Consider the following 71,551-nt stretch of genomic DNA (forward strand, 5'->3'; position numbering starts at 1 on the left):
GCTTAATAAATGCCATTATTAACACACCCACACCCCAGACCTCACGCAGTCCAGAATATAAACCTCAACACTTGAAGTTCTCTAGCGCTATTGCTGCAGCTGAAATGTCTTCCTGGGAAAGGTGGTCTTATCATCATCAATCGTATTTATTGAGCGCTTACTATGTGCAGAGCACTGTACTAAGCGCTTGGGAAGTACAAATTGGCAACATATAGAGACGGTCCCTACCCAACAGTGGGCTCACAGTCTAAAAGGGGGAGACAGAGAACAAAACCAAACATACTAACAAAATAAAATAGAATAGATATGTACAAATAAATTAAATAAATAAATAAATAGAGTAAAAAAAATATGTACAAACATATATACATATATACAGGTGCTGTGGGGAAGGGAGGGAGGTAAGATGGGGGATGGAGAGGGGGACGAGGGGGAGAGGAAGGAAGGGGCTCAGTCTGGGAAGGCCTCCTGGAGGAGGTGAGCTCTCAGCAGGGCCTTATGCCATTATTATTATTATTACTATTACTGACAAATTCAGATTTTTCAATGAGCGTGGGAAAATACTAAAACCCTTGAAAAAATGTGTGAGTTTAACTAGAACTCCCATTCCTGGCCACTCCCTGGGAATGATCAGGAGTTCACACTAGGCTGACTGACCTGTGGACACAGAGAACATAATCAGAATGCGTGAACTTGCCCATCATGGTTCTGTGCTCTCCTTATGTAAGGCGAGTCTTACCCTCTGAACTAGATCTCTGCTTCGACATGGCCAACGACATTCATCTGGAGCTGATCCTGGCCTCCCTGGAGGCGATGGGGGACATTGTCAGGAGGCTGGAAGAGGTTGGTTTCCTGTTGTGTCTCGAGGATCTAGAACAAATGGAGAAGGACATGGAAGAGATGGTCGATGCCCTCCATGAAAACGACCAGCTAGTGCGAGGCCTGGGCCAGCTTGGGCAGAGCGTTGCTATGTACATCCTGGCCCATGCCTGGACCGCTCTGTGCGAGCTAGGCCCCAGGAGAATCCAACTGACTCTGCGACGCGCGATGGACGGGCAGCGTTGTGAACTTGATTGCACCTCAACACTGCTGACGGCCAGACAAATTCAGCGCCGTCTCCGGACGATGGACTCGGACCACATGCTTAGCAAGCTCCGGGGCCTGCAGGGACTCTTTCGTAAGACTAGGCCTCCCGAAGGCTTTGGGAGTGTGGCTACCGACCCCGTTGTGGTGACCGTGCTTGGGAGGACCAATATATTCGGCCTCCTGGCCCGGGCAGAGAGGTTGGTGGAGCGCACCTTGGGGACGGGCAGTTTTGGCGACCTGGCGATGCTGAAGAGCATTTCGGAATTGCTGATTCTCCGGATCTTCTGACTGGTGGGAAACCTTCCCCACGAGGATAGCATAACACGCTCACTCAGGATGGTCTGCATTGTGTCCAGACAGAGCTCTCGGCTGCCAATGCACAGTCCTTACTACCCCCTTCCTAAATATAAGAATGATGGCATTTATTAAGCACTTACTATGTACAAAGCACTGTTCTAAGCGCTGGGATCACTAGCTGTCAGGCAGGGCCTGCTGAATGCAACTCTCTGGGGGTTTTAAGTCTGGGGTCTAAGCTTGGGAGTCAGAACTCATGGGTTCTAATCCTGCCACCGCCTCTTGTCGGCTTGGGCAAGTCACTTCACTTCTCTGTGCCTCAGTTTCCTTATCTATAAAATGGGGATGAAGACTGTGAGACCAACGTGGGACAACCTGATCACCTTGTAACCTCCCCAGCGCTTAGAACAGTGCTTGACACATAGTAAGCGCTTAACAACATTATTATTATTACTATTCAGGAAGGAGCAGGAAGAGGGAAGAGCTTTTGGAATAAGAGAAACCTTCCTCCAGGAGACAACATGGGATACTTGATTTCAAGTAGATCACGTCTTGGAAACCTTCTGCTAGATCAGTGCATTTTCTCTTCCCCTCCTCCCGCCAACTTCGGTGTGACTGCTCTAGGACCAGTTCTGTTGGGATTTATCACTGGCCGGGAAGATTTTAGTCCATCGATTTAGGGAGTGCCTTCCGGACTTTTAATCCATTCACAATAAAACACGTTCCCTCCAAAATCTGGATCTTCCTGGCTTGGTTTCTGTCTTCCAGGATTCACGGTCTTAGGTGGGGAATCATTTGTAGGCCGGGCAGGGCTACATGGGGCAAGAAGAACTCCCATTCCCACACCCAGCTTTACCCTTGAATGTGGGGGGTGGCAGAGGGAGGGTGCGGAGTGGATAGTTGGGACTCTTCTCTCCCTTGAATGATTCTGGGGGAATGTTTCTGCTTCCAAAAGCCTCCATCCCACACCCTCATCCCTCATGCAGTCCAGAATATAAACCTCAACACTTGAAGTTCTCTAACGGTATTGCTGCAACTGAGACGTCTTCCTGGGAAAGGTGGTCTTATGAAGTGTGAAACCCCTTAAAGGCAAGCATGGAAAGAAAGATATCCCTTAAGGAGGGATCCTTATCTCCCTCTGGACCCCCAGAGAGTTGCATTCAGCAGGCCCTGCCTGACAGCTAGTGATTCCAGCGCTTAGAACAGTGCTTTGCACATAGTAAGCGCTTAATAAATGCCATCATTCTTATATTTAGGAAGGGGGTAGTAAGGACTGTGCATTGGCCAGCAGATACCCTTAAGGAGGAGGGGCGAAACGGTTTCTGAGCCAAGTCCCGGAGCGGGATGGGAAGGAACCCCTTCTGGACTGTGAGCCCGTTGTTGGGTAGGAACCGTCTCTATATGTTGCCAACTTGTACTTCCCAAGCGCTTAGTACAGTGCTCTGCACACGGTAAGCGCTCAATAAATACGATTGAATGAATGAATGAACGTGGGACAACTTGATTACCTTATATCTACTCCACCCTCTCTCCCCCTGGAAAAGAGAAAGAGTGAGTGAGGGGAGAGAGGAGAGAGGAGAGAGGAGAGAGGAGAGAGGAGAGAGAGAGAGAGAGAGAGAGAGAGAGAGAGAGAGAGAGAGAGAGAGAGAGAGAGAGAGAGAGAGAGAGAGAGAGAGAGAGAGAGAGAGAGAGAGAGAGAGAGAGAGAGAGAGAGAGAGAGAGAGAGAGAGAGAGAGAGAGAGAGAGAGAGAGAGAGAGAGAGAGAGAGAGAGAGAGAGAGAGAGAGAGAGAGAGAGAGAGAGAGAATATGTAGGGGATGAGAGGGAGCAGATGGAGGTAGGGATAGCTTCGTTTAAAGGTGAAGGCCATCAATGGTTTCAGCTGTGTGACTTTGGGCAAGTCACTTACCCTCTCCATGCCTCAGTTACCTCATCTGTAAAATGAAGGGGTTCGCTTCCTCCCTTCAAGGCCCTGCTGAGAGCTCACCTCCTCCAGGAGGCCTTCCCAGACTGAGCCCCTTCCCTCCTCTCCCCCTCGTCCCCCTCTCCATCCCCCCCCTTACCTCCTTCCCTTCCCCACAGCACCTGTATATATGTATATATGTTTGTACATATTTTTTACTCTATTTATTTATTTATTTATTTTATTTGTACATATCTATTCTATTTATTTTATTTCGTTAGTATGTTTGGTTTTGTTCTCTGTCTCCCCCTTTTAGACTGTGAGCCCACTGTTGGGTAGGGACTGTCTCTATATGTTGCCAATTTGTACTTCCCAAGCGCTTAGTACAGTGCTCTGCACATAGTAAGCGCTCAATAAATACGATTGATGATGATGATGATCTGTAAAATGGAGGTTAAGATTGTGAGCCTCACGTGGTACAACCACGATTGATTGATTGATTACAACCTGATCACCCTGTATCCCCCCCAGCGCTTGGAACAGTGCTTCGCACATAGTAAGCGCTTAACAAATACCATCATCATTATTATTATTACCCCAGGGCTCGGCACATTCATTCAATCGTATTTATTGAGCCCTTACTGGGTGCAGAACACTGTACTAATCAATCAATCAATCGTATTTATTGAGCGCTTACTGTGTGCAGAGTAAGTACTAAATGCTTGGGAAGTCCAAGTTGGCAACATATAGAGACGGTCCCTACCCAACAGCGGGCTCACAGTCTAGAAGGGGGAGACAGACAACAAAACAAAACATATTAACAAAATAAAATAAATAGAATAGTAAGCACTTACTATTATTATTATTGGGCTTACAATAGTATTTCAATAATATTAGAAGGAACAGCCAATCCCTCACCACCCTCACCTCTCTTCACAGCGGGAGGAGTGAAAGAAGAAGCAGGACAGGGCCCACTGAGGTGATAACAACGTGAATTAATTACCCATCAACATTTAACGACTTGATAGCGTTCTCCCAGACGCTTTAACGAGTCGCTAATCGCGGCTCAGAACGTGTGGATTGCTCTCAGCTAGGAGCTGCCGAGTCGCAGCAATAATAATAACAATAATGGCATTTATTAAGCGCTTATTGTGGGCAAAGCACTGCTCTAAGCGCTGGGGAGGTTACAAGGTGATCAGGTTGCCCCAAAGGGGCCTCACAGTCTTAATCCCCATTTTACAGATGAGCTCACTGAGGCAGAGAAGTGAACTGACTCGCCCAACGTCACACAGCTGACAATTGGCAGAGCTGGGATTTGAAACCATGACCTCTGACTGCAAAACCCGGGCTCTTTCCACCGGGCCACACTGCTTCCTTTAATAATAATGTTGGTATTTGTTAAGCGCTTACTATGTGCCAAGCACTGTTCTAAGCGCTGGGGGAGATACAAGATCATCAGGTTGTCCCACGTGGGGCTCACAGTCTGAATCCCCATTTTCCAGAAGAGGTCACTAAGGCACAGAGAAGTGAAGTGACTCGCCCAAAGTCACAGAGCAGGCAATTGGCAGAGCCAGGATTAGAACCCAGGACCTCTGACTCCAAAGCCCTGGCTCTTTCCACTGAGCCACGCTGCTTCCTTTAATAATAATGTTGGTATTTGTTAAGCGCTTACTACGTGGCAGGCACTGTTCTAAGCGCTGGGGTAGATACAAGATCATCAGGTTGTCCCCCGTGGGGCTCACAGTCTGAATCCCCATTTTCCAGATGAGGTCACTAAGGCACAGAGAAGTGAAGTGACTCGCCCAAAGTCACACAGCAGGCAATTGGCAGAGCCAGGATTAGAACCCATGACCTCTGACTCCAAAGCCCGGGCTCTTTCCACTGAGCCACGCTGCTTCCCTTAATAATAATGTTGGTGTTTGTTAAGTGCTTACTGTGTGCCAAGCACTGTTCTAAGCGCTGGGGTAGATAAAGGATCATCAGGTTGTCCCACGTGGGGCTCACAGTCTGAATCTCCATTTTCCAGATGAGGTCACTGAGGCACAGAGAAGTGAAGTGACTTGTTCAAAGTCACACCGCAGGCAATTGGCAGAGCCGGGATTAGAACCCATGACCTCTGACTCCCAAGCCCGGGCTCTTTCCACTGAGCCACGCTGATTCTCTGTTCCAGTGGATTAAACAAGGATAAAGCAAGGGCCTGAGAGTCCGTCCTTCCTTCCTTTTCCTTCCTTCCTTCCTTTTCCTTCCTTCCTTCCTTCCTTCCTTTTCCTTCCTTCCTTCCTTCCTTCCTTTTCCTTCCTTCCTTCCTTCCTTTTCCTTCCTTCCTTCCTTCCTTCCTTTCCTTCCTTCCTTCCTTTTCCTTCCTTCCTTCCTTCCTTCCTTCCTTCCTTTTCCTTCCTTTTCCTTCCTTCCTTCCTTCTTTCCTTCCTTCCTTCCTCCCTTCCTTCCTTCCTTCCTTCCTTCCTTTTCCTTCCTTTTCCTTCCTTCCTTCCTTCCTTCCTTCCCTGCACTAAGCGCTTGGGAAACTACAATACAGCAATAAAGAGACACCATCCCTGCCCACAACGAGCTCACAGTCTAGAGAAGCAGTGTGGCTTAGTGGATAGAGCACGGCCTTGGGAGTCAGAGGTCATGGGTTCAAATCTCGGCTCTGCCACTGATTCATTCCAATTGCATTTATTGAGCGCTTACTGTGTGCAGAGCACTGTATTAAGCGCTTGGGAAGTACAAATCGGCAACATATAGAGACGGCCCCTACCCAACAACGGGCTCACTGATCAGCTGTGTGACTTTGGGCCAGTCACTTGGCTTCTCTGTGCCTCAGTTACCTCATCTGCAAGATGGGGATTAAGACTGGGAGTCCCACGTGGGACAACCTGATTACCTTGTATCTACCCCGGCACTTAGAGCAGTGCTCGGCACATAGTAAGTACTTAATGCCATCATTATTATCATTATTAGAGACAGACATCAATACAAGTAGACATCAATATAAATAAATAAAATTACAGATATAGACATAAATATAGACTGTGAGCCCACTGTCTTTTAGACTGTGAGCCCACTGTTGGGTAGGGACTGTCTCTATATGTTGCCAACTTGTACTTTCCAAGCGCTTAGTACAGTGCTCTACACACAGTAAGGGCTCAATAAATACGATTGATGATGATAAATGCAGTGGGGCGGAGGGGGGGGAAGAGCAAATCAGGGTGAGGCGGAAGGGAGTGGGAGATGAGGAAAAGTGAGGCTTAGTCTGGGAAGGCTTCTTGGAGGAGGTGTGCCTTCAATAAGGCTTTGAAGGTGGGAGGAGAGACAGTGTCTGGCGGATTTGAGGAGGGAGAGCGCTCCAGGCCAGAGGTAGGACGCGGGTCGGCGGCGAGACAGGAGAGATGGAGACACAGTGAGAAGGTTAGTACCAGAGGAGCAAAGAGGGCGGGCTGGGTTGTAGTAAGCAATAATGATGGCATTTATAAAGCGCTCACTATGTGCAAAGCACTGTTCTAAGCGCTGGGGAGGTTACAAGGTGATCAGGTTGTCCCACGAGGGGCTCACAGTCTTCATCCCCGTTTTGCAGATGAGAGAACTGAGGCCCAGAGAAGTGAAGTGACTTGCCCAAAGTCCCACAGCTGACAATTGGAGGAGCTGGGATTTGAACCCATGACCTCTGACTCCAAAGCCCGGGCTCTTTCCACTGAGCCACGCTGCTTCTCATGAGTAGGTGAGTAGCAACATGAGGTAGGTGGGGGCAAGGTGGTGGATTGCTTTAAAGCCAATGGTGAGGAGTTTTTGGGTGGACAACCACTGGAGGTTCTTGAGGAGCAGAGTGACATGTACTGAACGTTTTCGGTAGAAAAATGATCCTGGCAGCAGAGTGAAGTATGGACTGGAGTGGGGAGAGACGGGAGATTGGGCGATCAGCAAGGAGGCCGATGCAGTAATCAAGTCGGGATAGGACGACTGATTGGACTAACGCGGTAGCAGTTGGGATGGAGAGGAAAGGGCGGATTTTGGCGATGATGTGAAGTGGCTCAGTGGAAAGAGCCCAGGCTTTGGAGTCAGAGGTCATGAGTTCAAATCTCGGCTCTGCCACTTGTCAGCTGTGTGACTTTGGGCAAGTCACTTCACTTCTCTGGGCCTCAGTTCCCTCATCTGTAAAATGGGAATGAAGACTGTGAGCCCCCCATGGGACAACCTGATCACCTTGTAACTCCCCCAGTGCTTAGAACAGTGCTTTGCACATAGTTAGTGCTTAATAAATGCCATTATTATTATTATTATTATTATTATTAAGTGATGGGGTTGAATGAGAGGGAAGAGTCAAAGATAACGCTTAGGTTACGGGGCTTGTGAGACAGGAAGGAGGGTGGTGTCGTCTACAGTGATGGGAAAGTCAGGGGGAGGACAGGGTTTGGGTCGGAAGATGTCTGGGGAGGGTCTGAGAATGAGGCTGGGCCTGGGGCTGAGACTGAAACTGGAAATTGATGGGACTGAGGCTGGGATTTAGGCTGGAATGTCATTATTATTATAAGACACAAGAGTATCGGGTCGGACACGGGCTCTGTTCCACATGGAGCTCACAGTCTAACGGATAGCTCGTTGTGGGCAGGGAATGTGTTTGATGTTATAGTGTGGTCTCCCAAGCGTTTAGTACAGCACACAATAAGTGCTCAAGAAATACGATTGAATGAATGAAAGAATGAATACAGTGCTTTGCACACAGTGTTCCAGAAATACGATTGAATGAATGAAAGAATGAATATGAATGAAAGAATGAATACAGTGCTTTGCACACAGTAAGCATTCAATAAATACCATAATAATAATAATAATAATAATAATAATGGCATTAGAGAAGCAGCATGGCTCAGTGGAAAGAGTCAGTGGAGTGGAGTCAGTGGTCATGGGTTCAAATCCCGGCTTCACCAATTGTCAGCTGTGTGACTTTGGGCAAGTCACTTCACTTCTCTGTGCCTCAGTTACCTCATCTGTAAAATGGGGATTGACTGTGAGCCCCCTGTGGGACAACCTGATCACCTTGTAACCTCCTCAGCGCTTAGAACAGTGCTTTGCACATAGTAAGTGCTTAATAAATGCTATTATTATTATTATTATTATTATTATGTGCAAAGCACTATTCTAAGCGCTGGGGAGGTTACAAGGTGATCAGGTGGTCCCACGGGGGGGGCTCACAATCTTAATCCCCATTTTACAGATGAGGTAACTGAGGCCCAGAGAAGTGAAGTGACTTGCCCAAAGTCACACAGATGACAAGTGGTGGAGCCGGGATTCAAACCCATGAACTCTGACTCTAAAGCCCGGGATCTTTCCACTGAGCAACGTTGCTTCGCCATTATTATTAGTAACAATATTTACGGATATTTAATCCCCAATTACAGATTTGCAGAGAAATTAAGTCATTTACTCAAAGTCACAGAGCAGGCAGTTGGTGGATTTGGGACACCCATCTCCATGTTTTGTTTTGTTGTCCGTCTCCCCCTTCTAGACTGTGAGCCCGTTATTGGGTAGGGACCGTCTCCGTATGTTGCCGACTTGGACTGCCCAAGCCCTTAGTCCAGTGCTCTGCACACAGTAAGCGCTCAATAAATACGATTGAATGAATGAATGAGGGGGAACTGGTTGTAGGAACTGGAATAGGAGCTGGAGATGAAGCTGGAAATTGAGCCGGGGCTGGGGGTGGCCTGGAATTGGGGCTCCAAATGGGCTGAGGCTAATGCTGGGACTGAGGCTGGAAAAGGATTAAGGTTGGAGTAGACTCAGCCCCCCTTTTCCTCAGCTCCCCGATCCCCCCGACTCGCTCCCTTCACTCTACCCTCATCCCCATCCCACAGCTCTTCTGTATATATGTGCGTAGCTATAATTCTATTTAGTTCTATCAATGCCAACTTGTACTTCCCAAGTGCTTAGTACAGTGCTCTGCACACAGTAAGCGCTCAACAAATACGATTGAATGAATGAATGAATGCCTGTTTACTCGTTTACCCAGAGAAGCAGCGTGGCTCAGTGGAAAGAGCACGGCCTTGGGAGTCAGAGGTTGTGGGTTCCAATCCCCGCTCCGCCACTTGGCAGCTGTGTGACTTTGAGCTCTGGGCCTCAGTTCCCTCATCTGTAAAATGGGGATTAAGATTGTGAGCCCCATGTGGGACAACCTGATCACCTTGTATCCCCCCAGTGCTTAGAGCAGTGCTTTGCAGATAGGAAGTGCTTAACAAATACCATCACTATTATTATTGTTTTGATGTGTATACATATTTATAATTCTATTTATTTATGTTGATGCTATTAATGCCTCTTTACTTGTTTTGATGTCTGTCTCCCTCTTCTAGACGGTGAGCCCGTTGTGAGCAGGGATTGTCTCTGTTGCTGAATTGTACTCTCCAAGTGCTTAGTACAGTGCTCTGCCCACAGTAAGTGCTCAATAAATACGATTGAATGAATGAATGGAGCTGGGGTGGGGGCTAGCTCTGAGCCTGGAGGTGGAACTAATACTGGAGCAGGGAATGGGGCTGCACTGAGGATGGACCTGGGACTGGATTTGGGGCTATATCTCCCATCCTATCCCGACTGGATTATCATCATCATCATCATCAATCGTATTTATTGAGCACTTACTGTGTGCAGAGCACTGTACTAAGCGCTTGGTAAGTACAAGTTGGCAACATATAGAGACAGTCCCTACCCAATAGTGGGCTCACAGTCTGAAAGGGGGAGACAGAGAACAAAACCAAACATACTAACAAAATAAAATAGAATAGATATGTACAAGTAAAATAGAGTAACAAATATGTACAAACATATATACATATATACAGGTGCTGTGGGGAAGGGAAGGAGGTAAAATGGGTGGGGATGGAGAGGGGGACGAGGGGGAGAGGAAGGAAGGGGCTCAGTCTGGGAAGGTCTCCTGGAGGAGGTGAGCTCTCAGTAGGGCCTCAGCATCCTTTCTGATCTCTCCCCACTTCAGTCTATACTTCACTCTGCTGCCCGGATTATCTTTCTACCGAAACGGTCTGGGCATGACATCCCCCTCCTCAAAAATCTCCAGTAGTTTCCTATCAACCTTCGCATGAAGCAAAAACTCCTATTGGCTTCAAAGCTCTCCATCACCTCACCCCCTCCGACCTCACTTCCCTTCTCTCCTTCTCCAGCCCAGCCGCACCCTCAGCTCCTCTGCCGCTAATCTCCTCACCAGGCCTCGTTCTCGCCTGTCCCGCCATCGACCCCTGGCCCACGTCATCCCCTGGGCCTGGAATGCCCTCCCTCCTCATATCTGCCAAACTAGCTCTCTCCCCCCCTTCAAAACCCTACTGAGAGCTCACGTGTCTTCCCTTTCTAGACTGTGAGCCCATTGTTGAGCAGGGATCGTCTCTATTTGTTGCTAAATTGTACTTTCCAAGCGCTTAGTACAGTGCTCTGCACACAGTAAGCATTCAATAAATACGACTGAATGAATACAACGTAATCAGGTTGGGCACAGTCCATGTCCCACACTGGGGGCTCACAGTCTCAATCCCCATTTTACAAATGAGGTAACCGAGGCTTAGAGAAGTTACGTGACTTGCCCAAGGTCGCAAAAAGCAGACAGGTGGCAGAATCGTGATTAGAACCCACATCCACTGTCTGAGCCCTCCTTTCCTGTGCTCCCTCTTCCCTCCCCATCACTCCAACTCCTTCCCTCTGCTCCACCCCCTTCCCCGCCCCACAGCACTTGTGCTTATTTGTACGTTTATTACTCTATATTGATGTGTATATATCTATAATTCTATTTTGATGCTCCTTATGCCCACTTGTTTTGTTGCCCGTCTCCCGCTTCTAGACGGTGAGCCCGTTGTTGGGTAGGGCTTGTCTCCAACTGTTGCCGAATTGTACTTTCCAAGCACTTAGTACAGTGCTCTGCACACAGCAAGCGCTCAATAAATGATCGAATGAATGGGATTGGGGGTAAGGCTGGACTGAGGCTTTGGCTGGACTGGAACCAGAGCTGGAACTGAGGCTGGACAACAGGATGGGGGAATGGCTGGAACTGGGGGTGAGGCCAGAGTTAGGACGGGGACTGAGGCTGGAAGTGGGATTTGAGCTGGGGCTCTTCGCCCCAACCCTGCCTTTCCGCCCAGGCTCCGTGATACCCAACATGACATCTCCCTCCTAACCCAGCCTGAAGAGGAAGCAGTTTGGGCGATTCTCCAATAAGGACTTAGTCGACCACCAGCCTTCTCCTCGGTTTCCCACGGGAGTAGCTGTCAGGCAAAGCGTGTTCAGCAGGAAGTGGAAATTGTTGTCCTCTTGCGGAAAGGCATCGAGCGGCGATGAAGGTGGAACAGTTGTGTCCTGGGGAGGCTCAGGAAAGCTCTCGCTCAGCTTCTTCAATAGTTTCAGGGTGGCTGGCGGCAGTGGCAGACAGGTGGGCAAGTTAAAAAATATTTCCCTTTCTTGGGAAGCAGTGAGTCCCGGTGGAAAGAACATTGGCCCCGAAGGAAGACAGCTCTGCCACTTGTCCGCTATACGACCGCGGGCAAGCCACTTAACTTCTCTGCGCCCCACTTTCCTCAGTTACCTAGCCTCCCTCCTAATTAGACTGTGAGTACCATAAAGGACAGGGATTATATCTGACCTCGTTAACTTGCCAGCATTAGAATAGTGCTTGGCACACAGTAAGAGCTTAACAAATACCATAATTATCAGTCGCTGGTATTTACTGAGCCTCCACTTTGTGCAGAGCACCGTCTGAAGAGCTTGGGAAAGTACAGTACAACAGAGTTGATAGATGTGATCTCTGGCTACAGAGAGCTTACTCTCTACGGGGGAGGCAGACATTAAAATAGATGACGGACAGGGGAAGTAGACGATCTTATTTATGTAAGTTCTGTGGGGCGCTTACGTCAACGCGGAGGGGAGGTGGAGAGAGGAAATAAAGGGCTTAGTCAGGGAAGATCTCATGGAGGAGATGTGCTTTTAGAGGGTTTGGAAGGTGGGAAGATTGGTGGACTGTCAGATATGAAAGAGGAGGGAGTTTCCGGACAGAGGGTGGATATGGGAAAGGGGTCTGCAGTGGGATAGATGAAATTGCGGTAAAGAGAAAAGGCTGATTACGTTGCTGTCAGAGGAGTGTGCGGGCTGGGTTGTAACAGGAGACCAGCAAGGTTAGGGAATAATAATAATAATAGTGCTACCATTAAGCAGAGTAGGAGGCTGGCAACATGCCACACTCTGCCCGGTTGATTTAATGTCTTCCCGACGAGAATCGCAACAAAATAAGCTTTGGCATCCATTCCACAGTCTTTCTAAAGAGAAATTCTACATTTTATTAGGTCTAATTTTAAGGCCTAACTTCTCCATATATTATTATCCACATTATTACATTTTAAATCCACAGAGGTAATCTATCAGCTCATTAGCTCTGAAATGTACTGAACCATATACCCGGCTATGACGCCAGATGAAAACAACCAAACCGTTACATCCTTTAAGAACTAAAACGCTTCGGACACTGTAACTGCTGCTTTGTCACAAAACACAGTAGCCCTTGATGTCCACTGCCGCTGACGGGCCGGTTAGCGACAGCGTCTTGGAGTCCTTCCTCCTACTAAGGAGGAATCCCAAGATGCTGCTGGGATTTGGTCCTGCGATCCTAGACTTGGCTTTTTTCTGAACTGCAGCACATCAGGTTTGGCACGTGATATTTTATTTTCCTGTATTTTCAGTTCCACAATGCAAGCTACCTTTCAGCCACCCTCAAGGCCAGTGACACTGCCTGTAGGAGACGACAGACCGCTCCGGCGGCTTCCGGGTTAATTTGCCGGGTAGCTCGTCTAATACCACGGTACTCGGGGTACGCCTACCTTGAGGGGGTCTCCCTTCGGCCAGGACAGGTCCTAAAACGGTCTCTTCTGGCCCACTTATCTGGGGCAAGACCGGTCAGCTCGGGGTAGCCGTCTGCACCACTGACAGTCGCGGGGTTTTATTGCTGGTGAAACCAAACTCACACACCTTAAGCCATCGGAACGGGAGTTCCCGCTCTCTGCCTGTCACTGAGCTGAAGACAGGGGAATTCCTCAGGGCTGGGATCCCACCTTTAACCCAAGAGTGAGTCCCTAGGGCCAGGCTGGGGCTTTATATACAAATGGGGTTCAGGCAATTCTCTTGATACTGAATTGGAAGGAAGAAAAGCTGCCCTTCTGGCCGGAGCCAAGTACGAAGAAGGGCATCTGTGAAAATGAAGATCCTGTCTTTCTTCCCCTCAGGAGCACTGCCGCCCCACATTCTCATGGTCCCAGCCAAAGCTCTGTCTCCCCGGGGAGAGGTGCTACTCCAAATGGAAAAGCGCTCTGCCCTGACGGGAAAAGTGCTCTGCGCTGGGATAACAATTCCACCCCCGGCAGGAGTCAGTTATAATGCTCCAGGGTTGATTACTGCTGTCACTGACAGTAACCCAAACTTTTCTCGAGGCTTCAAACACCACTCCTTCTCTCCATTTGGAAGGCATGCCCTCATTGCAACATAGAATACTGGCCAATTTGGAAAAACCGAAGAAAACCGGACCTTGGAGTTTCAGGGTTCAGAACGGTGTTGTGGCAGGAGGATCGTGTCTACCAAATCTACTGTACTTTCCCTAGGGGTTAGTTCAGTGCTCGGCACACGGTAAGCACTCAATAAATACCCTCGACTGAATGACGGAAGCGGTGAGTGCCACTCCGCAGACACGCTTGCTAGGAAAGGAACTTCCCGAAAATGCCCTTGTGATGGATTCGACGTCTGGGGTGAATCAGATCCTCTCTTACCCAGCCACAGCATGCCCACCCTACCCCCCGGCCCCCACTCTGGGGATGACTGCCACAGAGGTATAATTTGATCTCTGAGTTTTGGTCCCACTTTATCCTCCGGTTTTCACATCCTCTTATACCTCTCCGATCCTCCTGCAGCCACTAGCCTCCCTGACTGATGATTCCCAAGCGACAAAGCCCACCTACAGTTCATTCAATTAGGTGGGGGAATAAAGCCACTCCTGCCAAGGGGCCGCTTTTACTTCGTGTGACTTTTCTTCACCATCTGGACAGTGTGCTCGTCCTCTTCTTTCCTGAGGTAAGCAGAAGGCATGGGCCCTTAGTCGCTCTTGCCTGGAGGTCTCCCCCATCCACGGTACGGTCTGTAACGAATACACTCGGCTGGGAAAAGAGCCATCTGGCCGCGGGAACAGTCCGGAACCTGCGGAAAAAAGGTGCAGTCCCGGCTATGTCAGTTCTGGCTTCCGTGTTGCACGATAAAGATATTCCAGTCCCCGGATCCCAGGCATCAGTTGAGCAAAAAATCTGGCTTCCGGTATCCAAAAAGTTTAAAGTCTCCTTCGAAACGGGCGTACAGGCGGCGGATATCCCTTTTGCTCACTCCCAGGAAGTAGCGCTCCACCTTGGTCCGGTTGTACACTGTAATGCCAGGCGGAATGGTGGGATAGGACACGAGATGGCCTATCCCGGCTTCCTTCAGGATATACGGAGCATCCTCCTCCAGGGTCTCGTGGTGCCCGATTACACTGTACTCGATCTCACACGGGGCGCAGAGCTCTACGTAGGTGACCCAGTGAATGATGTGGTCTCCGAACTGGAGGTCCAGCCGCCGGTGGTTCGGGTCCCCTAGGTACCGCACGAAGTCCTCAAACTGAAGCCCTCTCGTCTCCGTCCGGTTCCTCCTGTATTTCCTGATAATGTCCGGAGCGATTTCATGCCGGTACCACGGCTCAAATCGGGGGTTCTGGACGAACTTGTCCTTGAACGCGGAGATGAGTCTTTCAAAGGGGTCTCTCACAATAAGAAACTTGAAGTATGATTTCAACCTGGGGTGGGGGGAAGCCAGAGGTCACATGGGCTGGAGGAGTCAAGGGGAGAAACATTTGTAATTTAGGGCAAAATTTCTGCCTAGCAGTTAATAATATTAATAATAGCATTTCACTTCACTTCTCTGTGCCTCAGTTCCCTCATCTGGAAAAAGGGGATTAAGACTGTGAGCCCCCCGAGGGACAACCTGATCACCTTGTAACCTCCCCAGCACTTAGAACAGTGCTTTGCACATAGTAAGCGCTTAATAAATACCATTATTATTATTATTATAGCATTTATTAAGCACTTTACTATGTGCAAAGCACTGTTCGAAGCGCTGGGGAGGTTACAAGGTGATCAGGTTGCCCCTCGTGGGGCTCACAGTCTTCACCCCCATTTTACAGACAAGGTAACTGAGGCAAAGAGAAGTGACTTGCCCAAAGTCACACAGCCGACAAGTGGCAGAGCTGGGATTTGAACCCATGACCTCAGACTCCAAGGCCCGGGCTCTTTCCACAGAGCCACGCTGCTTCCCCTAAGAAGTTAAGAAATCTGGACGTTGACCAATTCAGAGGAACAGCGAGGCCTAATGGAAAAAGCACGGGCTTGGGCGTCCGAGGACCTGGGTTCTAATCTTGCCCCGCCACTTGTCTGCTGGGTGACCTCCGACAGGTAATTTACCTTCTCGGTGCCTCAGTTTCCTCGGCTCTAAAATGGGGATTCAATATTGGTTTTTCCTCCTACTTAGTGAGGAAAGTGAGGCCCAAGTAAGACAGGGATTATGTCTGCCCCGATTACCTTTCATCACTTAGAACAATGCCTGACATAAACGGACACAAGAATGATGAGTATGATAATCACTTGCCACTTGTCTGCTCTGTGACCTTGGGCAAGTCACTTCAATTCTTGCCCAATTCTTGCCAGGAGATTCTGACACCTGTCTACATGTTTTGTTTTGTTGTCTGTCTCCCCCTTCTAGACCGTGAGCCCGTTGTTCGGTAAGGACCATCTCTATATAATAATAATAATAATGGCATTTGTTAAGCGCTTACTATGTTCAGAGCACTGTTCTAAGCGCTGGGGGGATACATGGTGATCAAGTTGCCCCATGTGGGGCTCACAATCTTAATCCCCATTTTACAGATGCAGTAACAGGCTCAGAGAAGTTAAGTGACTTGCCCAAGGTCACACAGCAGTCATGTGGTGGAGTCGGGATTCGAACCCATGACCTCTGACTCCAAAGCCCGTGCTCTTTCCACTAAGCCACGCTGTTTCTCATATGCTTCTCTATATGTTGCTGACTTGTACTTCCCAAGAGCTTAGTACAGTGCTCTGCACCCAGTAAGTGCTCAATAAATACGATTGAATGAATGAACGAATTCTCTGTGCTTCAGTTACCTCATCTGTAACATGGGGATTGAGACTGTGAACCCTCCGTGGGACAAGGGACTGTTTCCAACCCGATTTGCTTGTATCCACCCCTGCGCTTAGAACAGTGCCTGGCACGTAGTAAGTGCTTAACAAATACCAACATTATTATAATTATTATAACCATAACAATAATTTTCCTCCTGCCGACTTCAGAATGGAGAAGCTCTGAGCAGGGATTTTTCTGAGTTTGTCCATCACTCTGCTTGGAATTCCTTCCCACCCTTCCCTACCTTGATCCCAAAGCCCACACCTAGCCAAGCCCCCAAGCCCTATATCCACTTCCTTAGTTCTTGAGAGCTGCTAACCTCTATTATTTCAAAATTCACCCTCACCAGCTACAACTCTATCCTCTCTTCTACTCCCCCGGAGGGCAGGGACCATGTCCAATTCTCAACTCTGTATTCTTTCCCAGTGCTTAGTGCAGTGCTTTGCACGCAGTAAGTGCTTACCTGCTCTCCCTCCTACTTAGATGGTGAACCCTGATTATCTTGTATCTACTCCAGTGCTCTGCACAGTGCTTGGCACATAAGTAAATGTTTAACAAATACCATTGTTAGTATTATTATTATTAACTATTATTATTAGAGAAGCAGCGTGGCTCAGTGGACAGAGCAGGGGCTTTGGAGTCAGAAGTCACGGGTTCAAATCCCGGCTCAGCCAACTGTCAGCTGTGTGACTTTGGGCAAGTCACTCAGTTCCCTCATCTGTAAAATGGGGGTTAAGACTGTGAGCCCCCTGTGGGACAACCTGATCGCCTTGTAACCGCCCCAGTGCTTAGAACAGTGCTTTGCACATAGTAAGTGCTTAATAAATGTCATTATTATTATGATTTTTAAGACATACTGCTCCGGCGCAGCTGCTACTACTACTCAGCAACAAATATTCTACCTCCTTCCCGAACTCCCCGCCAACTATTCTACACCTCCCACTTCCTCCTCCATGCCCTTGTTGGAAGAACATGGGGCTGGAGTCAGGAGACCCGGGTCTGCCACTAGCCTGCTGTGAGACCTTGGGCCAGTCACTTAACTTCCCTGGGCTTCAGATTCCTCACCTGCGAAATGGCGATAAGATACCTGCTTTCCCTAGCTCTTAGACTGTACACCCCACGTCGGGCAGGGCCTGTGTCCAGTTTATTTTGTATCCCCCACAGCGTTTAGCCCAGAGTAAGCACCGAATGAATACCATTTAAAAAGGTCCTACATCCTTACCTCCCCCACTACTTTGCTGGTAAAATTATACATCAATAATTTAATTAATTAAAATTATTAAACACTTTCATATATTAAACGACAAATTATTTATATTAATGTCCACCTCCCTTTCTGGACTGTAAGCTCATTGTAGGCAGGGAAGGTATCTAGTAATTCTGTTGTGCCAGACTCTCCCAAGCGATTAGGACAGTTTTTGCACACAGAATGCGCTCAACAAAACCACTGATAAAATAAATACCATCCTGGGTGAACTTCTCCAAGTCTTTCCTTGGCCTCATCAGTCCTCTCATTCATTCATTCAGTTGTATTTACTGAGCGCTTACTGTGCGCAGAACACCGTACTAAGCGCTTCGAAAGGACAAGTTGTACTCTTCTAGTCTTAGTCCCTCTTCCTCCACCTTCCCCCAACTGCCTCGAGAGATTTCCCACTCCTTTTAAATACTGCGTTTGACTGTCTCTCCCGGGGACTGTAATAATAATGATGATGATGGCATTTGTTAAGCGCCTACCATGTGCAAAGCATTGTTCTAAGCGCTGGTACGCTCCTTAAAGGAAGGAATGGTGTCTTTTACCTCCACTGCACTCCCTCAAGTGCTTATTTCAGTCTAAGCACACGGCAGGTGCTCACTAAATACAATTCATTCATTCATTCCATCGTATTTATTGAGTGCTTACTGTGTGCAGAGCACTGTACTAAGCGCTTGGGAAGTACAGGTTGGCAACATATAGAGGCAGTCCTCACCCAACAGTGGGCTCACAGTCTAGATTGACTATACAATTGACTATACTACGGAAAGAAATATCCTGCCCGTTCTTCCGACTCCCTCACTCTCCTCCCAGCCTCTGTCCCCTCTGTAGCCTGAGGGCTCCTGTCTTCCCAGAATCATGCTTCTCTTCCCCATCCCTTGGGATCAGTGGTATTTGTTGAGCACCGACTGTGCGCAAAGCATTGTACTAAGCATTTGGGAAAGTAGGATATAGTAGATGGGATAGACGTGACCTCTGCCCTGAAGGAGTTGACACTACCGGGGGAGATGAACACTAAAATACACTGCAGGCAAGGGAAATGGCATAACCTCTGGATATGTAATGTACACAAGTGCTGTGGGGCTGAGGGTGGGGTGAATATCAAATAATAATAATAATGATGGTATTTATTAAGCGCTTACTATGTGCAAAGCACTGTTCTAAGCGCTGGGGAGATTACAAGGTGATCAGGTTGTCCCACGCGAGGGCTCACAGTCTTCATCCCCATTTTCCAGATGAGGTAACTGAGGCCCAGCGAAGTGAAGTGACTTGCCCCAAGTCCCACAGCTGACAAGTGGCGGAGCCGGGATTAGAATCCATGACTCCTGACTCCAAAGCCCGCGCTCTCTCCACTGAGCCATGCTGCTTCTCAAATGCTTAAGGAATATCCATGCGAGAGCAAGGGGGACTGGAGGAAATTAAAACTCTCAGCTCCTCCCTTCTTCCCCCTCCAACAGCCATCTTCAACCGCTCACTCTCCAATGGCTTCCTCCCCACTGCTTCCAAACGTGGCCATGTCTCCCCTATCGTAGAAACCCTCCCCACGGTTCCCTCCAGTTATCGCTCCATCTCCCTACTACCACTCCTCTCCAAAATCTTTGAGTTGTCTACACCCGCTCAAATTCCTCCCCTCCAATTCTCCCCTGACCCTCTCCAATCCAGCTTCTGTCTCTTTCACTCCACAGAAACTGCCCTCTCAAAGGTCACCAACGATCTCCTTAACAAATCCAATGGCCTCCACTCTCTCTTAATCCTCCTTGACCTCTCAACTGCCTTCGACACTGTAGACCACCCCCTTCTCCAGGAAACGTTATCCAGCCTTGGCTTCACTGACTCTGTCCTCTCCTGGTTCTCCTCTTCTCTCTCTGGCCGTTCATTCTCCGTCTCCTTCCAGGGCTCCTCCACTGCCTCCCACCTCTCCTAACAGTGGGGGTCCCTCAAAGTTCAGTTCTGGGCCCCCTTCTATTCTCCATCTACCTCCACGATCCTGGAGAACTCATTCGCTCCCACGGCTTCAACTACCACTTCTATGCAGATGACACCCAAATCTACATCTCCACCCCCTCTGCAGTCTCACACTGCCTCCTGCCTTTAAGATATCTCTACTCAGCTGTCTCCCGTCACCTCAAACTTAACATGTCCAAAACAGATCTTCCCACCCAAACCCTGATCTCCCCGAGACTTTCCCATCACTGTAGACTGTGAGCCCGCTGTTGGGTAGGGACCGTCTCTATATGTTGCCAACTTGTACTTCCCAAGCGCTTAGTACAGTGCTCTGCACACAGTTACCACTCAATAAATACGATTGAATGAATGAATTTAGGTGGCACCACCATCCTTCCTGTCTCACAAGCCCGTACCCTTGGGGTTATCCTTGACTCCTCTCTCTCATTCCACCCACATAGTCAATCCATCACCAAATCCCGCCGGTCCTCCCTTCACAACATCGCTAAAATCTGCCCTTTTCTCTCCATCCACATTGCTATCACGTTACTACAAACACTCATCCTATCCCTCCTGGATTACTGCATCAGCCTCCTTGCTGACTTCCCAGCCGCCTCACTCTAGTCCAAACTTCACTCTCCCGCCCGGATCATTTTTCAACAAAAACATTCCGGACACGTCACCCCGCTCCTCAAAACACTCCAGTGGTTGCCCTACCTCTGTATCAAACAAAAACTCCTCTCCACTGGCTTTAATGCATTCCATCACCTTGCCCCCTCCTACCTTCACCTTGCTTCTCTCCTCCTACAACCCAGCCCTCACACTTCTCACCGAGCTTTGATCTCGCCTGTCTCGCCACTGACCCCTCGCTCACGTCCTCCTCTAATCTGACAACCACTCTCCCCTACTTTAAAGCCTTATTGAAGGCACATCTCCACCAAAGAGGCCTTCCTAGACTTCCTAGCCCCACTTTTCCTCATCTCCATCGCCCTGACTCGCTCCCTTTGCTCTCCGCTCCTCCCAGCTCCAAAGCACTTATGTACATAGCTGTAATTTTACTTGTACTGATGTCTGTCTCCCTGACTCTAGACTGGGAGCTCACTGTGGGCAGGGAATGTCACTGTTTTTTGTTGTACTGTACATTCCCAAGCGTTTAGTACAGTGCTCTGCACCCAGAAAGCGCTCACTAAATACAAATGAATGAATGACTGAATGAAATGAGGGCCCTCTCCCTTGCTCTGGCAAAGCACCAGAGACGTTGGGGGTAACCAGCTGGAAACAATTTCTACTTAAAAGAGCACTTCTACTGCCTTAACTGCATCAAGGTCCTCACTGACCTCCCTGCTTCCTGTCTCTACCCTCTCCAATCCATACTTCACTCTGCTGCCCACATCGCTTTTCTAAAAAAGAGTTCAGTTCCCGTCTCCCCGCTCCTCAAGAACCTCCAACGGCTGCCCGTCCCCCTCCACGTCAAACAGACACTCCTTACTATCGGCTTTAAAACCTTCAATCCGCTCAGCCCCTCTTACCTTATTTCTCCGCACACTTCACTCCTCTCCCGCCAACTTACTCACCGTATCTTGACCTTGTCTGTCTCGCCACTGACCCCTTCTCCCCATCCTCCCTCTGGCCTGGAACTCCCTCCCCCCTTCATATCCACAGACCACCACCCTCCCCACCTTCAAAGCCTTATTAAACTCACAATTCCGCGCTCAGAACAGTCCTTTGCACATAGTAAGCGCTTAATAAATACCATCATCATTATTATCTCCTTCAAAAGGCCTTTTGGTTTTGTTCTGTTTGGCTTCTAATGGTATTTGTTATTTGTTCATGGTATTTCGGAGAAGCAGCGTGGTCGGTGGAAAGAGCACGGGCTTTGGAGTCAGAGGTCATGGGTTCAAATCCCGGCTCCGCCAAATGTCAGCTGTGTGACTCTGGGCAAGTCGCAACTTCTCTGTGCCTCAGTTACCTCATCTGCAAAATGGGGGTGAAGACTGTGAGCCCCCCGTGGGACAACCTGATCTCCTTGTAACCTCCCCAGCACTTAGAACAGTGCTGTGCACATAGTAAGCGCTTAATAAATGCCATCATTATTATTATTGTTATTATTATTATTTGTTAAGTGCTTACTATGCGCCAGGCACTGTACTAAGCACTGGAGTAGACAAAATAACCAGGTCGGACACCGTCCATGTCCCACATCATAGTGGATAGGAAGGTGATGGGTTCTAATCGTGGTTCTGCCACTTGTCCGCTGTGTGACCTTGGGCAAGTCACTTCACTGTGCCTCAGTTAACTCATCTGCAAAATGGGGATTGAGACTGTGAGCCCCACGTGGGACAAGGACTGTGACCAACCCGAGTGACTTGTATCCACCCCAGCATTTAGTACGTTGCCTGGTACATAGTAAGTGCTTAACAAATGCCACATTATTATTCTGGGAAGCAGCATGGCCTAGTGGATGGAACACGGGCCTGGGAGTAAGAGGGTCATGGGTTCTAATCCCGACTCCACCACTTGTCAGCTGTGTGACTTTGGGCAAGTCACTTCACTTCTCTGTGCCTCAGTCCCCTCATCCGGAAAATGGGGATGAAGACTGTGAGCCCCACGTGGGACAACCTTGCTTACCTTGTAAACCCCCCAGCGCTTAGAACAGTGCTTGGCACATAGTAAGCGCTTAACAAATACCAACATTATTATTATTATTATGGCAAGTGCTTAAATATCATTATTACTATTGTTGTTATTCCCCATTTTACAGAAGAGGTAACAGACACAGAGAAGCCAGGTAATAATAATAGTACTTGCTAAGCACTTACTACGTGCCAGACACTGTACTGAGCACTGAGGTGGATACAAGCAAATCAGGTTGGACACATGCTGGGGGGCGGTCTCACAGTCTCAACCCCCATTTTCCAGATGAGGTAACTGCGGCACAGAGAAGTGAAGTGACTTGTCCAAGGTCACACAGCAGGAAAGTGGTGAAAGTGAAACCTTCTGACTTCTGAGCCTCTGCTCCATCCACTAGGCCAATTTGCTTCTCTGCCTTCCTCAACCAAGTTCTCATTTCCACTTCTCCCTCTCCCTTCCGCACCACCCTTTTGTTTGGATTTCTGTCCCTTAAGTACTGGACGGCCACCCCATCCTCAGCCCTACAACCCTTCCGCCCACATCCGTAATTTCTTTTAATGTCCATCTCCTCAGGTAGACTGTAAATTCCTTGCGGGCGGGAAACCTGTCTACCGACTCTGTTGTAAGAGAAGCAGCGTGGCTCAGTGGAGAGAGCGCGGGCTTGGGGGTCAGAGGTCATGGGTTCGAATCCCGGCTCCATGACCGTCAGCTGTGCGACCTTGGGCAAGCCACTTAACTTCTCTGTGCCTCAGTTCCCTCATCTGTAAAATGGGGGTTAAGACGGTGAGCCCCACGTGGGACAACCTGATCGCCTTGTATCCCCCCCAGTGCTTCGCACATAGTAAGCGCTTAACAGATACCATTATTATTATTACTGTACTCTCCCAAGCGCTGAGTACGTGCTCTACCCACAGTAAGTGCTAATAAATACCACTGATTGATTAACGAGAGAAATATGCTTGGGTTTAGCAGAGACAGAAAACTCTTATGGTTGCTTTCCACACTTGTCCCCCTCCCAGGATTCCCAGCGATAGTAAAAGGAGTTCAAAGTGAGCCACAAGTGAGTGGTTTTTTGGGTCCAACAACTCTACCGGCTCCATTTCGGGGAACGTACACCGTTCGTTCCCCACTGGTGGTGCGTCCGCCCCTTCCAAGGGGAAAGCTCCTCTTACCGCTTCTGGACTTCAGAGTCACTGAAGGAAGACAGACGTGGCAGGCCGTTCTTCTCGTGGTCATGGACGAGGCTCTCCGGGATCTCTCCGATGGACGGGAAAGCTCCTGGAGGGGGGGAGATACAGGCCCACCATCACCACCGACACCGGAACAGCTTTCAACTTGGTCTGGAGGGAGGGTTGTCATGGGGCGGTTGGTTTCCTTCCAGTTTTTCTGGAGAAAAGTACTTCAGCCTCTCCCTGATCCCTGCCCTCCATCTCCAATCCAATCCAAATCCAATGACAGTGATCTCCTAGGCACTGGGAGGAGCCACTGACAAAAGGAGGAAAACCCTTGGCCCACACAAAATTAACTAGAGTCAGTTCTGGGTGCGATAATCAGATCCTGCCACCCTCAAGCTATGGCTTTTGAAAAGTCAATTTAAGGTTTTTACTGAGCACTTTCTCTGAGCAGGGCACCGTACTAAGTGCTTGGGAGAGAACAACAGAGAAAGAAGACACAATTCCAGTACACTGTAAGCTCCTGGAGTGTAGGGATCGTGCCTACCAACTCTATTATTTAGTAATAATAATAATAATAATAATAATAATGGCATTTATTAAGCGCTTACTATGTGCAAAGCACTCTTCTAAGCGCTGGGGAGGTTACAAGGTGATCAGGTTGACCCACGTGGGGCTCACAGTCTTAATCCCCATTTTACAGATGAGGTAACTGAGGCACAGAGAAGTTAAGTGATCTTGCCCAAAGTCACACAGCTGACAATTGGGGAGCCGGGATTCAAACCCATGACCTCTGACTCCAAAGCCCGGGCTCTTTCCACTGAGCCACGCCGCTTCTCTACTTGCCTAGGTGCTTAGTTCGGCACTCTGCTCACAGGAAGCACTTAATAAATACCATTGACCGATTTGGGGAGAGGGCCTGCGGCCATTCCGGCCACCTGAGCGGAGAGACAGAAGGGAGGAATTTCAGGCTCAGTCCCATCGGGTAGGGACACAAGTTATCAGACCTGAGCTAAATCCACGCAAACCAAACAGCTCCCACTGGGCTCTTCCAGCCAAAGCAACACGCTAGTTTGAAGAGATTGGCACCTGGATTACACAACTCAGATCCTCAATCCCGAATTATGTACCATGACTGTGTCTGCGCAAAAATCTCCACACACCCCCTAACCCTAGAGGGACATATCACCTGTGTCATGAAATGTTACTGGCCACTGTTTCTGGAGCCACAGATAATCTAGCTTTTCTCCTCTTCTAACATTATTCTGAGTAAATCAACCAATAACCTCCTCACCAACTAAGAAATCCATCCTCACTAAGTGGGTTTTTATCTTGCCGCCTCAGCATGCTACTGTGAGCATGGAATACATCCTAGCTGGGAACCCACCCCCTGAAAGGAATTCCTTTTTAAAAAATAAAAAAAGTGGTAGTTGTCAAGCGCTTACTACGTACAAGGAACTGTACTAAGCACTAGGGTAGATAGCAGATCAATCGTATTTATTGAGCGCTTACTGTGTGCAGAGCACTGTACTAAGGACTTGGGAAGTCCAAGTTGGCAACATATAGAGACGGTCCCTACCCAACAGTGGGCTCACAGTCTAATCTAGACTAGATAATAGTCTAGCAGATAATCAGGTTGGACACAATTCATGTTCCACATGAGGGATACGGTCCCCACTTTCCAGATGAGGTAACTGAGGCACAGAGAAATTATGGGACTTAACCAAGTTCACACAGCAGACAAGTGGCAAAGCCAGGATGAGAGCCGAAGACCACGCTCTTTCCACTATGCTACATTGCTCCTAATTCACTTCCTATCACTGGGGCAGAATGTAGGACAAAAAAAATTCCTAAAAACATCACCAGCCCATGGGTTAGAAACGAGATTATCAGGTTGGATACAGTCCACGGTCCACGTGTGGCTCTTGAGGATACGTTACATTAATTCGTGGGCCACCTCCTTTCTAAATCTTCCCACCTCCAATAACAATATCACCATCTGCTGAGACACAAATCCTCCTAACCTCCCCAAAAAGGGTTTAAGGACTGTCAAGGACAAGCAATTTCAAAGATGACCTCCACCGGCGAGGCTGCCAGCACTGGGTCGAACAATCATATTTATTGAGCGCTTACTGTGTGCAGAGCACTGTGCTAAGCGCTTGGGAAGTACAAGTTGGCAACATATAGAGACGGTCCCTACCCAACAGTGGGCTCACAGGTTCATCATCATCATCAATCGTATTTATTGAGTGCTTACTATGTGCAGAGCACTGTACTAAGCGCTTGGGAAGTACAAATTGGCAACATATTCAGGTTCGGTGGATGAGAATTACCCTGGAGATCTGTTTGGGGGCACAGAGGGGTAGAACGTGCCACGGGCAAACGACAAATCGCCCCGCCAAAAATCTTGGGAAGAATGCAGCGTGTGGAGGCATTCGGCATCGACGATCACCCCTTTAAGGGATGAGGGTACTGGCTTTTACTAGGGCTGAGGGAGAGAAGCAGTGTGGCTCAGTGGAAAGAGCATGGACTTTGGAGTCGGAGGTCGTGGGTTCAAACCCCAGCTCCGCCGACTGTCAGCTGTGGGACTTTGGGCGAGTCACTTAGCTTCTCTGTGCCTCAGTTCCCTCGTCTGTAAAATGGGGATTAAGACTGTGAGCCCCCCATGGGACTGTCTCCCCCTTTTAGACTGTGAGCCCACTGTTGGGTAGGGACTGTCTCTATACGTTGCCAATCCCAAGCGCTTAGTACAGTGCTCTGCACATAGTAAGCGCTCAATAAATACGATTGATGATGATGATGATGATGACAGCCTGATCACCCTGTAACCTCCGCAGTGCTTAGAACAGTGCTTTGCACATAGTAAGCGCTTAATAAGTGCCATTATTATTATTATTATCGGAGGGAAATAACTTCCAACCCTTCCTACAGTGCCGGCTTATGGGGATTGAAGCACCAGTGGCTTAAATTTTATCTGCTCCCCCAAGTTTTAGCTTTGGACATGATGACTCTCGCTGATCTGGGTGGTAGTGCCCTGAGACCCACCGCACGTAGAGACTCTGAACTTAGTCTTTTATGTAATTTCATTGTTTTACTACTTCATCTTCCTTACTGTGCCTGTGGCTAAACCCTTCTCAACTTTATTCTTAGATTGTGAGCCCCTGGAGGGCCAGGGTAATAATAATAATAACAATAATAATAAAGATGATGATGGAATTTATTACATTTATTTATTTAGTACATGGCTAGCTCTCCCCTGTGTATTTTTTCCCAGCATTTACTACAGTGTTCTGTACCCAGTAAGCTCTTAATAAATACTACATATTAGTCCCTGTAGACTGGAAGCTCTCTGTGGACAGGGAACATATCTACCAACTCTGTTGTACTGTATTCTCCCAAGCGCTTAGTATAGTGCCCTGCATATGGTAAGTGCTCAATATATACCACTGACTGACTGAGAAGCAGCGTGGCTCAGTGGAAAGAGCCCGGGCTTTGGAGTCAGAGGGCATGGGTTCAAATCCCGGCTCCGCCAGTTGTCAGCTGTGTGACTTTGGGCAAGTCACTGCTCTGGGCCTCAGTGACCTCATCTGTAAAATGGGGATTAAGACTGTGAGCCCCCCGTGGGACAACCTGATCACTCTGTAACCTCCCCAGCGCTTAGAACAGTGCTTTGCACATAGTAAGTGCTTAACAAATACCATCATCATCATTATATGTTTGTACATATTTTTTACTCTATTTATTTATTTATTTTATTTGTACATATCTATTCTATTTATATTATTTTGTTAGTATGTTTGGTTTTGTTCTCTGTCTCCCCCTTTTAGACTGTGAGCCCACTGTTGGGTAGGGACTGTCTCTATATGTTGCCAATTTGTACTTCCCAAGCGCTTAGTACAGTGCTCTGCACATAGTAAGCGCTCAATAAATACGATCGATGATGATGATGATTATTGTTATTATTATTACTGCTACATTTACCACCGCCACCAATGCTAATTAAAAACCCAAAACTGGGGGACAGCCAAAGAGGAGAAAACAGAGGTTCTCTGGGACTTGAGACCGCTCTCAATTCCTCCAGGCTGCTGCCACCTGAAAGGAGAATCACAAGGATTTGGCATCTTGAATGAAACCCCACTAAGAAATAATAATAATGATGGTATTTGTTAAGCGCTTACAATGTGCCAAGTACTGTTTAAAGCGCTGGAGATAAGCATCGAGGGGAAAAGGGGATTTCTTGGAGATTCCTTCTCCAACCTCAAGGACCCCCTCCCTCCATTTCCTTTGATTCCTCTTTCCATCCTCCCTCCATCTCCACGTCCCCCCTCGATAAGACGGCTCATTTCCAGTCACGAACACGTGTCCGGGTACCATTTAGGACAATCAGCACTTTTTTCCACTGGGTGTTGCCCACTTTGGGAGTCTGGCAGAAAAGGATCTTGTGCTTGTCACAGACAAAGATTCGGTCTAGGACAAACTTGGAGACGGCGGTGTGGGAGAGGTTCTTCAACGCTGAGTCTCTGCAGACATTGCTGAGCAGCTGCAGGCGTTCCATGTGGACTACGGGCTGGTCGGGCTGGTTTTCAGGAAGCCCCTTCCCAGTAGGCTGAAAAATAAAATAATGATAAGGACAACTGTGGTATTTGTAAAGCGCTTACTATGGGCCAAACACTGTGCTAAGCGCTGGAGAGCATGTAATTCCATCATGTCGGCTACAGTCTCCGTCCCATGCAGGGCTCCGAGCCTACAGCAGCCTAGAGAAGCAGCGTGGCTCAGTGGAAAGCGCCCGGGCTTTGGAGTCAGAGTTCACGGGTTCAAATCCCAGCTTCGCCAATTGTCAGCTGTGTGACCTTGGGCAAGTCCTGTGCCTCCGTTACCTCATCTGTATAATGGGGATTAAGACCGTGAGCCCCCCGCGGGACAACCTGATCACCCTGTAATCTCCCCAGCTCTTAGAACAGTGCTTTGCACAGAGTAAGCGCTTAATAAATGCCATTATTATTATAATTATTATTAGAGCAGGAACCGAGTCTCCTTTTTTTTACAGATGAGGAAACTGAGGCACAGAGAAGGTGAGCGGCTGGCCCAAAGTCACAGATCACGCACGTGGCAAGGCCAGCATTACAACCCACGATCTCTGGCTCCCAGTCCTGCCCTCAGTCCCCCTCGGCCACGCTGTTTCTCAAGGAAGTAATAATAATAATAATGATGGTATTTGTTAAGCGCTTACTATTCATTCAAGCGTATTTATTGAGCGCTTACTGTGTGCAGAGCACTGTACTAAGCGCTTGGGAAGTCCAAGTTGGCAACATCTAGAGACGGTCCCTACCCAACAGCGGGCTCACAGACTAGAAGGGGGAGACAGACAACAGTACAAAACATATTAACAAAATAAATAGAATAGCAAATATGTACAATGTGCAAAATATTACTATGTGCAAAGCACTGTTCTAAGCGCTGAAGTAACCTTCTCCCGCTGCGTGCCCGTTGAAGGCAGAGCCCGGAACCAATGGCCGATGAAGCCTGTCGCTGCGATTACTCTCTATTGATTTCCTCGTACAATCCAGCCCATTCCTCTGACGATAACCGACTCACCGGACCCTCAGCTCATCGCCGCTGACCCTTCAGTCCCACCTTCGGCCTCTGGCCCGGAACTCCCTCCCCCTTCACGGCCGACAGATAAATCGGCGCGGCTCAGTGGAAAGAGCCCGGGCTTTGGGGTCAGAGATCGTGGGTTCGATTCCCGGCTCCGCCAATTGTCAGCTGTGGGACTTTGGGCAAGTCACTTCGCTTCTCTGGGCCTCAGTTGCCTCATCTGTAAAATGGGGGTGAAGACTGTGAACCCCCACGTGGGACAACTTGATCACCTTGTAACCTCCCCAGCGCTTAGAACGGTGCTTTGCACATAGTAAGTGCTTAATATTTATTACTCTATTTATTTATTTATTTATTTTACTTGTACATTTCTATCCTATTTATTTTATTTTGTTGGTATGTTTGGTTCTGTTCTCTGTCTCCCCCTTTTAGACTGTGAGCCCACTGTCGGGTAGGGACTGTCTCTATGTGTTGCCAATTTGTACTTCCCAAGCGCTTAGTACAGTGCTTTGCACATAGTAAGCGCTCAATAAATACGATTGATTGATTGATTAATAAATGCCATCATTATTACTATTATTAAATCACTGCCCCCACCTTCAAAGCCTTATTAAAATCACATCTCCTCCAGGAAGCCTTCTCCATTTGAGCCCTCATTTCTTCCTCCGCTCCCTTCTGCGTCGCCCTTGCAATTGGATTTGTATCCTCTATCTACGGCCATCCCCCAGTCCCACAGCAATTATGAGCATATCCGTAATTTATTTATATTCATAATATATGAATATATTGAATATATATGAATATGGATATATTTATATTCATAATAATAATGATGGTATTCGTTAAGCGCTTACTATGTGCAAAGCACTGTTCTAAGCGCTGGGGGGATACAAGGTGATCAGGTTGTCCCATGGGGGGCTCACAGTCTTCATCCCCATTTTACAGATGAGGGAACTGAGGCACGGAGAAGTGAAGTGACTTGCCCAAATAATCATAATAATGATGGCATTTATTAAGCGCTTACTATGTGCAAAGCACCGTTCTAAGCGCTGGGGAGGTTACAAGGTGATCGGGTTGTCCCACGGGGGGCTCACAGTCTTAATCCCCATTTTACAGATGAGGGAACTGAGGCACAGAGAAGTGAAGTGACTTGCCCAAATAATAATAATAATAATGATGGCACTTATTAAGCGCTTACTATGTGCAAAGCACTGTTCTAAGCGCTGGGGAGGTTCCAAGGTGATCGGGTTGTCGCATGGGGGGCTCACAGTCTTAATCCCCATTTTACAGATGAGGGAACCGAGGCCCAGAGAAGTGACGTGACTTGCCCAAAGTCACCCAGCTGACAAGTGGTGGAGCCGGGATTTGAACCCACGACCTCTGACTCCAAAGCCCGGGCTCCTTCCACTGAGCCACGCTGATTCATGCCTGTCTTCCCCTCTAGACGGTAAGTTCCTTGTGGGCAGGAAACATGTCACGCACGCAAGGCACACAAGCAAACAATGGTTTGCATACAGTATCGTGGGTGAAGATGCACTGTGTGTGCCGGACCTTCCAAAGAGCTAATGTTTGTTATTTCAGTTCTGTGTGTAAAATAAATATGCTGAAGTGAAATAAAGTGCAAAATAACACTTCGCTTAGCATCTAAATGAAGTCTTTTATGGGCTCTTCTGTGGTAGTAGTATTTGGAAACTATATGTACATCCAAATGATTATTTCTGGCACGGCTCGGTGGAAAGATCATGGGCTTGGGAGTCGGAGGTCACGGGTTCTAATCTCTGCTCTGCCATTTAACAATAATAATCACAATAATGATGGCATTTGATAAGCGCTTACGATGTGCAAAGCACCGTTCTAAGCGCTGGGGGGATACAAGACAAGGTGATCAGGTTGTCCCACGGGGGGCTCACAGTCTTAATCCCCATTTGACAGATGAGGGAACTGAGGCTCAGAGGAGTGAAGTGACTTGCCCAAGGTCACATAGCAGATATGTGGGGGAGCTGGGATAAGAATATACCTATATATATGTATATTCAATCGTATTTCATTCAATCGTATTTATTGAGCGCTTACTGTGTGCAGAGCACTATATATATGTATATATGTATATATGTTTGTACATATTTATTACTGTATTTATTTATTTTACTTGTACATATCTATTCTATTTATTTTATTTTGTTATTACGTTTGGTTTTGTTCTCTGTCTCCCCCTTTTAGACTGTGCGCCCACTGTTGGGTAGGGACTGTCTCTATATGCTGCCAACTTGGACTTCCCAAGCGCTTAGTACAGTGCTCTGCACACAGTGAGCGCTCAATAAATACGATTGATTGATTGATTGATACAGTAAGTGCTCAGAGAATATGATTGATTGATACCGGCAAATGGAATAATGAAGGCAAATCGGCAAACTCAAAAGCTACCCAGATTAGGATAAGGACAGGAACAGTCACACAAAAGACACAAGGATACCCAGAGCAGAAAGACACAAATTTTCTGAAAAAAAAAACCCCGAAGGATTGAGGATTACTGCAGTGACTGGAAATTAATTGCAGTCGATGCAATTAGCCTATTTAGATGCAATTAGCCCAGAGTGCCTAAACAGGCTAGTTGTATCGACTATCTCTCCGCCCTGCCCTTTCCTGGGGTGTGAGGGAAACCCCCCCGTCCCACCACCCAGGAAGCGCTCTGCCCCTAAGCAGCGGGGGCCTGTATCCTGGGATTCTGTTCGCTGCCCGGATAAACACTTGGGAAAAATGACCGACAACAACCTGTCACCTACGTGAACTGTCACTGAATTCAAGAGGGAGCCGAGAAGCCCTTTTCTTTACCAGCCAAGATTTGTCTTCTTCCAATTCCACCTGGAAAATGGATGACCCAGGAGGGCTGTTTACCGACTGCTATGCTGATGGCACTACGGTTTATCATTTCCTGAAAACAGCAGGGATGGTTTTTCATCATCAGTCGTATTTATCGAGCGCTTACTGTGCGCAGAGCACTGTACTAAGCGCTTGGGAAGTACAAGTTGGTAACGTATAACATTTTCGTTCAAGAATCAAAGGAACCTGCTGCTTCCAATTCATCTACTCTCCCCAGTTCACACGGCGTTTCATTTCAGATCATTCTGAGTTCCCGTGACCTGTTCTGACTTAGAAAGTGAGCTCCTCTCTATGTCCCAGGAATGGACGCAGAGCCTGGATTTGATTGATTTCCCGCCTCTCAGAGGGCCCCCAGCAAGGCTCGGAATCCTGTTTTCCACACACACCCCCAGAGCTAGTTCTGGGCCTCCACTTCCCTGATGTTACCAGATTTTCTTAAGAGTACAACAGAGTAGGTTAATATGGATCTACTTTCCTACACCCCCTCACCCACTTACCATCTAACACGGGACTCAAGGCTGAGGCAAAAGATTTTATTAGTGAAATCATTCCCAAATGGCTTATGAAAAATAACATGATTTACCAAATACATTTAAACTGAGTAAACAGCAAAAGCCAATGAACTGTCCAAAGAACCGTAAGATAGTTTTTATGTAGAGAGCGTTATTTGGGTTTAGGAATGCCCTAACTTCACTAAATAAGAATTTAAAATCCAGGCATTGTCTTTAGGAACTGCTGCATTTTGTTAACTACGAAACTTAAGTTCCATAATTACGCAATGCAAAGCGTGTGACTGTCTTGACTGATATCACCAAAAGTTGTCTAGGCTCATGTCATATGCGCATGTAGCTTCAATTCGATTTATTCTGATGATTTTGGCACCTGTCTACATGTTTTGTTTTGTTGTCTGTCTCCCCCTTCTAGACTGTGAGCCCGTTGTTGGGTAGGGACCGTCTCTATATGTTGTCGACGTGTATTTCCCAAGCGCTTGGTACAGTGCTCTGCACACAGTAAGCGCTCAATAAATACTATTGAATGAATGAATGAATGAATTTTCTTCTCCCAATTAGATTCCAATTTGAAAAGTGGCTCAGTTGTTAAATACGCGCCTCAGCACCGTACCTGGAAAGGTTCCAGTCCTCTACCAGTCTTGGCTAGGGGAGGGAGAGTCAAGCAGAGGCCTACTCAGTCCATTCCTAGCTTGGGCAGTGGCTAGCGAGCGGAAGACCATCTGCTACACATCAAAACTCACCTGTGCTGGGCGGCAACACCATGACAGAGAGTTGAGGGCGGAGACTCAAATTTACTGCGCGGAAGAAGGCAATGATAAACCACTTCTGAATTTCTACCATGAAAACTCTATGGATACACTAAAAGAACGACTGCAGACGGATCCCAGCTCCGCCACATGTCAGCATGTGTGACCTTGGGCAAGTCGCTTAACTTCTCTGAGCCTCAGTTCCCTCATCTGTAAAATGGGGATTAAGACTGTGAGCCCCCACCTTGCATCCCCCCCCAGTGCTTAGAACAGTGCTTTGCACAAAGTAAGCGCTTAACAAATGCCATCATTAATTAATTAACTAATGTGGGGCGTTTTGGGAGAGACGTGTCCATGGAGTCGCTACAGGTCGAAAACCATTCGACAGCATACGACATTTGGTAAACGCTTACTGTGTTCATCCAGTCGTATTTATTGAGTGCTTACCATGTGCAGAGCACTGTGCAAAGCACTTGGGAAAGTACAGTATAACAGTAAACAGACACTCCCTGCCCACCATGAGCTTACAGTCTAGAGGGGGAAACAGACATTCATAGAAATACATTATAGATATGGACATAAGTGCTACGGGGTGGGGAGCGGGAATGAATAAAGGGAGCAAGTCGGGGCCACGCAGAAGGGAGTGGGAGAAAAGGGTTTAGTCAGGGAAGGCCTCTTGGAGGAGATAAGGCTTTGAAGAAGGGGGTAGAGTAATTATCTGCTGGATTTGAGGAGGGAGGGCGTTCCAGGCCAGAGACGGGAAGCGGGAGAGCCGTCGGCAGCAATATAGACAAGATTGAGGTACAGTGAGAAGATTTAGAATTAGAGGAGCCAAGTGTGCAGGTTGTAGTAGGAGAGGCAAGGTGATCGAATGCTGAAGCCAATGGTGAGGAGCTTTGGTCTGAGGCGGAGGTGGATGGGCAACTATTGGAGTTCCTTGAGGAGCGGGGAAACACGTCCTGAACATTTCCGTAGAAAAATGACCTGGGCGGCAGAGTGAAGTATGGACTGGAGTGTCAGTTCGAAGCGCTGGGGTAGATAAAGTGTGGAAATTGACCCAAGACCTGGCCACTCCATTTTAAAATTTGGAATCCATTTTACGTGTAGTAACAACCTTGATTTATGCGCCGTAGCTTAACCTAAGCCCCTCTGCCCAAGCCTTCCACTAGTAAAGACGAGACCGCCTCTGTATGTCACCAACTTGTACTTCCCAAGCGCTTAGTACAGTGCTCTGCATACAGTAAGCACTCAATAAATACGATTGAATGAATGAATGACTGAATAAAGCAAAAAGAAACAAATCATCACTAATAGTAATAACAATAATAAAAAATAATAATAATGATGGCATTTATTAAGCGCTTACTATGTGCAAGGCACTGTTCTAAGCGCTGGGGAGGTTACAAGGTGATGAGGTTGTCCCACGGGAGGCTCACAGCTTAATCCCTATTTTACAGATGAGGTAACTGAGGCCTCAACTATTCTATTGATTTTATTTTGTTAATATGCTTTGTTTTGTTCTCTGTCTCCCACTTCTAGACTGTGAGTCCACTGTTGGGTAGGGACTGTCTCTATATGTTGCCAACTTGTACTTCCCAAGCGCTTAGTACAGTGCTCTGTGCACAGTAAGCGCTCAATAAATACGACTGATTGATTGATTGAGGCACAGAGAAGTAAAGTGACTTGCCCGAAGTCACACAGCTAACAACTGGAGGAGCTGGGATTTGAACCCATGACCTCTGACTCCAAAGCCCAGGCTCTTTCCAATGAGCCACGCTGTTTCTCTGCTAGATAAGCAGAATCATAATAATAATTAAGGTATTTGTTAAGCACTTACTATGTGCCAAGCACCGTTCTATGCACTCTGGTAGTAATCAGGTTGTCCCACGTGGGGCTCACAGTCTTAATTCCCATTTTACAGATGAGGTAACTGAGGCACAGAGAAGTTGCCCAAGGTGACACAGCAGACAAGAGGCGGAGCCGGGATTAGAACCCGTGTCCTCCGACTCCCAAGCCTGGGCCCTTTCCACTAAGCCACGCTGCTTCTCTGCTAGATGAGCAGAATACCAAGATCAGAGACTCATCCACTGGTCCTTGTCGGAAACTACTGGAAAAACGTCAGCGACGAGGGCTCGGGGCTGATTTGCTCCCCTGCCATTACCACCTGAATCATCATCAATCGTATTTATTGAGCGCTTACTATGTGCAGAGCACTGTACTAAGCGCTTGGGAAGTACAAATTGGCAACAGCCTGAATGACAACAGCCTGCTCTTTCCACTTCTATGGCAGGGAGGCCGACCTTGCCATGAGAGCAGCCGCCTTCGTCTGTCCCCACCCTCGCAGATCTGAATTACTACTGCAGTGATCAACCTCTGGTGCTGTGCTGCTGACACTTTCCCAGGTGAGGAAACTGAGGCTCAGAGTTCAGTGACTTGCCCAAGGTCACACAGCAGGCAAGTGCTGGAGGTGGGATTAGAACTCGGGTCCTTTGACCACGAGAGAGCCACTAGCTCTCACTCTTCCCCAGTTAACAATCATCAACAGGGGCTCAGTGGAAAGAGCCTGGGCTTTGGAATCAAAGAAGTCACGAGTTCAAATCCTGCCTCAGCCAACTGTCAGCTGTGTGACTTTGAGCAAGTCACTTCACTTCTCTGGGCTTCGGTTCCCTCATCTGTAAAATGGGGATTAAGACTGTGAGCCCCCCACGTGGGACAACTTGATCACCTTGTTACCTCCCCAGCGCTTAGAACAGTGCTTCGCACATAGGAAGCGCTTAATTAATGCCATTATTATTATTATTATTATCAACGCCAAATCCTCCTCTACTGGGAAGGACTCTAGTGGACAGCAGACGGCCCAGTTTGAGAGTAAGAGGGGGGCTAATAGGGGGCAACTTCCTGGAGTTTGTGGTCTCCTAGCAGGCAGAGTTGAGTATTGGGTTTAGACTGTGAGCCCACTGTTGGGTAGGGACTGCTTCTACATGTTGCCAATTTGTACTTCCCAAGCGCTTAGTACAGTGCTCTGCACACAGTAAGCGCTCAATAAGTACGATTGATGATGATGACTGGGTTGGAGCCTCAACTTCCCCGACGATTGGCTGCATCATCTATTATCCCTAACTTGTCGCCTCTCCATCCCTTTTATTATCATTCGTTAATCTATAACAATAATAAGAATGATAACAATAATAATAATTGTATTTGTTAAGCGCTTTCTACGTGCCAGGCACTGAACTAAGCACTGGGGTAGATACAAGATTCATTCATTCATTCAATCGTATTTATTGAGCGCTCACTGTGTGCAGAGCACTGTACCAAGCGCTTGGGAAGTCCAAGTTGGCAACATATAGAGACGGTCCCTACCCAACAGCGGGCTCAAAGTCTAGATGGGGGAGACAGACAACAATATAAAACATATTAACAAGATAAAGCGCTTAGTACAGTGCTCTGCACACAGTAAGCGCTCAATAAATATGATTGAATGAATGAATGAATAAAATAAATAGAATAGTAAATACGTACAAGTAAAATAGAGTAAACATATATACAGGTGCTGTTAGGCACAGTCCCTGCCCTACACATATGTTGCCAACTTGTACTTCCCAAGCGCTTAGTACAATGCTCTGCACACAGTAAGCGCTCAATAAATACGATTGATTGATTACACTGAGCTCACAGCCTTAATTCCCATTTTACTTCTCTGTTCCTCAGTTACCTCAGCTGTACAATGGAGATTAAGACGGTGACGTGGGTTGGGTCCAACCTACCCTGCTGTGCTTAGAGCAGGGCTTGACGCAGAGTAAGTGCTTAAACACCATAACAAAAATTCAAACTACACTAGTAGTTGTAGCAGTAGTTACCGCCCTTGCCTTCCTCAGGCTTCAGGGAGCCCCGGGACGTTTCGACAACAGAGACCCACGCAGAGAGGCTCTGCCACTGCAGGGCGGTCCTGGGCCGTGGCAGCGATTCCCCCATCTCCCCAGCTCCAAACCACAGTTTGGGATACAAGTACAACCATCATCATCATCATCAATCGTATTTATTGAGTGCTTACTATGTGCAGAGCACTGTACTAAGCACTTGGGAAGTACAAATTGGCAACATATAGAGACAGTCCCTACCCAACAGTGGGCTCACAGTCTAAAAGGGGGAGACTGAGAACAAAACCAAACATACTAACAAAATAAAATAAATAGAATAGATATGTACAAATAAAATAACTAGAGTAATAAATATGTACAAACATATATTCATATATACAGGTACTGTGGGGAAGGGAAGCAGGTAAGATGGGGGGGATGGAGAGGGGGACGAGGGGGAGAGGAAGGAAGGGGCTCAGTCTGGGAAGGCCTCCTGGAGGAGGTGAGCTCTCAGCAGGGCCTTGAAGGGAGGAAGAGAGCTAGCTTGGCGGATGGGCAGAGGGAGGGCATTCCAGGCTCGGGGGATGACGTGGGCCGGGGGTCGATGGCGGGACAGGTGAGAGCGAGGTACGGGTACAAGTCAACTTGTACTTCCCAAGCACTTAGTACAGTGTTCTGCACACAGTAAGCGCTCAATAAACACGAGTGAATGAGCTCCGTGGTGCAGGGAGGGAGATTCAAGCCGCGTTTTGGTCCCCCGCGGCCTGAGGTGAACGCCACTGGTCCAGAGCACCTCCGGGGTGTTGAGCAGCTGTCTCCATGCCCGCACGCAGCAATTCCCTGCCAGTCCCAGGGCCTGGCTCTGCCGTCTGACCGCAGCAGCTCCTGAAGTTGCTGCAGGATACCTCCACCTTTGCCCTGCCACACTTCGGAATTCCCCCCGGCACCCCATGTTTCCCTAATGCCTTGGTATTTTGGGGGTGCCCCCTGCCCTCCACCTCCCCCAGCCCAGGCCACAAGACTCCAAGACGGCAGATTGGACCACAAGATGGAAATCAGCAGGCTGTTGGAGGAGAGACTAAGAGCAATGAATGGGAACCACTGGAGACCAAAGGATGCCAACCTCTTTTTCCAACTTCCTGTTGTTGGGTGGGGATTGTCTCTATCTGTTGCCAAATTGTACTTTCCAAGCACTTGGTACAGTGCTCTGAACACAGTAAGCGCTCAATAAATACAACTGAATGAAATGAACTGCCATCAGGAGGCCCCGGCTCCTGACAGTCCGAGGACTGATGAGGATCCGCTCCTGTGGGAGGGCTCAGGGGAGCGACTGCGTCAGACAGAGGGGTGGACCTACGCAAGGATGTTTTAAAACCCCGATTATGGAAGCTCAGTGCCTAGACTGGCAGCCAGGTGTTGAGCCCTTCCTGGAAGGAGTGGGATTAACGCTGCCTGATTTGGATTGAGCTGCTGTCTCTGTGTTCTTCACGCTAAACCTCGCTGGGAGTGGCAGCAGGAGTAGTGTGACTTTGGGCAAGTCACTTAACTTCTCTGTGCCTCAGTTACTTCATCCGTAAAATGAGGATTAAGACTGTGAGCCCCCCGTGGGACAACCTGATCACCTTGTAACCTCCCCAGCGCTTAGAACCGTGCTTTGCACATAGTAAGCGCTTAATAAATGCCATCATTATTATTATTAGTAGTAGTAAAAATAGTAAGCGCTTAATAAATGCCATTAGTAGTAGTAGTAGTAGTAGTAGTAGTAGTAGTAGTAGTAAAAATACCAGTAGTACTTAATGAGTGCACACACGGTGCTTGGGAAGTACAGAATAACTGACTGAGGAATTCCCTACCCACAAGGGCCTAAGATTCTCAGGGAAGAGACACACACACACAAAATATATAAAATACTACCAATTGAGGAAGGGTGTAAATAAACGCATGAGTTGGTTGCAGGGATGATAAGGCTTTGGGTCAAGAGAAGACTTACGGGGGAGGTGTGATTTTAAGACGGATTTGAATCCGGGGAGACCTGTGGACTGTCTAATGTGTGGAGTGAAGGAGTTCCAAACTAGGGGAACAGCATGAGTAAGGGGACAGAGATGGGAAAGTTGAGAGTGAGGTGCTCCTCGGAGGTTGGGGTTTGTTGCTTTTGTACTTCCCAAGCGCTTAGTACAGTGCTCTGCACATAGTAAGCGCTCAATAAATACGATTGATGATGATGATGATGATGTTGCAAGCAGAGAAGGTGTCCGCCAACTCTATTATTATTGTACTCTCCAAAGTAGAGTGCTCTGCACAGGTTAAGTACTCAATCAATCAATCAATCAATTGTATTTATTGAGCGCTTACTGTGTGCAGAGCACTGTACTAAGCGCCTGGGAAGTACAAGTTGGCAACATATAGAGACAGTCCCTACCCAACAGTGGGCTCACAGTCTAAAGGTACTCAATAAATACAACTGATTTTTGAGGTGAGGAGCGATGTGAGCCTAACAAGGCTTCTGAAAGATGATCAGTACAGCAGGCTGCAGTATCGACTGGAGGAGGGAGAGGTTGGAGGCTGGGAGACCAGCAAGGAGGCTGATGTGGTATTCTAGCTGAGGTAAGATCAGAACTTGTACCTAGGTGGTAACAGTATGGTTGGAGAGGAAAGGGCACAACCAGGAAAAACTGATGAGGATACAGAGGCAGACTCCAGGTTACAGCCATCCCAGTACACATACAACCCAGAGATCCAGCTGGTATGCCACCTCACCCCAAATTTCAGCCACCCCAGAGCACGTAAAAACTGGGACACCATCATTCGTCTTGACAGCTCGACAATCTAATGCATTATGATCGTTTCGACGCCAGCTAAAATCGGGGGATTTAAAGAGCCTTGTATCAGTTTTACACAAGGCAAATGAAACTTATAAAAATGATTAAAGAAGACCGTAGTAATAATGATGGTATTTGTTAAGCGCTTACTACGTGCCGAGCACTGTTCTAAGCGCTGGTGGAGAGAGGAGTTCACAGCGTGAAGAGGAGTCCGGCAGATGTCGGCTACTACAGGGTACTTTATAAAAGACAAGAAGAGGCTGTTATTCGATCTAGGTTGCACAGAGTCTTCACTAAAGTAGTTAAAATAAAAAAAAAGACCCAGCCAGCCGAACAAGTTTCTACTTCAGCAGCCTCCCGCAAAAGATTCATAATTATACTACGGCTCCTCATTTAGCTAATGCCATACTGCTACACTTGGAATTAATTCAAAAGTGATTAAAAATAGTTAGGCGACATTTAATGTAACAGCCTTAAAGTGAATTTTATATTATTCCAGAGGTTTTTTGGAACAGGTCCTAAATTATAACATGTAAATCTAAGGGAACATACCCCGCGTTACAAAATTCTGGCTGGATCATTGGGCATGAAGATACAGGGGCTGTCCCCTCTCCTGGGCTCTGATCAAAAATCACAGAAATCCATCTGTTTGTCACCTGAGATCACTCCTTCCATAATTACTCACAACCTCAGAGTATTGTCCTGCCCACTAGCAAATTAAGGAAACTAAACCTGACTTCCAGAAATAGAAGAAAAGTCAGCAACCTGTTGGAATCAGGCCCAAACTCAACACGTCTTGAGATATTTCACCATGAAAATGACAGAGTAACAAAAAGAGCTATTTGGGCAAACCAAAGAAGTTTCACAAATTGTTTCTTCCTTCCACCTAGCCCCTGATCCTGGATGTCTGCTCTGGTCGAATTCATTTGGGATCGTCATATATGATTCGTCTCTCACTGAGCACATTCGCTTTCCACCCATTTTGCCGTAAACTCTTCTCCTCCGCCATGCCGAATCACTAACCTTTAATCTTTCGGACAATCGTTTCTCCTCTGGAATCCTTTCCACTTCAGGGAGAGCTGTCAGGAACAGGAGTTCGTGTTTGGCACCATAAACTAAAAGACAGAGGACGGAAATTCAAGGCAATTATTTCAGCACTACAGTGGCCACACCTGCCTTCTCAACTACAGTCAGACTTTCATTCATTCAATCGTATTTATTGAGCATTTACTGTGTGCAGAGACTTCCTTCCCATCTGTGAACAATGACCTGATCTATGTAACCATTCCCGAGTAATGATTCTGCAACCATGTTACGTTTTATAAATGTGGTGAGGAATTTTTAAATGCTCTCAAATCTCTGCCAAGGTGGAGCTAAAAGTTCATTTTAACCCTCCCACGGCGCAAACGGGTTTGCCCTGTGTTTCTCCCTCAGTCAGAAACGACTCAACGGCATTTGAGGAATTTGGTATTTCAAATACCAAACGGCACTGGCTATTCAGGGTGAACCACATTAATCCCAGAGGATAATGCTAAATCTTAAAGGAAGGTGGAGGGTTAATAGGGAAAACAAACCTCAAATCCTCTGCCCTAAATTATCCCACAGACTCTGAGTAGCCAAGGAGCCTGGTCCAGAGCAGGAAACAGGAAGCTTACAGAGGAACATCAATCAATCAATCATATTTATTGAGCACTAACTGTGTGCAGAGCACTGTACTAAGCGCTTGGGAAGTACAAGTTGGCAACATAGAACATGATCTGGTCATGATCGGGCAACATGATCTGGTCACTTGACCCAACCAGCAGGAACATCGCTGTTGGCATCTGAGGAAAGTGACTTACACCACTAAATGAATTCCACCTTACAGTGGGGCTGCGTCCTCTTTCCTCACCACAGCATTTGCTGCTGCATCATCATCAATCGTATTTATTGAGCGCTTACTATGTGCACAGCACTGTACTAAGCACTTGGGAAGTACAAATTGGCAACATATAGAGACAGTCCCTACCCAATAGTGGGCTCACAGTCTAAAAGAGTGGGCTCACAGTCTAAAAGAGTGGGCTCACAGTCTAAAAGAGGGGACAATGATTCCACACTAGAAATGAAAATAAGAGTGCTACCCGACTCCAGAGAAGCAGGGTCTGGAAAAGAGCCACGGGGGGAGGGTGACATATGCCATTTTCTGGCTATTGGCAGACATGAAACGTTGCCCAGGTGGTCAGTCCTTCCTTTACAATTAGAGACTGTCACCGTAAACATTAAGATGCCCAACAGGGAAGAAGGAGAGACGCCAGATGTACACATCACCTTGAAAAATTAGCTTCTGAGACGCTCAAGTGGCGGAAGAAATCAAAAACGTACAGAGAGAAATAGATGATAAGGATTCTGGGAAAATCTCCATTTCCCACAAAAGAAGAACAGAGCTGCGATTTGCAGAATTACGACTGACTCACAATGAAGTCCCCAGAGGGGGATTTCCATCTGCTCTCTTGAAACGGAGCTTCATTAAACAGTATTCAAGTTCACAATATTTTGGTGTTGTACCTGAGAGTTTCCCTTTAATAATGTTTCCTAATTGCTTTTTAGTATCCCCCACCCCAAATATTTCTGAACAAAGAAATACACTGCAACAGCGGTGAATAAAATAACCAATGTAACTTGACCTGCTTTCCTGCTGAATCCCCAGGTTAGCCAGGAGTTAATTTCCTACTCAGTGGATGTTCCCAATGTGGCAGGACTGGGATCTGGAAGGATTTTTGAGAATTTATTTGGTCAGGGATACAAGCCTGAGGCAGCGGTGAAGAAAGAGTTGTTCAGAGCAGAATGGTTTTTATAGGGCCGATCCATTCGCGAGGTGGGTGGGGGAGAGGGCGGGCCAGAAAAAACATTATTCTCCTCTAACAGCAGATTTTGGATTTTGCACGTCCAGTCTCCTCACCTACAAGACAGTGTTGTCACATCATCACTGGTACTTGCGCTGGGATTGAAAGTTGTTAGTAATGAATAAGCTTTTCTAGCTAATCAAAAAAAAAACAAAACCCACACACAAAAAGATTAATGTAACCTGTGCTGATAAAAATTGGGAGGTCACCGACTGTTTAATACTTGTTTTGTTTTGCTTTCTCTCTCCCCCTTCTAGACCGTGAACCTGTTGTTGGGGAGGGACCATCTCTGTATGTTGCCGATTTGTACTTCCCAAGCGCTCAGTACAGTGCTCTGCACACAGTAAGCGCTCAATAAATACGACTGAATGAATGAATGAACCCCCCTAGACTGTAAGCTCTCTTTGGGCAGGGAATATTTCTATTTATTGTTATATTGTACTCTCCCAAGTGCTTAGTACAGTGCTCTGCACATGGTTAGCACTCAATAAATACGATTAATAATAATAATACTGATGATGGCATTTGTTAAGTGCTTACTATGTGCAAAGCACTGTTCTAAGCGTTTGGGAGATACAAGGTAATCAGGTTCTCCCACGTGGGGCTCACAGTCTTAATCCCCATTTTCCAGATGAGGGAACTGAGGCCCACAGAAGTTAAGTGGCTTGCCCAAGGTCTCACAGCTGACAAGTGGCAGAGCCGGGATTCGAACCCATGACCTCTGACTCCTAAGCCCGATTGAATGAATGAACCTAATCGCCAACACAAGATAGCAGCCAGTCCGGGCCAACCCCAAGTGTGGGAGAGCAGGAGACTAAAACAAGCTGTGAATCAACCTGGAGGGAATGTGCCTCCGATTGGGGACGCAAATCCACAACCGTCCCCTAACTTTGGCCTCCCGGAGCCGGCCGGCATCCCCGTCCCACATCCCCCAAGATCCCACACAATATTCCACCTAGTCAAGGAAAGAGATCCAAGCACGACAACGGTAATTCGGAGTGTGCTTCAGGAAGGAGACAAGTTACAGAGGAACTACCAGCCCTTCTTCCACCTCCATTATCTCCTCTGGGCTCCCCAGGGCAACCAGAACGTCCACCCGGGTCCCAGAGGGCAACAATTCAGCTGGCCACGGGCCACTTCTAACACAAGAAGAGCTCATTCAACACCGCCATCAGCATTTATTCAGAATTAAGGGACACCTACCGTCTGGATCTTTAAAAGTCAAAGTGATGAACTTGCTAGCAACCATAAACATGAAAATAACCCAAAAGCATGCAGCTAACAGGAGCCACTGGTGGTGCATGATGTCAAATGTGTGCCATGTAAGCTTTGATTCTTCCTGTTAAAAAAAAAAAAGACAGAAACACCGCGTATAATCATCAACGAAACCACGGAATCGGGAAAAAAATACTCAAGTTCTGAAAATGTTATAGTGAAAAACTGAGTTGAACATAATAAGATGCCTGAACCTAATTCATCACATAAAGAACTCTATGTGGCTCAGTGGAAAGAGCACGAGCTTTGTAGTCAGAGGTCATGGGTTCAAACCTTGGCTCCGCCAATTGTCAGCTGTGTGACTTTGGGCAAGTCACTTAACTTCTCTGTGCCTCAGTTACTTTATCTGTAAAATGGGGATTAAGACTGTGAGCCCCCGCCCCCGTGGGACAACCTGATCACCTTGTAACCTCCCCAGCACTTAGAACAGTGCTTTGCACAAAGTAATAAATACAATTATTAATATTATTAACTCTCAATTACCATTATAAGGAAAGAAAAATGTTACCAGTATTTTTAACCTAATGCTCCACCTAATATTTTTGTTTTTAATGGTATTTGTTAAGTGCTTACTACATGCCAGGCACTATACTAAGCGCTGGGGTAGATACAAACTAAACAGACTGGACACAGTCCCTGCCCCACATGGGGCTTACAGTCTTAATCCCCCCTTTTAAGATAAGGGAACTGAGGCACAGAGAATAATAACAATAATGATGGCATTTATTAAGCGCTTACTATGTGCCAAGCACTGTTCTAAGCGCTAGGGAGGATACAAGGTAATCAGGTTTTTCCACAGGGGGCTCACAGTCTTAATCCTCATTTTCCAGATGAGGGAACTGAGGCGCAGAGAAGTGAAGTGACTTGCCCAAAGTCACACAGCTGACAAGTGGCGGAGCCGGAATTTGAACCCATGACCTCTGACTCCAAAGCCCAGGCTCTTTCCACTGAGCCACGCGTGAAGTGACTTGCCCAGGGTCGCACAGCAGACAAGTGGCGGGGCAGGGAATATCTAGTATTTTTCTCCACTTATGTTAAAAGTTGCTAAGATGTCCTCAAGTCTGAACACGAAAGCCGCTTTATATTCCAACCCACTGGCAGAAGTACGGTGACCACCTCAATCAATCAATCAATCAATCGTATTTATTGAGCGCTTACTATGTGCAGAGCACTGTACTAAGCGCTTGGGAAGTACAAATTGGCAACACATAGAGACAGTCCCTACCCAACAGTGGGCTCACAGTCTAAAAGGGGGAGAAATTATTCCCTCAAATTATTACACCGATTTCCTCCATCACTTGCCTTCAGAGACGGGACGAGGGCGCTGGGTTTGAGCGGTTCGCATGCTCTCACTGTCCTCTAGCGCAGGATCGGCAGCGCCGGGTCTGAACATGTCACTCGGGCGGTATCCTATTGCAGGAGACAAAGCAGGAACGGTTGGCTTCAGCTCCGGCCGTGGCAAGAAACCCCCAAATCGGAGTCTCCCCTCTCTTTCATCCTCCACACCTTTCTTCAAGCTAAACAAAATAGTTCAAAAACCTGTATGGCCAGGGCTGGTTTCTCCCAGCTGGTCGAAACCCCCTAGGAAACAGGAACGGAGAAAAGATAATAAGCGGGGCTGTCACCTCAAAGAGAGTGAACACCTTGTTCTCCAACCTTAAATGGTACAAGTGAAGGAGAATGCAAACTTCTCCTCTTCATACAGTAAGCGCTCAATAAATACGACATGATGATTCGGCCTGTTTCATTTCCAACAGGTCAGGCCTTGGTCAGAAATGTCTCTATCTTTATGACAGGTCATTAGAACTGAATAAACATATCTCATTCCTTCAATCCTATAAATTGAGCCCTTAAGCACTTGGGAGAGCAATCCAACAATAGATACATTCCCTGCCCTAAAGGATCAATCAATCAATCAATCAATCGTATTTATTGAGCACTTACTATGTGCAGAGCACTGGACTAAGCGCTTGGGAAGTACAAATTGGCATCACATAGAGACAGTCCCTACCCAACAGTGGGCTCACAGTCTAAAAGGGGGAGACAGAGAACAGAACCAAACATACCAACAAAATAAAAGGATCTTCCAGTCTAGAAGGGGAGAGACGGCCATTAATAAAAATAAATGCATTACAGATATGTCGGTGAGTTCTGTGGGGCTGGGAGCCCGTCAGGGCCACGCAAAAGGGAGTGGGAGAAGAGGAAAGGGGAGGATTAGTCAAGGAAGTCGTCCTGGAGGAGATGTGCCTTCAATAAGGCTTTTTAGACTGTGAGCCCACTGTTGGGTAGGGACCGTCTCTATATGTTGCCAATTTGTACTTCCCAAGTGCTTAGTACAGTGCTCTGCACATAGTAAGCGCTCAATAAATACGATTGATGATGATAAGGCTTTGAAGGGGGGGGGCAGTAATTATCTGTCGGATTTGAGAAAGGAGGGCGTCCCACACCAGAGGCGGGAGTGGGCACGGGGTAAGTGGCAAGGTAGGTGAGATTAAGGCCCAGTGAGAAGGTGAGCACTAGAGGATGAAGTGTGCGGGCTGGGTTGTAGCGTGAGAGTAGCAAAGTGAGGTAGAAGTGGGCAAAGTGATGGAATACTTTAACGTCAACGATGAGGAGTTTTCGTTTGACACGGAGGTGGATGGGAAACCCCTTCAACTGGTCCCCAGAAGAGGATCGAATTGGAATCGTGCCCAACTGCGGAACTGTGCTTACCTTGCAGCGTGGCTCAGTGGAAAAGGGCCCAGGCTTTGAGTCACAGGGCATGGGCTCAAATCCCGGCTCCGCCACTTGTCAGCTGTGGGACTCTGGGCAAGTCACTTCACTTCTCTGGGCCTCAGTTACCTCATCTGGAAAATGGGGATTAAGACTGTGAGCCCCCCCATGGGACAACCTGATAACCTTGTAACCTCCCCAGCGCTTAGAACAGTGCTTTGCACATAGTAAGTGCTTAACAAATAACTATTGTTATTACTATTATCTTGAGACACTTCTTCTGAATAACGACGCAGTATATTTGATGAAGATACCCCTCCTTCCCCTCCCCACAGCACCTGTATATATGTTTGTACAGATTTATTACTCTATTTATTTTACTTGTACATATTTACTATTCTATTTATTTTGTTAATGATGTGCATTTAGCTTTAATTCTATTTGTTCTGACGACTTGACACCTGTCCACATGTTTGGTTTTGTTGTCTGTCTCCCCTTTCTAGACTATGAGCCTGTTGTTGGGTAGGGACCATCTCTATATGTCGCCAACTTGTACTTCCCAAGCGCTTAGTACAGTGCTGTGCACACAGTAAGCGCTCAATAAGTACGATTGAATGACTGAATGAACGATTCATGACTTCTCAAGCGCTTAGTACAGTGCTCTGCACACAGTAAGTGCTCAATACTATTGAATGACTGAATGAAAGATTCATGACCTCATGATTGATTCATGAAAGATTCATGAACCTTTCATTCAGTCATTCAATCACATTTATTGAGCGCTTACTGTATGCACAGCACTGTACTAAGCGCTTGGGAAGTATAAGTTGGCAACATATAGAGACGGTCCCTACCCAACAATGGGCTCACAGTCTAGAAGGGGGAGACAGACAACAAAACTGAATGAAAGATGCATGACCTTTTAGACTGTGAGCCCACTGTTGGGTAGGGACTGTCTCTATATGTTGCCAACTTGTACTTCCCAAGCGCTTAGTACAGTGCTCTGCACATAGTAAGCGCTCAATAAATACGATCGATTGATTGACTTCATGACTGATTCATGAAAGATTCATGAACCTTTCATTCAGTCATTCAATCGTATTTATCGAGCGCTTACTGTGCGCAGAGCACTGTACTAAGCGCTTGGGAAGTATGCTTACATCCTCTTCATCTCCGCTCTCCAGGGGCAGAAGTGACTGGAATCAATCCAGCAGGGAATCCTAAACCCAGAACGGTAGGCAATGACTTTCCCATCATACAGCCTTGCAAGTTTGTCTTGAGTTATTCCCGGCCCTTCGGGGGTAGGCGTCTGGACCCTGGTTCCCGACACCCTTCTCCCACCAAGTACCTGTCCCAAATGCCTCCTGCATTCCTGGAAATCTACTTGGCAGATGTGAATGTTGAAGCACCTGAAGGCTACCAAAGCTTCCAAGATGAAATGGTTCTGTTGACCGAGAGTAGTCAAGGCCCCCGGGTCAGACTGAGCCAAGCCCTTACCAAATCCCTCGTGGATTACGGCGTCAGCCTCTTCGCTGACCTCCCTTTGTCCTGTCTCTCCCCACTCCAGTCCACACTTCGCTCTGCTGCCTGGATCATTTTTCTAAAAAAAGTTCAGTCCATGTCTCCGCACTTCTCAACAGCCTCCAGTGGCTGATCATCCATCTCTTCATCAAAGAGAAACTCCTTTTAAAGCACTCAATCAGCTCACTCTCTTCTGTCAATCGTATTTATTGAGTGCTTAACTGTGTTAGAGCACCGTACTTCCACGTTACCTTGCTGAGCTCCTACTATAAACCAACCTGCACGTTCTGCTCTTCTAACACCAACCAACTCACTGAAACTCAGTCGCCTCTATCTTGATGCCAATCCCTCACCCATGTCCTTCTTCTGGCCTGGAACTTCTCTCCCCTTACATATAAGACAGACCACCACTCTCCTCACCTTCAAAGCCTAATTAAAATCACATCTCCAAGAGACTTTCCCGGACTAAGCCCTCATCTTCCTTACTCCCTCTCCTTTCTGTGTCATCCTTATACTTGGATTTGCATCTCTGAAGCAGTTGATATTCACCCCATCCTCAATCCTACTGCACTTATGTACATTTTGAATAATTTATTGAATCAGCAAGGCCTAGTGGAAAGAGTCAGAGGCCCACAGATTTTCTAGACTGTGAGCCCGTCGTTGGATAGGGATTGTCTCTATTTGTTGGCGAACTGTACTTTCCAAGCGCTTAGTACAATGCTCTGCACACAGTAGTGCTCAATAAATACGATTGAATGAATAATGAATGAATGAATGAAAGGACCTGGGTTCTAATCCCAGCTCTGCCACTTGTCTGCTGTGTGACTTGTTAAATCACTTAACTTCTCTGTGCCTCAGTTACCTCTTCTGAAAAATGGAGATTAAGACTGTGAGCCTCATGTGGGACAGGGACTCTGTCCAACTGACTATCTTGCTTAGTACAGTGCCTGGCCTATATTAAATACTTAACAAATACCATTATTATTAGGGACCTGAATAACTTGTATTCACCCCACTGCTCAAGCGGTGCTTGGCACAGAGTAAGCACTTAAATACCACAGTTATTATTATTGTTTTAATATTTCCCTCTCTAGACTGTAAGCTCCTTGTGGACAGAGAACCTGTCCACCAACTCTGTCGTACTTTCCCAAGCCTTTTAGTAAAGTGTTTTGGACCAGTTAGTACTTAATAAATAGCAATGACTGATTTATTGGGAGCAGCTTTGGGTTTATTTAGCAGATTTATTGGGTGCACAGCTGGCTCAGGTTCTGACACGTAACAGTCCTCACCATTTTCCCAGAACCTTCTCCTGCCCCAGCCTTTACTTTGTCTTTTTCCTGACCCCAGAGTTTGCGGGATTGGGGGAGTAAGGTCAGTGGGGGTGGGAAGCGGAAAACAGAACTCTGTCGGCCACTGAGGAGAAAGACCCTTCCTGACCGGGAAAGGGACGGAGACCTTTTCCGACTAGGGAGGCTGGGAAAGAAGCTTTCCTCCCAATAATTAAAAAAGGATAATAATTATAATGTTGGCATTTGTTAAGCGCTTACTATGTGCCAAGCACTGTTCTAAGTACCGGGGGGACGCAAGGTAATCAAGGTTGTCCCACGTGGGGCTCACAATCTCAATCCCCATTTTCCAGATGAGGGAACTGAGGCCCAGAGAAGTGAAGTGACTTGCCCAAAGTCACACGGATGACAAGTGGCAGAGTCGGGATTAGAACCCATGACCTCTGACTCCAAGCCCGGGCTCTTTCCACTGAGCCACGAGGATGTCAGAAACACTTAAAACCTTACGCTGGGAAGGGCCACTGTTGCTCCTCTGGCTGTTTAAATTGAATTTTTGACATTAATGGGAAATCATTTTCTTTTTCGACATGTGTTACATAAACTCCTTGAGAGCAGGGACTGCAACTGCTATTCTGCAATAAAAGTTATCTAGCATCTGACCAACTGGAAGAGTCTACGGACCAGTATTTCATATATGCTCAGTACAAGGAAAATCTAGGCAGAGTGCTTTGCACATAGTAAGCACTTAATAAATGCCACCATTATTATTATTATTATTACTGATCCATGGTAGAAGAGCTTGCAGTATTTGAGTCCTCTCCATGGGTAAGCAGCTTCCCGGTGCATTTACTTTTTTTTTTTAATGGTATTTGCTAAGCACATACTATATTCCAGGCATCCATCTATCTATTTATTCATTTTACTTGTACATATCTATTTATTTTATTTTGTTAGTATGTTTGGTTTTGTTCTCTGTCTCCCCCTTTAAGACTGTGAGCCCACTGTTGGGTAGGGACTGTCTCTATATGTTGCCAATTTGTACTTCCCAAGCGCTTAGTCCAGTGCTCTGCACATAGTAAGCGCTCAATAAATACGATTGATGATGATGATGATTGAGCGTGGCTCAGTGGAAAGAACACGGGCTTTGGAGTCAGAGGTCATGGGTTCAAATCCTGGCTCCGCCACTCGTCGGCTGTGTGACTTTGGGCAAGTCACTTCACTTCTCTGAGCCTCAGTTACCTCATCTGTAAAATGGGGATTAAGACTGTGAGCCCCACACGGGACAACCTTGATTACCTTGTATACCCCCCCCCCCCAGTGCTTAGAACAGTGCTGGGCACATAGTAAGTGCTTAAAAAATACCAACATTATTATTATTATTATTATCATAATACAAGCTACCAGATTGGATCCAGTTCATGTTCCATATGGGGTTCACAGTCTTAATCCCCATTTTCCAGATGAGGAAACTAAGGCACAGAAGTTAACTGGTACAGGTACAGGACCCCAGTGTCGACACAGAGTGGAACGACATCTTGAGTAAGAAGCGTATTTTGCATTCGAAGGAAAGTTTTAAAGAACTGGAAAAGAAAGAGGATGAGGACGAAGAATGGTGGATTCTCCAGCAGTCAGTGGGCATGTGACTTCGTTTTGAATGCATACGGAATTTATTTTGTGTGGAAACTTGAATTCATTCATTCAAGGAAAGTTTGAAAGAACTGGACAAGAAAGAGGATGAGGAAGAGGAACTCTATTTATTTATTTATTTATTTTATTTGTACATATCTATTCTATTTATTTTATTTTGTTAGTATGTTTGGTTTTGTTCTGTCTCCCCCTTTTAGACTGTGAGCCCACTGTTGGGTAGGGACTGTCTCTATGTGTTGCCAATTTGTACTTCCCAAGAGCTTAGTACAGTGCTCTGCACATAGTAAGTGCTCAATAAATACGATTGATGATGATGATGATGAAGAACGGCGGATTCTCCAGCAGTCGGTGGGTACGTGTCGTCTTTTTGATCGCATATGGAATTTATTTTGTGTGGAAACTTGAGTTCATTCATTCAGTCGTATTTAGAGAGTGCTTGTGGTGTGCAGGGCACTGTACTAAGCGCTTGGGAGAGAAGAGAAGCAGCAAGGCATAGTGGATAGAGCACGGGCCTGGGGATCAGGAGGTCACGGGTTCTACTCCCTGTGTGACCCTGGCCAAGTCACTTCACTTCTCTGGGCCTCAGTTACCTCGTCAGTAAAATGGGGATTGAGATCGTGAGCCCCACGAGGGAGAGGGACTGCGTCCCACCCGATCTGCTTGTATCCACCCCAGCGCTTAGTACAGTGCCTGGCACATAGTTATGCGCTTAACAAATACCATTATTTTTATTATTATTATTATTAACCAAAGTCACACAGCAGACAAGTCAGGATTAGAAGCCAGGTCCTCTGGCTCTCTGGCCCTGTTCTCTCATTCTCTCTATTTAACTCACTCTCTACTTCATTCATTCATTCAGTCGTATTTATTGAGCGCTTACTGTGCACAGAGCACTGTACTAAGCGCTTGGGAAGTACAAGTCGGCAACATATAGAGATGGTTCCTACCCAATAACGGGCTCACGGTCTAGAAGGAGGAGACAGACAACAAAACAAAACACGTAGACACTTGTCCCAAATCCACCAACTGCCTGCTGTGTGACTGGGTAAATGACTTAATTTCTCTGCAGATCTGTAATTGGGGATTCAATATCCATAAATATTATTACTAATAATGGTATTTATTGAACGCTTACTGTGTGCAAATCACTGTATTCATTCATTCAATCGTATTTATTGACCACACTGTGTGCAAAGCACTGTATTCATTCATTCAATCGTATTTATTGAACACTTAACTGCGTGCAAAGCACTGTATTCATTCTTTCATTCATTCAATCGTATTTCTTGAGTGCTTATTGTGTGCAGAGCCCTGTACTAAATGCTTGGGAGAGCACACAATAACATTAACACATTCCCTGCCCACAACGAGCTGTTAGACTGTGAGCTCCATATGGAACAGAGCCTCTAATCGACCCGATTCTCTTGTGTCTAATAATACTAATAATAATGATAATGGCATTTATTAAGCGCTTATGATGTGCAAAGCACTGTTCCAAGCACTGGGGAGGGTACAAGGTGATCAGGTTGTCCCACGGGGGGCTCACAGTCTTAATTCCCAACCACTTTTCTCAAAATTCACCCATTTCCCATGCTTTGGCCCTCCCAAATTCACCTTTCTCTCACCTCCAACTCCTTGCTCTTGTCTTCCCTCCTGTTTGGGCCTCCCTCCCCGCTTCAAATCCACCTGAGCATTACTCATACCTCGGAGAACTCATAAAACTCTCCTAAGTGCTTAGTAGTAATAATAATAATAATGATGGCATTTGTTAAGCGCTTACTACATGCAAAGCACTGTTCTAAGTGCTGGGAAGGATACAAGGTGATCAGATTGTCCCACGTGGGGCTCACATCCCCACTTTACAGATGAGGTAACTGAGGCACAGAGAAGTTAAGTGACTGGCCCGGACACTTGGCGGAGCCGGAATTTGAACCCATGACCTCTGACTCCAAAGCCCAGGCTCTTTCCATTGAGCCACGCTGCACACAGTAAGCACTCAATAAATCTAATTATTTGATTGAGAGAACATATTCAGTGACAACATGATACCCAACAGCGAATGTAACTGCCAATTTTGGTACACTGTACTTTCCCAAGTTCTTGGTACAGTACTCCGCATACAATAATATACAATATATAAAATAGAATACAATATATTATATTGTACATTGTATATAATATAATATACAATAATATAATACAATAATAATACAATTCAATGAATATGATTGACGAATTATAAATCTTCCTACATTGAGCTGTCAAGTCCAATGACGCCTCATTTGATTACCTTTTCCGCACGACGCAACACACTCTTAACAAAACCCCACTACTAAGTTTTAGGACTCTATTTATTTACTTTATTTGTACATATTTATTCTATTTATTTTATTTTGTTAATATGTTTTGTTATGTTGTCTGTCTCCCCCTTCTAGACCGTGAGCCCGCTGTTGGGTAGGGACTGTCTCTATATGTTGCCAACTTGTACTTCCCAAGCGCTTAGTACAGTGCTCTGCACACGGTAGGCGCTCAATAAATACGATTGAATGAATGAATGAATGAATGACTCCTAGACCACTGGCCAATGGATTTCCAATTCAAGACCAAAAGGCCTTAATTTCCACACTGCTAGGTTCCTGGTTGAAATACCAGGGCTCAAACCTCATAAATTACATCCAACAAATTCTATTTATTTTATTTGGTTTATATGTTTTGTCTTGTTGTCTGTCTCCCCCTTCGAGACTGTGAGCCCGCTGTTGGGTAGGGACCATCTCTATATGTTGCCAACTTGTACTTCCCAAGCGCTTAGTACAGTGCTCTGCACACAGTAAGTGCTCAATAAATATGATTGAATGAATGACTCCTAGACACTGGCCCATGGATTTCCAATTCAAGACCAAAAGGCCTTAAAGGGAGAAGCAGCGTGGCTCACTGGAAAGAGCACGGGTTTTGGAGTCAGAGGTCATGGGTTCAAATTCCTGCTCTGCCAATTGTCAGCTGTGTGACTTTGGGCAAGTCACTTCACTTCTCTGGGCCTCAGTTACCTCATCTGTAAAATGGGGATTAAGACTGCAAGCCCCCTGTGGGACAATCTGATCACCTTGTGACCTCCCCAGCGCTTAGAACAGTGCTTTGCACATAGTAAGCACTTAATAAATGCCATTATTATTATTATTAATTTCCACACTGCTAAGTTCCTGGTTGAAATACGAGGGCTCAAACCTCACAAGGCCTCCAAATTACATCCAACAAATTCTATTTGTTTTATTTGGTTTATATGTTTTGTTTTGTTGTCTGTCTCCCCCTTCTAGACCGTGAGCCCACTGTTGGGTAGGGACCGTCTCTATAAGCTGCAAACTTGTATTTCCCAAGCACTTAGTACAGTGCTCTGCACACAGTAAGCGCTCAATAAATACGACTGAATGAATGAGTGAATCATTTTGTCATTCATCCATATTTATCAAGCGCTTACCGTGTGCAGAGCACTGTACTAAGCACTTGGAGGGGGGGCACAATATAATAATAAACACATTGTAGACCGTGAGCCCGTTGTTGGGTAGGGACCGTCTCTATATGTTGCCGATTTGTACTTCCCAAGCGCTTAGTACAGTGCTCTGCGCGCAGTAAGCGCTCAATAAATACGATTGAATGGATTCCCTGCCCTCGGGCTTAGAGTCTACAGGGGGAGGCAGACGTTAATATAAATGAATAAATTACAGATGCATACATAAATGCTGGGGGGCTGGGAGGGGATGAATAAAGGGGAGCAAGTCAGGAGAGTACAGTTGTTGCCCACTTGTAGTTCCCAAGCACTTAGTAATAATAATAATAATAATAATAATAATAATAATAAGCATTTGTTAAGCGCTTACTATGTGCAAAGCACTGTTCTAAGCGCTGGGGAGGACACAGGGTGATCAGGTTGTCCCACGTGGGGCTCACAGTCTTCATCCCCATTTTCCAGATGAGGGAACTGAGGCCCAGAGAAGTTAAGTGACTTGCCCAAGATCACACAGCAGACACGTGGCGGAGTCGGGATTCGAACCCATGACCTCTGACTCCAAAGCCCGGGCTCTTTCCACTGAGCCATGCTGCTTCTCTAGCACAGTGCTGGGCACACAGTAAGCGCTCAATAAATATGATTGATTGATTGATTGAGAGGGAGAAGAGAAAAGGAAGGCTTAGGAAGGCCTCTTGGAGATGTGCCTTCATTAAGGTGGAGGGAGAGTCTGTCAGATTTAAGGAAAAAGGGTGTTCCCGGCCAGAGGGAGAATGTGGGTAAGGAGTTGGCGGGAAGATGGAGGAACAGTGAGAAGGTTAACGTCGGAGGAGCAAAACGTGCATCCTCTCTCCTCTTCCTCGGCCCTTATTTTCACTGCCTTCTCCCTTTAACCACCATTGCCTAATTAACCACACCTACACTTCTTTCTTTTATTTTACAGACAAATCTGAAATCAACCCAACACTTTTCGACTTGCCCACCACTGTAGCCGTCCTCCCTGGAAAAGGGAGAGTTGTTTTGGTCACTGCTTGAGTCTTTTTTCTTCAACACTGAGGTCAGAATAATAATAATAATATTAATAATAATATTGGCATTTGTTAAGCGCTTACTATGTGCAAAGCACTGTTGTAAGCGCTGGGGGATACAAAGTGATCAGGTTGTCCCATGTGGGGTTCACAGTCTTAATACTCATTTTACAGATGAGATGACTGAGGCTCGGAGAAGTTAAGTGACTTGCCCAAGGTCACACAGCAGACATGTGGCGGAGTCGGTATTCGAACCCATGCCCTCTGACTCCAAAGCCCGTGCTCTTTCCATTGAGCCACGCTGCTTCTCAGAAGTCAAAAGACCTCCTGGCACGCTCTAGTAAATCTTCTTAATGCTCTCCAAACCACCCTTCAAGCTCACTTAATAGAATTCACGCCGTATGGGCAGGGGACACGTCTACCAAATCTATTGTATTAATTAATTAATTAATTAATGAGGGCATTTGTTAAGCGCTATGTGCCAAGCACTGTTCTAAGCGCTGGTGGGGGGGGGGGGTGCAAGGTCATCAGGTTGTCCCACGTGGGGCTCACAGTCTTAAGCCCCATTTTCCAGATGAGGGAACTGAGGCACAGAGAAGTGAAGTGACTTGCCCAAAGTCACACAGCTGACAATTGGCAGAGCCAGAATTTGAACCCGTGACTTCTGACTCCAAAGCCCGTGCTATTTCCACTGAGCCACGCTGCTTCTCTACTAGTATTAACAATACTACTACTACTACTACTACTAATAATAATAATGATGGCATTTATTAAGCGCTTACTATGTGCAAAGCACTGTTCTAAGCGCTGGGGTGGGTACAAAGTAATCAAGTTGTCCCATGTGGGGCTCACAGACTTAATCCCCATTGTACAGATGAGGTAACTGAGGCACAGAGAAGTTAAGTGACAAGTGGTGGAGCCGGGATTTGAACCCATGACCTCTGCCTCGAAAGCCCTGGCTCTTTCCACTGAGTCACGCTGCTTCTCTGAAAATAACTGTGGTATTTGTTAAGTACTTACTCTGTGCCAAGAGTGTACTAAACTCTGGGGTAGATGAAAGATAATCGGGTCAAGTACGGGGATCGGAGTCTAGGCATGGGGGAGAACGGGATGGGATCCCCATTTCGCAGATGAGGTAACTGAGGCACAGAGAAGTTAAGTGACTTGTTCAAGGTCACCCAGCAGGTAAGCGACAAAGCTAGGATTTGAACCCAAGTCTCTGACTGCCAAGCCTGTGTTTTTTCCACTAGGCCAGGCCGTTTCTCCCAAGCGCTTGGTACAGTAATTTCCACAAAATAGGTACTCCATAAATAGCACAGATTGATTGACCCATTGTTTGAAAGAGATCCTCACTCTACTTTTAAAAAAAGGTCTTCAACCCAAGTGAGGAACTATGAGAGTCAGTTCCTACCCAAGAAGTCCCTCTTTGGAAAGAAGTTACATCTCGAGCAATTTTATACCTTAAGGCTCCTCAGATAATTATAAAAGTCCAGGAAAAAATTCCAGCGCAGAATTGACAGGAAGCTCAAACAATAGACTACTGCAGCCAGAGAATTCTTTCGTGCCAGTATTCCCATTTAGCCTTCATCCAAGATGACTATAATAATAATAATTATTATTATTATGGTATTTGTTAAGAACCTACTATGTGCCAGGCACTGTACTAAGCACTGGGATGGATACAAGCAAATCAGGTTGGACAAAGTCCCTGTCCCACGTGGGGCTCACGGTCTCAACCCCCATTTTACAGATGAGGTAACTGAGGCCCGGAGAATAATAATAATAATGATGATGGCATTTATTCAGCGCTTACTATGTGCAAAGCACCGTTCTAAGCGCTGGGGAGGTTACAAGGTGATCAGGTTGTCCCACGGGGGGCTCACAGTCTTAATCCCCATTTTACAGATGAGGGAACTGAGGCCCAGAGAAGTGAAGTGACTTGCCCAAAGTCACCCAGCTGACAAGTGGGAAAGAGCACGGGCCTTGGAGTCAGAGGTCATGGGTTCAAATCCCGGCTCCGCCACTTGTCAGGTGTGTGACTTTGGGCAAGTCACTTCACTTCTCTGGGCCTCAGTTCCCTCATCTGTCAAATGGGGATGAAGACTGCGAGCCCCACGTGGGACAACCTCATCACTTTGTATCCCCTCAGCGCTTAGAACAGTGCTTTGCACATAGTAAGCGCTTAATAAATGCCATCGTCATCAAGTGGCGGAGCCGGGATTTGAACCCACGACCTCTGACTCCAAAGCCCGTGCTCTTTCCACTGAGCCACGCTGCTTCCCGAAAAAACCTCTCCCCATCCTTCTGCTGCTTATCCCCTCCTTCCCTATCACGCCTCTCTCTTCAACCTCCTCAAACCTCTTCCTCCCTCCTTCACTCAATCCCATACACGTCTTTCCTGAATTTTGAGAGAAAACAAATTCAGATGACGACTCAGAGCTCTAAAGGAATCTGTGCTGATCGCAAACTTGTTCTTCTGAAAGGTCCTCTTTACTTGTCTCCTAGAAACCATTTCTCAAACAGGATCTGCAGGGATTCTGAAATTCCATAATTATTGATCGCTCTACTTCTCTGCAGCTTCATAATTCCTCTTGCCTTCAAGACATCTCTACCTGGATGTCCTGTAGACACCTCCAACTTAACATATCTAAAACAGAACTCGGCTTCCCACCCTGCCCTCCCTGACTTTCCCACCCCTGAAAACACCACCACCACGCTCTGTCTCACACGCCTTGGCATGATCCTCAACTCATCTCCCTCATTCATTCATTCAGTCGTATTTATTGAGCGCTTACTGTGTGCAGAGCACTGTACTAAGCGCTTGGGAAGTACAAGTCGGCAACATACAGAGACGGTCCCTACCCAACAACGGGCTCACAGTCTAGAAGGGGGAGACGGACAACAGAGCAAAACAAGTGGACAGGTGTCAAGTCGTCAGTCTCCCTCATTTTACCCATATTTTCAATCTGTCCCCAAATCCTGTCGGTTCAACCTGCACAACATCACTAAAGTCTGCACTTTCTTCTCCATCCAAACTGCTACTACGCTGATCCAATCACTTATCCTGGCCCTCACTGAGTACTCTTACCAGCCCGCCTCCTGTCTTTCCTCACTCCAGTCCATACTTCACTCGACGACCCGGATCATTTTTCTGCAAAACTATTCGCCGCATGTTTCCTCGCTCCTCAAGAACCTCTGATGGCTGGGCATCCCCCTCCACAAACAGAAATGCCTTACCCGTGGGTTTAAAGCACTTAATCACCTTACCCTCCCTGATTTCCAGCCCACAGACCTGGCTTCTCTACTGCCAACGCACTCGCTGTACCTCAATCTCCTCTATCTCGCCATCGTGTCCCGTCTCTGGCCTGGAACATCTTCCCCCTTCAAAGCCAAACGATCACTCTCTCCACCTTCAAAGTCTTATTGAAGGTACATCTCCTCCAAAAGGACATCCCTGACTAAACCCTCATTTCCTCTTATCCCTCTCTCTTCCGCGTCACCCTTGCGTTTGGATTTCACCTTTTATTCACCCCCTCCTTCAACCCCACAGAATTTATGTACCTAACTGCGATTTTTTATACCAGTATCTGTTTCCCCCTCTAGACTGTAAATTCACCCTGGGAATTTTTTTTTTAAATGGTATTCGTTAAGCACTTACTATGTGCCAGGCACTGCACTAAGCACTGGGGCAGACATAAACTAATCAGATTAGACACAGTTCTTGTCCCACATGTGGCTCAAAATCGTAATCCCTATTTCTTTACAGATGAAGCAACTTTCCCATCCTTCCAGAGGAGATCTCCTGCCTCCTCTCAAGTGTCACCCCCTCCACATAAGCATTGGACCACATTCCTTCACACTTTATAAAAACTCTCGCCCTTTCCCTCCTTAACTATCATCTTCAACCGCTCACTCTCCATTCTTCCCCACTGCCTTCAAACATGCCCACGTCTCCCCCATCCCCCGAAAACCCCTCCTTTGACCCCACAGCCCCTTCCAGTTATCACCCCATCTCCCTCCTACCTTTCCTCTCCAAACTCCTTGAGCAAGTCGTCTAACATTCGCTGCCTCAAATTCGGCTCCTGGACCCCCTCCAATCTGGCTTCCGCTCCCTCCACTCCACTGAAACCGCCCTCTTAAATGTCACAGATGATCTCCTTCTTGCCAAATCCAACGGGCTCCTACTCCATCCTAATCCTCCTCGACCTCTCAGCTGCCTCTGACACCGTGGACCATCCCCTTCTCCTCGATACGCTATCCAACCTTGGCTTCACTGACTCTGTCCTCTCCTGTTTCTCCTCTCATCCTCAATCTCCTTCGAGGGCTCCTCCTCCCCACTCCCATCCCCTAACTGTAAGAGTCCCTCAAGGTTCAGTTCTTGGTCCCCTCCCATTCTCCGTCTACACTCACCCTTGGAGGATTCACTGGCTCCCACGGCTTCAACTACCATCTCTGTGCAGACGATACCCAAATCTACATCTCCTCCCTTGTCCTCTCTCCCTCTCTCCCGGCTCACATCTTCTCCTGCCTTCGGGACATCTCTACCTGGATGTCCGCCCGCCATCTAAAACTTAACACGTCCAAGACGGGGCTCCTTATCTTCCCTCCCAAACCCTGTCCTCTCCCGTCCTTTCCCGTCACTGTGGACGTCACAACCATCCTTCCCGTTTTACAAGCCCTCAGCCTGGGCGGCATCCTTGCCTCCGCTCTCTTATTCAACCCACATACCCAATCCGTTACAACATCGCCAAGATCCGCCTTTTCCTCTCCATCCAAATGGCTACCACGTTAGTACAATCTCTCATCCTAGGCGAACTGGATTACTGCATCGGCCTCCTTTCTGACCCTCCGACCTCCGACCTCTCCCCACTTCGGTCCACACTCCGCTGCCCGGATTATCTTTCTACAGAAGTGTTCAGGGCATGTCACCTCCATCCTCAAAAATCTCCACGCACCTCCACTTCAAACAAAAACTCCTCACTATTGGCTGCACATCAGGCAGAAACTCCTCACCCTGGGCTTCCAGGCTGTCCATCCCCTCGCCCCCTCCTACCTCACCTCCCTTCTCTCCTTCTCCAGCCCAGCCCGCACCCTCCGCTCCTCCACCGCTAATCTCCTCACCGTACCTCGTTCTCGCCTGTCCCGCCGTCGACCCCCGGCCCACGTCATCCCCCGGACCTGGAATGCCCCCAATCCCTCTGCCCCTCCGCCAAGCTCGCTCTCTTCCTCCCTTCAAGGCCCTGCTGAGAGCTCACCTCCTCCAAGAGGCCTTCCCAGACTGAGCCCCTTCTTTCCTCTCCCCCTCGTCCCCCTCTCCATCCCCCCGTCTCACCTCCTTCCCTTCCCCACAGCACCTGTATATATGTATATATGGTTGTACATATTTATTACTCTATTTATTTATTAATTTATTTTACTTGTACATTTCTATCCTATTTATTTTATTTTGTTGGTATGTTTGGTTCTGTTCTCTGACTCCCTCTTTTAGACTGTGAGCCCACTGTTGGGTAGGGACTGTCTCTATGTGTTACCAATTTGTACTTCCCAAGCACTTAGTACAGTGCTCTGCACATAGTAAGCGCTCAATAAATATGATTGATTGATTGATTGATTGATTAAAGCTCTCCAACACCTTGCGCCCTCCGCCCTCACTTTTCTCTCCTTCTACATCCCAGCTGCTACAGTCCACTCCTCTGGTGCCAACCTTCTTACTGTGCTTTGATCTCGCCTGTCTCACCGCCAAACCGGGCACATTTCCTACCTCTGGACGTGGAACCCCCTCCCTCCTCAAATCCGCCAGTCAATCACTTGTCCCCTCTTCAAAACCCTACTGAAGGCACACCTCACCCAACAGGCCTTCCCCGACTAAGCCCCACTTTTCCTCAGCTCCCCCTTCCTTCTGCGTCACCACGACTCCCTCACCTTGCTCTTTAGGTCTATACCTATAATTCTCTTTATTTATATTTATATTTATATTTATTTATATTTATTTTATATTTATTTATTTATTTATTTATATTTATTTATATATTTATTTATATTTAGACTGTGAGCCCACTGTTGGGTAGGGACTGTCTCTATATGTTGCCAATTTGTACTTCCCAAGCGCTTAGTACAGTGCTCTGCACATAGTAAGCGCTCAATAAATACGATTGATGATGATATTGATGCCTATCTACTTGTATTGCTGTCTGTCTCTCCCCTTCTCGACTGTGTGCCCCTTGTGGGTAGGGACTGTCTCTCTTTATTATTCATTCAATCATATTTATTGAGCGCTTGTGCAGAGCACTGTACTAAGCGCTTGGGAAGTACAAGTCGGCAACATATACAGACGGTCCCTACCCAACAACGGGCTCACAGTCTAGAAGACTACTGTTGTAGTGAAGAAGAAGCAGCGTGGCTCAGTGAAAAGAGCACGGGCTTTGGAGTCAGAGGTCATGGGTTCGAATCCCGGCTCCACCACATGACGGCTGTGTGACCTTGGGCAAGTCACTTAACTTCTCTGAGCCTCAGTTACCTCACCTGTAAAATGGGGATTGATTGTGAGCCCCACGTGGGGCAACTTGATCACCTTATATCCCCCCCAGCACTTACAACAGTGCTCTGCACATAGTAAGCACTTAACAAATGCCATTATTATTATTATTATTATCGGTGTACTTTCCAAGCGCTTAGCTCTGCACACAATAAGCACTCAGTAAATATGATTACATGAATGAGGCACAGAGAAGTTAACTGACTAGCCCAAGATCACACAGCAGACAAGTGGCCAAGCCAAGATTAAAACCTAGGTCCTTCTGCTTCCCAGGCCCATGACCTATCTACTAGGCCACTCTTTTTATCTGCTATATTGTACCCTCCCAAGCGCTTAGTAAAGTGTTCTCCACTCAGTTGGCACTCAATAAATGAGCGCGCGTGTATGCGTTACCCTGACTTCTTCACTTTGCTCTTCCCCCCTCTCCCAGCCTCACAGCACTTACGTATATATCTGTAATTTTATTTCTTTATATTGAAGTCTGTTTACATGCACTGATGTCTGTCTCCCCCACCCCTAGACTGGCAGCTCGTTGTGGGCAGGGATTGCTGCTCTTTATTGCTGTACTGTACTTTCCCAAGCGCTCAGTACAGTGCTTTGCACACAGTAGGCACTCAATAAATACGACTGAACGAACAGAAGAACAAAACAGAAAGCAGCATGGCCTGGTGGAAAGAGCGCAGGCCTGGGAGCTGGGTTCTAATCCTGGTTCCGCCACTTGTCTGCTTTGTGACACTGGGCAAGTCACTTAATAATAATAATAATAATGATGGTATTTGTTAAGCGCTTACTATAATAATAATAATGATGGCATTTATTAAGCACTTACTACGTGCAAAGCACTGTTCTAAGCGCTGGGGAATTTACAAGGTGACCAGGATGTCCCACCTGGGGCTCACCGTCTTAGTCCCCATTTTACAGAGGAGGTAACTGAGGCCCAGAGAAGTGAAGTGACTTGCCCGAAGTCCCACAGCTGACAAGCGGCAGAGCCGGGATTTGAACCAATGACCTCTGACTTCAAAGCCCGGGCTCTTTCCGCTGAGCCACGCTGCTTCCCAACTTCCCAAGCGCTTAGTACAGTGCTCTGCCCACAGCAAGCGCTCCATAAATACGACGGAATGAACGAATGAATGAAGCACTGTTCTAAGCGCTGGGGGGTTACAAGGTGATCAGGTTGTCCCGGGGGGCGGGGGGCTCACAGCTTTAATCCCCATTTTACAGATGAGGTAACTGAGGCCCAGAGAATCAATCAATCAATCAATCAATCGGATTTATTGAGCGCTTACTATGTGCAGAGCACTGTACTAAGCGCTTGGGAAGTACAAATTGGCATCACATAGAGACAGTCCCTACCCAACAGTGGGCTCACAGTCTAAAAGGGGGAGACAGAGAACAGAACCAAACATACCAACAAAATAAAAATAAGTAGGATAGAAATGTACAAGTAAAATAAATAAATAAATAGATAAATAGAGTAATAAATATGTACAACCATATATACATATATACAGGTGCTGTGGGGAAGGGAAGGAGGTAAGACGGGAGGATGGAGAGGGGGACGAGGGGGAGAGGAAAGAAGGGGCTCAGTCTGGGAAGGCCTCCTGGAGGAGGTGAGCTCTCAGAAGTTAAGCGACCTGCCCAAAGTCCCACAGCTGACGGTTGGCAGAGCCGGGATTTGAAGCCATGACCTCTGACTCCAAAGCCCGGGCTCTTACCGCTGAGCCACGCTCAATGCCTGGAACATAGTACGGGTAAAATGGGTATTCATTCATTCAGTCGTTATTTATTGAGTGCTTACTGTGTGCAGAGCACTGTACTAAGCGCTTGGGAAGTACAAGTTGGTCCCTACCCAATAGCGGGCTCACAGTCACACTGAGCCCCACGTGGGACAGGGCCTATGTCCAACTTGAGTACATCGTAGCAAAAACTTTCAGACCCCATTTGCCCACTCCTCAAGAAGGTCCAGCGGCCGCCCATTCGCCTCCGCGTCACGGGAAAACTGTGGCCCATCGGCTTTAAAGCTCTTATTTGCCCACCTCGGCCCCTCCTATCTCACCTCGCTTCTCTCCTTAATAATAATAATAATAATAATAATAATAATAATAATGATGATGATGGTATTTGTTAAGTGCTTACTACGTGCAAAGCCCTGTTCTAAGTGCCGGGGGGGATACAAGGTGATCAGGTTGTCCCACATGGGGTTCACAGTCTTAATTCCCATTTTCCAGATGAGGTCACTGAGGCCCAGAGAAGTGAAGTGACTTGCCCAAAGTCCCACAGCTGACAGTGGGAGGAGCCGGGGTTTGAACCCATGACCTCCGACTCCAAAGCCCGGGCTCTTTCCACTGAGCCACGTTGCTTCTCCTTCTTCCAACCCAGCCCGCAGCCTTCGCTCCTCCGGCGCTAACCCGCTCACCGTACCTCCGGCTCACCTACCTCCTCATCATCAATCGTATTTATTGAGCGCTTACTATAGGCAGAGCACTGTATTAAGTGCTTGGGAGAGTAATAATAATAATAATAATGATGATGGCATGTATTAAGCGCTTACTATGTGCACTGTTCTAAGCGCTGGGGAGGTTACAAGGTGATCAGGTTGTCCCACGGGGGGGCTCACAGTTTTAATCCCTATTTTACAGATGAGGGAACTGAGGCCCCAAGAAGTCAGCGCTTAGAATAGTGCTCTGCACACAGTAAGTGCTTAATAAATGCCATTATTATTATTATTATTATTAAGTGACTTCATCATCATCAATCGTATTTATTGAGCGCTTACTGTGTGCAGAGCACTGTACTAAGCGCTTGGGAAGTACAAATTGGCAACATATAGAGACAGTCCCTACCCAACAGTGGGCTCACAGTCTAAAAGGGGGAGACAGAGAACAAAACCAAACATACTGACAAAATAAAATAAATAGAATAGATATGTACAAGTAAAATAAATAGAGTAAAAAATATGTACATACATATATACAGGTGCTGTGGGGAGGGGAAGGAGGTAAGATGGGGGGATGGAGAGGGGGATGAGGGGGAGAGGAAGGAAGGGGCTCAGTCTGGGAAGGCCTCCTGGAGGAGGTGAGCTCTCAGCAGGGCCTGGAAGGGAAGGACCTCGCAACCAACCTCTCGCCCGCATCCTCGCACCGGCCTGGAACGCCCTCCCTCCTCAGCTCACCGCTCTCCCTCCCCTCACGGCCTTACTGCAGCTGCGTCTCCTCCAGGAAGCCTTCCCTGACTGCGCCCTCCCCTCCTCTTCTCCCACTCCCCTCTGCTCCTTCGGTCACCTTTTCTCCCTTCCCCACTGCACATCTGTATACGGGGAAGCTGCGTGGCGCCGTGGACAGAGCACGCAGGCCTGAGAGTCAGGAGGTCATGGGTTCTAATCCCGGCTCTGCCCCTTGTCTGCTGTGTGACCTTGGGCAAGTCACTTCACTTCTCTGGGCCTCAGTTCCCTCACCCGTAAAATGGGGATTAAGACTGTGAGCCCTCCTGCGGGACAACCTGATCACCTTGTGACCTCCCCGGCGCTTAGATGGCACATAGTAAGCGCTTAATAAATGCCATCATTATCATTATTATTATTCTCTGGGCCTCAGTTCCCTCATCTAGGAAATGGGGATCGAGACTCTGAGCCCACCCATAATAATAATAATAATAATTATTATTATTATTATTATTCTCTGGGCCTCAGTTCCCCCATCTAGGAAATGGGGATCGAGCCCCACGTGGGACAGGGAGGGACAGGGGCTGTGTCCACCCCCATTTACTTGCACCCACCCCAGCGCTTAGTACAGTGCCTGGCACATAATAAGCGCTTAACAAATACTATAATTACTATTACCTCTGTAATTTATTTATCTCTTTATTTATTTAATGCCCCTCTAGACTGGGCTCGTTGTGGACAGGGAACGTGCTTGAGGTTATATTGTAGGCACCCAAGCGCTTAGTACTTAGTACAGTGCTTTGCACCCAGTAAGCGCTCTATAAATACGATTATTATTAATAATAAGTGATTACACTAATTAATAATTATTAATAGTAATTAATAATCCTAATAAAGCGGCGTGGGAGTCAGAGGTCATGGGTTCAAATCCCGGCTCTGCCGCTTGTCAGCTGGGTGACTTGGGGCAGGTCACTTGACTTCTCTGGGCCTCAGTTCCCTCGTCTGGAAAACGGGGATGAAGACTGTGAGCCCCCCGTGGGACAACCTGATCACCTTGTAACAGTGCCTTGCACATAGTAAGCGCTTAAAAAATGACATTAGTATTATTATTAATGTATTTAATCTATGTATCCCCCTCGTCCCCCTCTCCATCCCCCCATCTTACCTCCTTCCCTTCCCCACAGCACCTGTATATATGTATATATGGTTGTACATATTTATTACTCTATTTATTTATTTATTTATTTATTTTACTTGTACATTTCTATCCTATTTATTTTATTTTGTTGGTACGTTTGGTTCTGTTCTCTGTCTCCCCCCTTTTAGACTGTGAGCCCACTGTTGGGTAGGGACTGTCTCTATGTGTTGCCAATTTGTACTTCCCAAGCGCTTAGTACAGTGCTCTGCACATAGTAAGCACTCAATAAATACGACTGATTGATTGATTGATTGATTGATTTTAATGTCTGTCTGCCCCTCTACACTGTGGGCTCTTTGTGGGCAGGGAATGTGTTTGATGTTATACTGTAGTCACCCAAGCGCTTAGTGCAGTGCTTTGCACCCAGTAAGCACTCTATAAACGTTATTATTAATAATAATAATAAACACTTGTGCGAATAATAATAATAACAATAACAATAAAGCAGCGTGACAGTGGAAAGAGCCCGGGCTTGGGAGTGAGAGGTCGTGGGTTCTAATCCCGGCTCTGCCGCTTGTCAGCTGGGCGCCTTGGGGCAGGTCACTTGACTTCTCTGGGCCTCAGTTCCCTCATCTGCAAAATGGGGGTGATGATTGGGAGCCCCACGGGGGCTGATCAACCTGATCAGCCGGTATCTCCCCCAGCTCTTAGGCCTGGCACCTAGTCGGCGCTTAATCAGTCAATCAATCAATCGTGTTTCTTGAGCGCTTACTATGTGCAGAGCACTGTACTAAGCGCTTGGGAAGTACAAATTGGCATCACATAGAGACGGTCCCTACCCAACAGTGGGCTCACAGTCTAAAAACAAATACCATTATGATGATGATGATGATGAGTGCTCTGCACATAGTAAGCGCTCAAGAAATACGATTGATGATGATGAATGATGCTAAAGAAGAGGAAATGGACGGCATCCTAGTCCTGCCGGGGCGGGGGACGGACGGACCCGGCGCGTTCCCGGGCCTTTCCCGGGCGCGCGCGGGGACAGGCGGGCACGCGCGCGCGTGCGCGTTGCCCCCCCGGCTTTGTGCTCGTGCCCGCGCCCGGTCCCGCGCATCCCCCTACCCAGCCGGCCCCGGCCTCCTCCTGCTCCTCCTCCTCCTCCTCCTGCTCCTCCGCTGGGCGGCCCGGGCACCGGACCGACCGCCAGGTGATGATGATGATGATGATGCCGCCGCCTCCGCGGCTCGCGCACGCGCGCCCCTCACCGGCCCGAGGGGCGGAGGAAGCAGGGAGCGCGCACGCGCGCCCCCGACAGGCCCGAAGGAAGCGGGGAACGCGCCCGCTCGCCTCCCCTCTCTGCGCACGCGCGCCCCCGACAGGCCCGAAGGAAGCGGGGAACGCGCCCGCTCGCCTCCCTTCTCTGCGCACGCGCGCCCTCGACAGGCCCGAAGGAAGCGGGGAACGCGCCCGCTCGCCTCCCCTCTCTGCGCACGCGCGCCCTCGACAGGCCCGAAGGAAGCAGGGAACGCGCACGCGCGCCCTTCACAGGCCCGAAGGAAGCAGGGAACGCGCACGCGCGCCCTCCACAGGCCCGAAGGAAGCAGGAAACGCGCCCGCTTGCCCCCCCTCTCTAAGCACGCGCGCCCTCGACGGACCCGAAGGAAAAAGGGAATGCGCACGCGCGCCCCTGACAAGCCCGAAGGAAGCAGGGAACGCGCACGCGCACCCCCCTCTCTAAGCACGCGCGCCCCCGACAGGCCCGAAGGAAGAGGGGAACGCGCACGCGCACCCCCCTCTCTAAGCACGCGCGCCCCCCGACAGGCCCGAAGGAAGAGGGGAACGGCCCCGCGCCCCCCCTGCGCACGCGCCCCCCCGACAGGCCCGAGGGAAGCAGGGAACACGCCCGCGCGCCCCCCTCTCTGCGCACGCGCGCCCCTTACAGGCCCGAGGGAAGCAGGGAACACGCCCGCGCGCGCCCCGCCCTCTGCGCACGCGCGCCCTCGACAGGCCCGAAGGAAGCAGGGAATGCGCCCGCGCGCCTCCCCTCTCTAAGCACGCGCGCCCTCGACAGACCCGAAGGAAGTAGGGAACGCGCCTGCTCGCCCCCCTCTGCGCACGCGCGCCTCCGACAGACCCAAAGGAAGCAGGGAACGCGCACGCGCACCTCCCCTCTCTGCGCACGCGCGCCCCCGACAGGCCCGAAGGAAGCGGGGAACGCGCCCGCGCGCCCCTGACAGGCCCGATGGAAGCAGGGAACGCGCCCGCGCGCCTCCCCTCTCTGCGCACGCGCTTGCCTAACAGGCCCTAAGGAAGCAGGGAACGCGCCCGCGCTTCTCTTCTCGCGCACGCGCACTCCTGACATTCATTCCTTCAATCGTATTTATGGAGCGCTTACTGTGTGAAGAGGACTGTACTAAGCGCTTGGGAAGTACAAGTAGGCGACATATAGAGACGGTCCCCACCCAACAGTGGGCTCACAGTCTAGAAGGGGGAGACAGACAACAAAACATATTAACAAAATAAAATAAATCGAATAAATATGTGCAAACATATACAGGTGCTGTGGGGAGGAGATGAGGTAACTGAGGCCCAGAGAAGTGTTGAGCGCTTACTGTGTGCAGAGCACTGTACTAAGCGCTTGGGAAGTACAAGTTGGCAACATATAGAGACAGTCCCTGCCCAACAGTGGGCTCACAGTCTAAAAGGGGGAGACAGAGAACAAAACCAAACATACTAACAAAATAAAATAAATAGAATAGATATGTACAAATTAAATAAATAAGTAGAGTAATAAATACGTACAAACATATATACATATATGCAGGTGCTGTGGGGAAGGGAAGGAGGTAAGAAGGGGGGGATGGAGAGGGGGACGAGGGGGAGAGGAAGGAAGGGGCTCAGTCTGGGAAGGCCTCCTGGAGGAGGTGAGCTCTCAGCAGGGCCTTGAAGGGAGGAAGAGAGCTGGCTTGGCGGATGGGCAGAGGGAGGGCATTCCAGGCCCGGGGGATGACGTGGGCCGGGGGTCGACGGCGGGACAGGCGAGAGCGAGGCACGGTGAGGAGATTAGCGGCGGAGGAGCGGAGGGTGCGGGCTGGGCTGGAGAAGGAGAGAAGGGAGGTGAGGTAGGAGGGGGCGAGGGGATGGTCAGCCTTGAAGCCCAGGGTGAGGAGTTTCTGCCTGATGCGCAGATTGATTGGTAGCCACTGGAGATTTTTGAGGAGGGGAGTAACATGCCCAGAGCGTTTCTGGACAAAGATAATCCGGGCAGCGGCATGAAGTATGGATTGAAGTGGAGAGAGACACGAGGATGGAAGATCAGAGAGAAGGTCAATGCAGTAGTCCAGACGGGATAGGATGAGAGCTTGAATGAGCAGGGTAGCGGTTGGGATGGAGAGGAAAGGGCGGATCTTGGCAATGTTGCGGAGCTGAGACCGGCAGGTTTTGGTGATGGCTTGGATGTGAGGGGTGAATGAGAGAGCAGAGTCGAGGATGACACCCAGGTTGCGGGCTTGTCAGACGGGAAGGATGGTAGTGCCGTCAACAGAGATGGGAAAGTCAGGGAGAGGGCAGGGTTTGGGAGGGAAGACAAGGAGCTCAGTCTTCGACATGTTGAGCTTTAGGTGGCGGGCAGACATCCAGATGGAGATGTCCTGAAGGCAGGAGGAGATGCGAGCCTGGAGGGAGGGGGAGAGAGCAGGGGCAGAGATGGAAATCTGGGTGTCATCGGCATAGAGGTGATAGTTGAAGCCGTGGAAGCGAATGAGATCACCAAGGGAGTGCGTGGATGTGAGGGGTGAACGAGAGAGCGGAGTCGAGGATGACACCAAGGTTGCGGGCTTGTGAGACGGGAAGGATTGTAGTGCCGTCAACAGAGATGGGAAAGTCAGGGAGAGGGCAGGGTTTAGGAGGGAAGACGAGGAGTTCAGTCTTGGACATGTCTCCGCGCACGCGCGCCCCTGACCGGCCCGAGGGGCGGAGGAAGCAGGGGACGCGTGGCTCAGTGGAAAGAGCCCGGGCTTTGGAGTCAGAAGTCACGGGTTCGAATCCAGACTCTGCCAACTGTCAGCTGGGTGACTTTGGGCCAGTCACTTCACTTCTCTGGGCCTCATTTACCTCATCTGGAAAATGGGGATGAAGACTGGGAGCCCCCCGTGGGACAACCTGATCACCTTGTAACCTCCCCAGCGCTTAGAACAGTGCTTTGCACATAATAAGTGTTTAATAAATGCCATTATTATATTTGTACAGATTTACTACTCTATTCATTTTTCTTGTACATATTTACTATTCTATTTTGTGCACCATTTTGTAATGATGTGCATGTAGCTATAATTCTCTTTGTTCTATTTTGACACCTGTCTACATGTTTTGTTTTGTTGTCTGTCTCCCCCTTCTAGTCTGTGAGCCCGCAGTTGGGTAGGGACTGTCCCTATATGTTGCCAACTTATACTTCCCAAGCGCTTAGTACAGTGCTCTGCACACAGTAAGCGCTCAATAAATACGATTGAATGAATGGATGAGGGAGTAGGGAGCGCGCACGCGCTCCTCCCTCCCCTCTCCGCGCATGCGCGCTCCTGACCGGCTCCTCCCCTCTCCGCGCAGCCCCGCCCCCCACCGCTAGGGGCGCCCACGGCCCCCGCGGAGCTGCGGTTCATTCATTCATTCAATCGTATTTATTGAGCGCTTACTACTAATAATCTTGATATTTATTAAGCGCTTACTATGTGCCAACCACTGTTCTAAGCGCTGGGGGACATACAAGGTAATCAGATTGTCCCACGTGGGGCTCACAGTCTTCATCCCCATTTTCCAGACGAGGAAACTGAGGCACAGAGAATGATGAGGATGGTATTTGTTAAGCGCTTATTATGTGCCAACCACTGTTCTAAGCGCTGGGGGACATACAAGGTGATCAGGTTGTCCCACG

General features: G+C 47.8%; 3 protein-coding genes across 5 annotated transcripts; 2 read left to right on the forward strand and 1 right to left on the reverse strand.

Moving 5' to 3' along the window:
* Positions 1-765: 765 nt before the first annotated feature.
* On the forward strand, positions 766-1,374 carry LOC119941245. Its single transcript, XM_038761620.1, has one exon. The coding sequence runs from the start codon at positions 766-768 to the stop codon at positions 1,372-1,374; it is 609 nt and encodes a 202-aa protein (XP_038617548.1).
* Positions 1,375-12,571: 11,197 nt separating this feature from the next.
* CHST10 (carbohydrate sulfotransferase 10) lies at positions 12,572-46,844 on the reverse strand. Of its 3 annotated transcripts, none has more exons than XM_038762024.1 (7): positions 46,808-46,844; positions 45,398-45,505; positions 44,024-44,159; positions 40,962-41,053; positions 27,898-28,132; positions 23,527-23,632; positions 12,572-15,127 (listed from the first exon to the last, which is right to left on the reverse strand). In XM_038762024.1, the coding sequence occupies exons 3-7, from the start codon at positions 44,121-44,123 to the stop codon at positions 14,590-14,592; spliced, it is 1,071 nt and encodes a 356-aa protein (XP_038617952.1). In that variant the 5' UTR covers positions 44,124-44,159; positions 45,398-45,505; positions 46,808-46,844; the 3' UTR covers positions 12,572-14,589. The 3 variants fall into 3 exon arrangements, with proteins under 3 accessions (XP_038617952.1, XP_038617954.1, XP_038617953.1); XM_038762026.1 differs by lacking the exon at positions 46,808-46,844 and adding an exon at positions 45,635-45,657; XM_038762025.1 differs by lacking the exon at positions 46,808-46,844 and having other exon boundaries at positions 45,398-45,672.
* Positions 46,845-67,849: 21,005 nt separating this feature from the next.
* On the forward strand, positions 67,850-68,858 carry LOC119941272 (basic salivary proline-rich protein 1-like). Its single transcript, XM_038761653.1, has 2 exons — positions 67,850-68,213; positions 68,446-68,858. Exons 1-2 carry the CDS (start codon positions 67,850-67,852, stop codon positions 68,856-68,858), a joined length of 777 nt encoding a protein of 258 aa, XP_038617581.1.
* Positions 68,859-71,551: the final 2,693 nt, after the last annotated feature.

Source organism: Tachyglossus aculeatus, chromosome 20 (assembly GCF_015852505.1).
Source record: "Tachyglossus aculeatus isolate mTacAcu1 chromosome 20, mTacAcu1.pri, whole genome shotgun sequence".
NCBI lineage: Eukaryota > Metazoa > Chordata > Mammalia > Monotremata > Tachyglossidae > Tachyglossus > Tachyglossus aculeatus.

Bases quoted from the DNA above. Each gene is read 5' to 3' on its own strand.
- LOC119941272 (XM_038761653.1), top strand. From the start codon at position 67,850: ATGCCGCCGCCTCCGCGGCTCGCGCACGCGCGCCCCTCACCGGCCCGA. The intron at 68,214-68,445 runs GCCCGAAGGAAG...GCCCCCCGACAG, and splicing joins CGCACGCGCGCCCTCCACAG to GCCCGAAGGAAGAGGGGAAC.
- LOC119941245 (XM_038761620.1), top strand. From the start codon at position 766: ATGGCCAACGACATTCATCTGGAGCTGATCCTGGCCTCCCTGGAGGCG.
- CHST10 (XM_038762024.1), bottom strand. From the start codon at position 44,123: ATGCACCACCAGTGGCTCCTGTTAGCTGCATGCTTTTGGGTTATTTTC. The intron at 28,133-40,961 runs GTTAGTGATTCG...TTTATTTTTCAG, and splicing joins GATTGTCCGAAAGATTAAAG to CCTACTGGGAAGGGGCTTCC. The intron at 15,128-23,526 runs GTAAGAGGAGCT...CCCCCACCCCAG, and splicing joins GACTCTGAAGTCCAGAAGCG to GTTGAAATCATACTTCAAGT.